Below are 64,918 nucleotides of genomic sequence, written 5' to 3'. Positions count from 1 at the left end.
CCTAACATGAGCTGCTACTTCTGGTTTTGCATAATAATTATCAGTAGTTCATTTTCTTTTCTTTAAAGGAGAAAATTGATAGGGTAAGGAAAGGAAGTGTTTACTTATTTTCAGCTGTCTTTCCTCTGAATAAAATCAGCCATGCTTTCTAGAATACCATGCCTCCTCCTCTTTCTTACTACTAAGACTGCCATCTTTTACAGACAAGGAGGGAGCATATGGCCTGTTTTGCTATGATGAAAAGCCTGCAATTACAGCAAAGAATTCCCATCATAATACTGTGAAAGCAGCACCACAAAGCTTTCATCTGAGTGCTGCTTCAGGTCACTCACCCCTCTTCCTTCAAACCCTGCAGGCCTCTGCTCACAAGGAAGAGAAGTTATTACTTCCCTATTCCAGTCAATAAAGAGCTGACTTTTCAGACTGGCTCTTACAAACTATACACTTTGTAAGGCACAAAAACAACATATGAACACACCTACTAATATGATTACACTTACCAGTTTCTGCCTGCACCTGTGCAAGGCACACACACATTAAAGCAGTTACTCAAGACAAACCATCCTTTACGGTTCTGATTATTCCTGAGCTCCAAATAGTGCACTGAGGTGAAACATAACCCTTCCTATAAAGATCCTCCAGGGGCTTGTAAAGGCTTCTGAAACCCATGCCAATCTGAATTCAATACACTGTCCCTACCTTATAGGCTTGCCAGACTCATTAGCAAGTGTTTAACTCCCCTTATTGTGGCTGTTCTGCGGGGTATAAGCAACTTCATATCGCTGGTAATGTTCCCTAAGCATTTTGATGCTAACATTGCTTTCCCTATCGATTCTGCTCACTTGGCAACATTGATTTTTTTTCTTTTCCACATTTCTATTGTGATGGGGAAGCCACACCATTTGCATAAGCTCCTTTTTTATGCCCCAAGTTCAGCTGTGGACAAGCAGGCACTGTGCTGCTAGTGGAGTTACCTGAGGCAGATTAAAAGGGTCCAGAGAGAGTAACTGGTGTAGCTGGCCTGCTTACCACACAGAAAGGGCAACTCAAATACATATAATGTAAATATATATACATGTCTATATATAAAATACGTCTCAGCAAAAGACCATTTTTCCTTTCCGTGTTAAAAATAATAATAATAATAATAATCTTGCTTTATGAAAAAGGTTGTACAGAGAGCACCTTCAGGTACGGTCACAGCATGTCACAGCTGTCCTCTGGTGGCCCATACCTAATGGATAGTGTTCAAGCTGTTCAAGTCTATGCCAAGGCCAGAGCAAAGTCAGTCTCAAATCAGGGAGCCCTAAGTCCCTCTTCAGTCTTTTACTAGTACCCAGTGAAAACTGAGGGCATCTGTGAACCATGCCTTGAAGACCTTGAAAAAGTTTCCTCTAGTTTTGAAAGTAGCCAAATAGCATTGTCATCGACAAAACAGTGAGAAAATACAGAATAGGTCAGCCTGTTTGGATGTCTCTTTTTACCATTTTCAAGCCTTTTCCAGTAGCATACACTGTCAAGGCAGAGACATGGGAGCGTGAAAGCATCATCACCTCTCTGTCTAGCTTTTAGAAAAGGGAACAAACAGTATTATCCCAGAATATTTTACAGAGACTAGGTATACACGATGAATCACAGAAATTCCCAGAAAATTCTAAATACTACAGCACAGCCTGAGCTCTAGAGAATGCAGTCACTGGGCCCTGTGCTCTCCCATAGTACAGCTTTTCTGTGAATTCATCTGCTACCTTTCAGAAACTTACAAGGCTGATACTCCAGCCATTGAACCTTTTGAACACCCTGAAGCAAATACAGAAGCTTACCAATTGTTTTAAAAGTGGCAGCAAAAATTCAATAGTCTTGATTTGTTCCAAGAAAGACCTTGCTCTAACCAACTTCCCACTGACTGCAAAGGGAACAGCAACATACAGCCCCCCCTTACCTAAAAGCACAGTCCTGGTGCATGGCCAGGGGATCTGTACCTTAAAATACTTCACAAGAAACACACAAGGCAACAATTAAACAGGTCTTTAACACGAAAAATTTCCTTCCATTTAAAATAGGTTGTTTAATTTTGTCTCTCAAATGGCTAATAAAAGGCTTGAAAAACATAGTTATTGGGGCCATAAGAAAGAAAGGAAGGATGGGAGGGAGGGAGGCCTTTGAAATTCTAAGATTTTGTTTTAAAATATACTTTTTGCCCTTATGCCTCTGGACAGTCAATTTTTTATTGCTTTTAACTATCCTAAGATGCAATTTCTGGCTGTGCTTCCAGGTTCCACCCAGCCAGTCCATGCAGTAGGTCCTGCAGGACCGGACCCACACATTCCTTTCCACACATGCCACCTTTGTTAATTCCAGTAACGCAGTCCCAGAAATGTATTACCACTTCATCACCACCAGTCATGTCTCTAGGTGCTCATAAACACTTCAGCCACTGGAGCTGCAGCTTCGTAAAAGGATGCTTACTGTAATATCAAAGAACTGCACAATTCACATCACTACTGGCAGAGGCTGTGAAGGAAACTCAATGGGGAAAAGCACGTGTGAGAGCCGTGCTGTAAGGGTCAGGCACTTACTCTGAACACTCATAATTTTTCAAAGCAACAACATACACTTAGGTTGTAGGCAGCTAGTTGGTTTTTTTCCAGCATGGATGCAAAAGGTCCCTGATAATAATATTTTTGCAAACAGAATAAAACCTCATAAGATAGTGATACAAAGTTAGTTTTCCATATTATGTAAAAATATACAGTAGACATAAAATATACAGTAGCTAATCTGAAAGCTGTTCCCATTTACTGCAGCGTATCGTCACATGCTCTGTTCCTGCAGCAATCTTACCAGCATGTAAAACACAGGGGTTACTTGAAATGAATATTGTTAATTTGAAATGACATTAATAAGCTATTAGAGCAGAAAGGTAAGTATACTGTGGCTTAAACAGATCAGTCAATGAAGGCAAGCAGCAGCCTGGAGACGTTTTCTGGAACAGGGACTCTGCTGGTGGGAGCCATTTCGTTCTGAAGTGACAAGATTTATGCAGTTATCCTTCTCTAATGTAAACTCCTTGCAGCTTAGGGGCATTCTGTACCTTTCTGAGCCTCCTGCATTGTTGCCAGCATACAGATACAGCAGCTCCTGTGTCAGATTAACCCTAAGCAGCAAAACCCCAAGGAGGGCTGTCTACACAGACGCCAATGCCGACAAAAAGGAGCTGGCAGGGAACGGCTGGATGCCAGATGGGGCCAATGCATCTCCTTTTCCATTAGGACTTTAATGCTTCTGTGTGTCGCAATCTTTCTTTCTTCTGTATCCATCCCCCTCCTGCATTTATTCTGATCAACCCACTTGGGCAAACAAGATCAGATTTTAATGGTTGTTCAAAGATAAAAGGTCAAGAACATTTCTGAACGTCTCACTTCCACCAGAATATGCTTTAGGAAAGCAAGAAGTTTTGCAGAAGAAAATTCTCTTAGCAAAAGGTTTCAGTCGCAATTATCAGAATATTTTCTTTCAGCAAGGTCAGGGGTCTGCGTCTACTACTTGCTTAACTAATGGTAAATAAAATGGGAGAAATAATCCAGCTCTCAAAGGAACTGCAGACCCAGGTACTTTGAAACACCCCCACCACCTTTCTGCATCTTTAAAACTGTACCAATTATCTCTCCGTCAATAATCTTTTACTCTCCTTCATTCTTGCTGATCCTCTGGGAGGACTGATTATTATATAAGGATAAGCGCATTCCCGGGTGTTTTTTTGTTTATATTTTTAATTTTTATATATATATTTTTTTACAGATACCTGCATATTTGAATAAGTAGCACATTTGAGTAAGTAGCACACCTTTAAATATGTGAAGGTTATCCTGTTGATTTGCTCTGCATAGTAGATAGCAAAACTCTACCTCCTGCACTAAACTTAGTTCCTATTTTAAATAATCCAACAGAATCTTTTTCTTCCACCTCCCCGTTGCTTCGTTTTAATATTTAAAGGGAGAGGAAAATCTCTCTTGGGCAATTAAATGTGAAGTACAATAAAAATAATTTTATATTGTTATATTATTGATCTAAAATGAAGGGGCATACATTAAACTATACAGTACAGCAGAAATAAAGCCAGTGTAGAGAAATTCACGTAGTAGAGGTGTCTGGAGATAACTTCTTCTAAATGTTGGGAGGCAAAATATATCATGATACTTGGACAAATTCCAACCTCCAAAGAAAATGAAGACAGAAGTAAACATGCATTTGAAAGTGGCTGCAAAAATTGTCAAATGGTGATTTGTTATGAATGTTATATAAAAACTGGGGGAAAATATATTACAGAAGATTAGCTCCTCTATGTGTGTGCCTTTTGAATAGGCAAATGAAGTCCCTTTGTTATTTACCAATTGATTTTAAATACAGATTTCATACAATGCAAGCGCTTGGGATATTTCTCATTTTTAAAAATTAATATAGGAAGCAGGACGATAGATTTAGAAGTGAACACAACACGTATTTGTAAAATAATTGCAGCTTATTGACCAAAACCATTAAAGGCACTGCAGACAGCAGCATTACTTGACAATGCTCATCGAGTTATTGATTCACTTCTCTGTCCCAAAAGCCCAGATGCTCTGGCTTTGTTCAGCACAGTGAACACCAAGGAAAAGGCACCTTTTCATTGCCAATGTTCAAGTCACTACTAGACAACACTCTCCTGTGCTACTTTTGGCAGGAAAGTATTGGTGTAAGGTGCTTGGAACAACAGAGACTAACACTTCTGACTCGGACGTGTCTTTGCAATTAGCACAAAGACTTCATCTCTGGCCTGAACAAATAGTGGGATTTCTCCAGATGCCTCTTTTGCCCTTGTACAGGCATCTTAATTGGCATGAGGGGCTTACAACAAGCTGTATATCTCATGGTGACATCTTCATACTGCTTGCAAATGGGAAAATCCTGAAATCTGAGCTTCCTGATGGAACGCAATAAACCCACAGACCTCTTCTCACCACAGAGGAATGGATCCTGATGCTGTGAAAGTTCTGAGGGGCACCTGAAGTCAGATCAGGAGCACACGCTTCAATAAACCAGTGAATGTTCACAAAGGAATTCAGCATAGCAGGAAATCCAGGCCACAGTGTGAGCAGAAATCTGTATGCAGACCCTCTTACGGGCACCCAACGCATAAACTTGTCTGATTAAATTAACGTATGAATCAAAACTGAGAGCTGTAAGGGACATTAAGAACCAAGTACCTACTGTCATGGAAGAAGACAGACCCTTTAGCACCCCACTGCCTTGCCCAGGTGAGCTACAAATACGGCTGCACAAGCTTCCAGGACACACAACGTGGCAACCACTGCAGGTCCTCTGCCACATACCCTCTCCGCCCGGGCAGCTGCTCATTGTGCTGAGTCTCTTCACAATGCAATTGTCTCAGAGCCACATCTGGGCCACCCAAGACTGAGGGAAACTTTCTGGGGAGGGGTTTTGTGGAAAGGAAGCTTCTGCAACTTACCGAAGCTGTTTCACAAACAGCCCTCCACCTTAGTACAATGATTCCTCTGCAGCTCACCGCAACTGCTGTAGCCCAGCTCTCAGAGATTAATTTGGTGTGTGACTTCGTGATCATCCTGACACTGTTTGACAGACAAATTCCCACAGAAGCACCACACTTTGTAACTCTTTCTCGTAACACAGAATGAGTTATCCACAATTAAAAGCCTGATTACAGGGTCATCTTCTTCAGATTCTTTTCAGCTGTCCAACTGCAGATCCATTAGCAAAAGCACATATGATTTTATTTCAGATTGATTGTCAGGAATATAATCAGACTTGATTTTAAGGACATTGTCCATGGCACGCCTGCGCTTCTGGAATGGCCCCAACTACTTTATCACATCTCAGTGTCTAACATAAAGTACAGTTTTAAGGATCTCTGTTTTCTCTACATGCTGTGACCAGTAATGTGCAGAATGAAAGCAGCAATATATAACCACCGCAGGTCCTACACATACTTGCAGCTGTCTTTTGACAACTTGACAGCTAGTTGAATTTCCTTCAGTTCATTCTAAACAGTCAGAACAAAACTAGTTAGTTAACAAAAACGTATTAATCACTGTACTGTATAGTAACTACAAAATGAAAAGCATTTGTTCCAAGTAGGAAAATATTCGTACACTAAACCACTTGCTGCTCCATCCCATATATTTTGTTGATTGGGCTGGCATTCATCAGTGGCAATGCATTCTCAACACAACTGGGACTTCAGTGTTATTGCCTTATCCATTCCCACCCCCACCCCAAACACTACGGGAGATGAGCAGTGTCTAGATCTTTTGTCGATAACCAACCTTTTTGTTCTGAGATAACTTCTTCTGTGGACATGACCAGATCAAAAAGAAATGCTCTCAATCTCCGTACTGATTAAAGAACTTCCACTGACCACAATGAAATCACCACTATGGAAAGACTGTATCACAGCAGAACTGAAATTCAGTACTTCAGCTGTCAAAACTGGGAGAAACAAGAGGTCAGGCGGAGGCAGAACTGTCTGTTCTTTGAATTAGAGAGAAAAGTGTCAGCCGAGAGGCAGGCTAAAAAGCAGCTAAACCAGGTGGCTTTGCTCTCTGGAAGTCTAACAATACCAAAGAGAAGCGACCTTTAGAAGCACTCAGTAATTCATTAAAGCACGAGGGAGCCTGCCAAACACAAGTCACTGTAAAATAAAAATGTAGTTATTTTACTCAGAGAGTTGGGTGGGAGGGATGAGTACAATTAGCTTCTTGTAAGGAAAACAAGAGGAGAACAGGGTGTTCAGTTCAAAATTAGCCTTATAGGAAATAGAAGTAACGAGGTAATGGTACTAATTACGTAGAAGGGGTACTTAGGTCCCACTTTACAAGCTCAGCCACTTGCTTACAACCTACCAGGTACAACTAAGAGCCAGTATCTGTCTGATGCTGGTACCAGGCAGCGGCATGCGCTCTAAGAACTTCACTCTGTGACTTCCCCCAATTGAGATAGGAAAACTGCAAATTGAAAGACAGCATTGTACTTCTCGGCAGATGACGGGTTAAAGATGTGGTGAAAGAAGTACAGACAGCATGGAGAAGGGCCAGCAGGCACTAACGGTACATATGCAGAATAAAAGAGTCTTCCCATATGAGATCTCCCTCGAATACAACTGTAACAACCCCTCTCACTTCATTCTTCAAGGCAAAGCACACAGATAAAATGCAGAGCTGGGGAAGCTGGGACTTGAACGCTTTTTCAGTCACCAAATGAGCTCTTTGTTTTTGACCTGTGATATTAGCTTATTCCTGTTCTACATTTTGCATTATTACAATGTTTTAACCCTTGGTGTATTCCCCCAAGGAACAATGGCAGAGAACTGACCACACGGCAACAAACAAGACTGACCGAGTACCACAAAACCAACAGAAACTGTCAGCTGAATATCTTAGTGAATTCACATCAGCAGTACTTGCACCCATTTCATGCCTTCTCCAAGTAAACACACTAGAGAATATGTCTGTCGGCAGGAATGAGGCAAATGAATAGCGAGTCACAAACTCAAATACAGACTATTTGCAGGACTTGAATCCCCAATTTGCATTCAGGTCAGAATTGCTGGTGACAGCAAGTACCGTTCACATCGGCAGAACAGGAACAGACTGTGGCTTCTCTGTTCACTTTTTGACATTCAGAACATTCCCTCAGATGGCTACAGACCACACCTTGCTTTATTTCACAAAATTTAGAGACACAAAACTCAGAGCTGTTTCCAGGAAACTCTGAACATAGACATCCGTCAGAAAGATCACTTGTTTTCAAATGGCCTGCCTCTGGTACAGAGCCATCTGTAATGGTATTAGTGAGCATTAGGGGTGGAAGAGAGCACTTAGAAAGGAGTTGATATGAAGCCCTACACTACAGACAAGCAAGAAGCACTTTGTATCCAGCCTCTTCAGTTTGCTGTTGTTTCTGAAGGAAGCCAGACTCTTTGTATATGGCGTGCCATTTTTTATTTTTATTTTTTAATGCTAAACTCCATCAATTGTGTCTGTTTTATGCTATTTTAAAACCCAGACAGAAATCAGGAGACTTCATAACTCTCGACCCCTCCTCAACCCCACAAAACTTGGGAAAACAAATGTGCTTTTGTCAAAGCTTTGTCAGTCTCCCTGAGGCTTCTTGAGCCTCTGCACTTTCCACCATGGTAACTGTCTCTGCTGCTATTTTCAGTGACTAAAGAGAATTCCCTCACTTAACTGCATTGTCACAAGAGATTAATGCAAATGTGGGAGCTGGAAGAGAGGGAACTTAGTTTGCTTGGCTTTGTTCAAGGTAATTCAACCAGTTCCTTTGAAACAGCCCTCTGGCACCTAAGCTTTCTCACCACAGAAATTATCTCCTCACTGTGCTAACCCAAAGGTGATACCAAGTTTTTACTAAAAGTGTCTAAAATATTAAGCTGTTTAGAAAACTCTCAGCAAGATCTGACTGCCTCTTCTCTCTTCCTTGTATTGAGCTAACATGACGACTCTTCCCCGCCTGTGCCTAGCAGACACAAAAAGCAGAGCAATGCAGGTACACCTCTCTTACAGTGCTTTGCCTGGGAGCCACGATGATTTACTTCAGCCAGGGGAAGCTTCACTTCCCTCGGAGAGGAACCCAGGGCAAGCAGCTGTGCTCTCTTCTCTCCACAAAAGCAGGTTAACCCTCAGCCTGCCAAGAAGCATATTAAATTTCACCAATGTCTCAGCCTCTTTACTACTCACCACTATCCCCCTGGGAATTTCAGGTGATCAGCATCCTTTTAGATTGTACTCTTCTTTTTCCTTTGTTCACTATACTTCCCCCCTTTCTTTTCTGGTCACATCAGCACTCTGTATAAATCATCACGACTTCACAGCATAGGGAAAAAGAATAAAGGTATTCACATAGACAGCGTGTGTGTGCTGAGAAGCTTGAGAAAATCCCCTCAGTTAAAACATGGGGTTAATTCACCATTACTCCAATAAATGCTGCAGGCATCTCAAACTCCTTTAGGATATATAAAGCAGTTAGATTGCTGTTGATGGTCGGAATTGCCAGAAACACAGACTATATCTAAGAAGCACAGAAAGGGATGGGAATGAGCCAAATGAAAGCGTGCACAGGCTCAGAAGTTAACCTAGCTACTTCCCTAGTCATCTAAGTTCTTCACACGTGTCTGTGTCTACAGCATCCTGGGAAGCAGGCTGTCCAGGTCATGCATACAGCAGAGTTCACAAACTCAGTACTTTGCAGCTTTTTTCATCCCAACGGCCCTCTTCCACTCACTGCTCTTACCTCACAGAAAAGTGACTGAAAAAAAATTACCCAAAATATGGCAGATTGAGATTCAAAATCCTTCACTTCTTGCAGGGACTATAAAACAAGTTTCTGATTAAATTCTCTAACTTTTAAACCACAAGGTGTTATCTAACCTCCCTGATAAAGTTTCAGAATACTCCCCGGATCACAGAAAATCAGAAGAAAAAAGACAGTGAACTACTACAGCATAGTGTGCTGACTGACACATCTATCTATACAGGAGAATAGAACAAGAAGTTAATTCCAAGGACACTTAATATGAGATAAATAAGCCTGAAACCCAAGCTTCCACTGTTACAACATGAGTTAGCTACCACGTTACTTCTCACTTCTCTTACTTGTTTGGCCTCAGTTAATATTTTGTTGTCCGCTGAAAATCAAAAAGCTCAGCAGTATCTGATGGCTACGACAGCCTACTAGCCCCTACTACATGCAGACTGGGGTCCTGCCAAGTTAAGCGAAGTAAAATCTTGTGTCTCGCATCCTGGATATGGGGTGTTAACATGGAAGTATTCAGTAAAATCTGAAGAGTAGGAAGAAGAAAATAGTGTTCTTCCTCCTTCAATAGTTTTATGAGGAGCAGATGTGTTATGTGCCTGTTTCTGTCCATAAATATAAATTGCAAGTTAAATTCAGAGCTAAGAACAAGATTCAGAAAAGGACTTTGTCTGCTCAAAGTAGGCACTGCAGTTACCCACAGTTTTCTGTAGGTAGCTCAAAGACAACTACGTTCCCTCTATTAGGCAGCACTTTCCCTAAGCAATGCATTCATAGCACACACTTTAACAGGCTTCCTCTCATGTCTGACTCAGCTCCCTAAGTATCTTGTGTTTTCCTCCTGTTCTCCATCTAGAATTCAGAATCCAGTTTATTTTAAGTGCAGTGATATTCAGACAATAAGCAAACTGCTGGGGATGGTGTTCCGTGCATATTTTAGCTTCTCGTGTCACTTGGATATCCTCAGAATACAACATTAACTCTCTAAAAATAGAGGGAGAGAAAGAGATAGAATGGAGGAGTTCTGTTTGTGATTGTATTAGCTATCATCTTAACTGAAGCAGATTAAACATGGTAGAACTTTAAGGAACGAGCTTCCCCCAAGCCTCGCTGCTGGAACAGAGCTCCCTTCCATGTAGACAGCATGTCACACAGGCACAGACTGGCTAATTTTTCCAGGAGCCTGAAAAAGCGACAGGAGGGGAAAAAACATTTCCTAATTTTCAGACAGAAAGCAATACATACATAGAGGAAATGCTTGGATTAGTCTATCATTATCTTGCCATGACATATCATTGCCGAATGCTTCATTTGATGGTAGTCTCCCAGCAATAGCTCTTGTTTTGAGGGACACAAACAAGTGGCTCCAGAATACATTCTGCAGCAGAGGACTGTATGTTGAGGGTTCAAATTATCTGCATATCTTTAATCTTAATCCACAGAGCAATGGAGGATCTGCTAGTTATTTATAGCCGGGCTGGGGTGAGCTGCTGTGAGCAGGGTAATTGAAACAGTATTTCAGCCTGTCTGCCACTGATTTGGGTAATAGCTGCTGTTAGCTATGGCATAATCACAACACTAAATGGAAAATAAAAAATAAAAAATGCATTAAACACATGTTTTTATGTTGTGTTTTACGATCACATTTTTTATTGTATTTCCAAATTCTGTTGTTCCTTCCTTTCTGAGATCAATTTACCTGCCTGGCAGCAGTTGTCTATATTAAAGCTCAGGAAAGCTGATCTGCTTTCTCTTATTCTCTGGATTAACAGAGCTTTCAGCTTGAGAGCTGCTAAATTCCAAAGACTGAGGGCTGTGACCTCTTTTTAAAGTTGCTGTTATGCTATAGAATCAGTTCATGCACATTTTTGCCCTTTAAATAATAATCTTTATTACTCAAAAATATGATTTTGTTCTTTCCTCAAGCTGCTAAAGTAGCATAAAGAAATCTCAGAAGAATCGGTCTATGAATTTTTCAGCAAATGTTGTTAATTCTGCTATTACTTGTCATATACTACATTTGATATTAGGCCATGATTTCAGTTAAGTGCCCTAGTGCTGTTGCAAATCAGGAGATATATGGCATGAGTTACAACCATATCTACTACTTCCTCTCCTTTTAAGGAGAAAGTACTCCCAGGCAATGTATATTACCTTTGGATGTTATGCCCAAGTGCCTTGCAATTCCTCAGCCAAGTGACAAACACTTAAGTCCCTGCTTTTCCAATCTTAGTGACTTCTGGGTGGGTCATACCCATCCTGTATTTTGGCAGGAACCTGCTGACCCATGACAGCTTTCCCATCCCCCTCTTGTGAACTGACATCATAGACCTTATATACCTTATATTCTGCTCCTAGCACCCAAATCTGTAAACTTTTAGTCACTGAATGCAAAATGACAGTCCCCTGGGAAACAGATTGCTTACCAGATTTCCCAAGTCTACCCACATTTGTGCAGACACATCTGCCTTCAACAGAGCAGACATCTGGGAACTCTTCCAGCTGGAATGCCTGGACCAGGAAACAGTCACAGTCCACCCTGTGCTGGAACAAGAACGTGGAAGTCCTGGAGCAGATTCCCTACAAAAACAACCCTAGATTCTGAATGCTCCAGAGCATAGAAGGAGCCAGTGCTCCAAGAATCATTAGCACCACTGCTCAGGACTCTCGAGAACCCCAGTCCAGGGCAATGCACCAGCTTTAGTGGCAGCAAACCAGGTTCATTTCCAGTAATTACTGCATGCTTTTTGTCAGAAGGTCCTCAAAACTGGCAAATTTCTGTGAAACATTACAAACTTTACAAATATGTATTTTCCTAAGAAAAATTGACTTCAGAGGATGTCCAGTTTGCAGAATCTGGGACCCTCCTGGGCCAGGCCAGACTGTATTTCCAGGCAGGCCTTAACTGCCAAGCATGGGAGGATACACTACTGCGCATCTCAGCCACAAACCCACCTCTGCAGCAAACTCTTAGGCTGCACATCTGTTGTCCTCAGTCTCTGAATTCTAAATGTTACATCTTCCATTACCTTGGGAGCCACTGAGACTAGAGTCTTAAAGCCATTTCTCAGGCTCAAATTAAGTCCTCAAAACTTAATCATAATCCAATTCTGCACTCTGCTCTGACTTCTAGACATATCTGGCAATATGCTTTCGGTATCTCCTACTAAAAATCACAGACATCACCATCAAGATATTAACAAGAATTTGAGAAGAAGGATTGGGGCTGAACATAAAAGTTCACTTGTAATCTAGCTGGACTCAGTCTAGTTTACTGCCTCTATAATACCACCCACTCAAAGATACTGAGGACTGGCTTTTTAAAAGCATAACTATGAGCTACCAAGTATGAAATCTAATAGTTGCACAGGGAGCAAAATTCATGAAGTGCAGCCAGGCTACCCAGCATGCAGTCACACACCAATTGTTGGCTAAAGGCAGGCATTTTATTCAGAGCTGTTTGCCACATTCCCTTCTATGTATACAAACTCTTTTTGCAAAAATGCAAAAAGAAACACTGATATTTCCAGAAGGAAACTTGGGAAGTAAAAGAAGAAATCCTGCTGGGATGAGGGGTTCAGCCAAACGAATCAAAGGGACACATGTGCCACCAGAATGCAAAGGGCAACAAAGATCTTATCATATGCTTATTAGCAGTAATTTATCACTTTTCTTTCTCAAGAGATAGCATTGGGATTTTTTTTTCCAACTCCAACAAGAACCTGTTCTGAGAACAGAACAAAAACGTTTTGTGGCTTGCTAAAGGGAAAATACCATCATCTGCAGTATCTCAGTGAGAAGAGGTCACTTGCTTCCTTGGAAAGATCACAGAACAAGGAAGAAATCATGGTAAGGGCACTCTGATTTATGAGTGCCTAGAGACCCACTGAGAAAACCTAATCCCCTATAACTGCTGTGCAGAAGCTGAAAAGCAGCCATTTAACCTTTGGGCTGCCACTGCTACACAACCTAAAAAAGCATCCATGTGAAGCCTTGAAATGATGGAAGTTAGAGTTGGGAAAGACTTGTTCTTCTAGCACGGAGTCTGCCTCCCTCACAGGGCCAGAAAGAGTCCCCAGACAGATAATTCATCAATTACAGATTTAAAAAATGGTATTTCTAGATTTGAAAATGATACTCCAAGGTAGGCAGTTCCTTATCTGAGCAGCCAGTACTAATGTACTTTTCCGTTGCACAGTCACTCACTGCTCCTGACACAGGTTCACATTACCGTGGTAACTTCTTTTTCATAGCAGGGACGTGTTCTGAGGAGTCCAGGATATAATTTTACAGACACATAGACTTGGGTGAACTCTGCCTTAAGGATGTTGTTATTTAATGGTAAATACACTGTACACAGCTGCAGGGAGGGTGAAATGTTACTTTTTCAGTCTAAAAAAAAATGTCTACAAGAGAATAGAGCTGGTAAAATTAAAATCAGGTGGATAAAGTTGTTCAGGTGTGCTAGTCACAAGGGCTCCGGCAAGGCTACCAGCACAAAGAGGAGGCACCCATAAGCACCATGCCCTCCTGATGACTGAGGCTATCGCGCTGCAAAATGAGCCTCTGGAGGAGCAAACCTCTGCAGGTCACTGTCCCAGGTGGGTCTTGCTACAGTTACTGCCCCTCTTCAGCAAGTCACTACACATTAAACCAGGCATTAGAGATGAACTTTTTCAAACATGTTCCTTTAGCGGAATGTGCATTTCCCAGACCAGGACTCAATATTTTGTCGGCCTTCCTCCACCCTGTGCTCCTTCTGTTCTCACAGTAATGCAGCTGAGCCCAGCCAGCTGCCAACCCTGCCTCCTGCCCTCTCTGCTACGGAGCCTGCGTGGGAAGCCAAACAAACCTGAGCCATTAGGTGCACGTCCTCCCTCAGAAACAAACATTTAAAAAAGGATTTTCTTCTCTCTGCCTTTACATGGCCTTCCTTCCAGAAAGGCCTCCTTCCTCTGTACCATTCGTCAGCGCCACGTCCATACGAGCTCCTCACATCACCAGGTATCTTTGAGTTCATGCTGGGCAAGGCTTAGCCTCGCTCATACCTCTGCGTATGTTCATGCACAGCAGCATGTGGAACAGCAGAGAGGAGAAAATATGACAATACGGTGACTATTTTTTGATGGATCAGAGCCTGAAGGAAGCCGATGGAAGAGCAATGTGGTTTGCACACCATACTGCTCAAGCAGTTCATGAGAGATTTGTACCTAGAGAACGATTCATTCAAGACCCAGCATACTGCAACATTTTGAGAAAAATAAAGAAGGGAAATGAGAAGAATGTCACAGTGAAATACAAGCCTTTTTTCTTCTAAAGTGAAGGCAAAAAAAAATTCAAAAATGTATTGTGAAATTGCCAACCAACTGTGGCATCTGATAAATAAGAGATGGACTCCTGGAGGTGTTCAGCACTCAGATGCCAATACATCCTCAATATCATGAGAAGTTTTGTGAGTTCTTGGGCCCTGCAAGTCCTCAACACATATAGCTCAAGAGCTCTGCTGAACACAGGTGGGCTTAAAGTATGTTTTAAATCAAATACTTGCTTACATTCCTTGCTGAATCAGAACCAAAATCCTCTGTGTTGGCACAGCCTCGGTTATACAGAGTCAAGAATTATGCCAGGGAGAATGAAGTCAGTCATTTCTAGTGAAAATAAACAAGCTTGCAAAGCTATCAAGGACCACAAACTAGAAGAAGAACAAACAAGGCCAAGATTTTTATCTGTCCTTGAATCATGGCAGAGTACAAAGGAAGAAGCAGTGAAAAATCTTTCTTTTCCTCTGCTTTTTGCTCGCTTGGCAGGATGAGTGGGTGTCTGCAGCTCCATTGAAATCGGATTATCTCACTTTCAGAAATGAATTTGCCAAGGAAACAGCTGCTTATCATGAGGCTGCAAATAGGATGCTCCCCAGCCCATCCACCCCCAAGAACCTGGGATGAGCAGTTAAAAATGTGCAGGACCAAGCAAGTGTTTGTTCTTCATTTCAGAAGATTACTATTGGTAAGTTTCACTGTCCCAATATCCTGCTACTTCCTTTTTCATGCTGCTTGCCCCAAGGTAAACCATATAATTTGAAAACGATGTCAGTCACATTCCTATTACTCTACTGAAGACGTACAATTCTCTATAAATACTTCTGGTCAAATCTCTTAAACCTTTCTCTTTAACAAAATAAGCAAATCATGACTTTAATTTGAAATATAAATTGATGATTGTCATTTTTATTTTCAATGTATAATGACTGTGATTAGGCTACAGCACTGTTCTTGCTTCCTTCGTGACCCTCAGTTGCAACACCAAACCACACCAACTCCTGAGCCTCCACACCAGCATGCAGCCAGCTTTAAGCACGGGTAAAATATGTCTGCACCTCTGCACCCTGCCACACAGACATACCTGTTATTCAGTGTTCAGTCCTGTTACACATAGCACATCCCTTGCATATGCAGCATCACGTAAAAGGCAAGTCTTACTGGCTAAGTGGCGTGGATGTAGCTTGATTGCGGTCCATTTTGGATTGGGTTTCTCAGCGCCAGACAGCGCTCTGCTGTGGCAGCACTAGCAGCTTAGTGCTAAGGCCTGTCACCCCCGTGGACAAGCCCTGGCTCTCTGGGCAGCACAGAAAGCCCCAAAGACAATCCTCGCTACAGCCACCCTTGGCTGAGTAGGCAAAACTCTAATGTGCTGCCAAGAGTTACTTACGTCCAGCCCTTGGAAATAAGCACATAGAAACTTATTTAAATATTTCAAGCCTTTTTTTTTTTTTTTCCAGAAAAACTACATAAACTACACAAAATATTTTGACATGGATACAAGCTGAAGAAACACATAATCCAAATGCAGAAGAACCAAACTACAGGGAGCACTTGTTCCTAGAAGGCACACAGAAAACGCCTGAAATTTTCTTCAGCACTTACCCGATGCAATTCTGCATCTCACAAAATCAGGTCCTTCCAGAATTGCCTGTCAGCTCTCAAGGATATTACAAACTTCTGCCTAAAACCAAATTTCAAAGGATACACTGAGGACTGATTTTGAAGTATAAAGCAATCACAGAAAACAGACTTGAACGGTAACTTCTATCAAGCATCACCGAAGGTGCTCATGAAAGTAGCCTTAAAGATTAACTTCATCCTGCCAAGAATAAGTCACAAGGACAGTGAAGAAGGTTAGTATGTTGGGAGAAATGAACCTTAGAGTTCCAGAAATGTATTGGACTGAGACCTGTAGTTCAGTGTCAGGGACTCGGTTTGTTCCTGAAAGTGCTGATACAGTGGAGACCATGACCCAGAGACTGCTGAGCTGAAGGAAACTGCCACTGAATTTAGTAGGTTCTGGACCAATAATCAGCCTTTTTCAGCAGACCAGCATCTTGGTATTCAGATGATGGATTACATGACTTCTATGTTCCTAAAAGAGCTGCATGGTCCCTTCCATCTCAGACTGACAGATTGATCAAGTCTGGAGCAAAGCTCCAGCTGGTGAAATCAAGCAGCCACCAACCTCCTTCTTACCAGAATGAGTCAGGAATTTTGTTTGTGCCTTTTGCATAGTCAGACACTGACACCACTCAGCGACACCAAGAGAGAGCAGGAAAAATAAAACACATCAAATGGCATCCTGGGTTTCCAACTTAAATACTGAAATGAAGCATAGGGAAAAAGGGGGAGAGCATCAAGTTACGCTATTTGCTCCAGCTTTTGGCTGTTGCCTAATAGGGGTCTCAAAAAACACCAAAGCTATTCAGTGTCACTGGTTTGCAACAGTCCTCATCCTTGCTGAGCACCTGATGGATGCTGTGAGGTTCTGGTCCCCCTGCCAAGCATGGAGCAGCCTGCCTCACCATGCACTGTTTCCTGGGGCTGTTACCTCTGCATTCTGGCAAGTCTGAAGGGAAGGGAAGAAAAGGCAAGACTAATTCCTATTGCTACTGCACAGCTCAGGAAGCATGAAGTATTTATCAGGCTGACTGAACCAATTACTTTGCCATTCTCAACAGCAACCTGTTAGATGAGTGCTGCTACTCCTGGCAGCGTAAGGAAGCTGCAGAGCTGGAGAGAGGTCACTTCGCTCATTGCTCACTCAGCTCCTGCTTTGTATGACTAAGATAACTATGCAAATAGATCCCAGAAAGAATTAGAGCAATAATCTATTTATGAGATGGGTGGGTGTCTCCAGACACACATGGGTGCCTTTCCCCTGAATCATAGGATTAATGAAGATATGCCTAAGAGTCTCAAGGTGAATCGCAACAGAGGCATCGATTTTGCAAACTGCTGAACTGAAATCCAAATTAAATGTGAGTCTTGGAGATAAGTAAAGTAACCCTTAAAGCTGTAACACCCTACTGCCCCTCCCAGTTTTCAACTTCTCTTTCTCTCCTCCGCTGCACCAGACTGATATGAATTACTCAAGAAGAATCACCACCTCCCTGGGGTTCAGCTTTCCACTGAGAGAGGTGTTTTTTTCCTGTCATCCAGTAAATTGTCCTGTTTTTTTCTTCCAGTTTTAAAACTTGTTGCATTAATCTTTAAGGACAAGATTCCAAATCCATCATTATGTCACAAATTCTCACATTTTATAATAATCATGAATATATAGTAATCAATAATGATATTCAAAGAGCCCTGTGCGTAAGATTCTGCACATGACTTTATCTAAGTCACTGAATATTTATGCCTATATTACCAATCTGTTCTCAGAAATGGTAGTTGTTCTTTCTGCCTTTTTTAAGCTCTTATTCAAAAAATTATAAATACATATCCTAAATGAACCAGGCTTTGTTAGCTGGACTGTACCATTCCCTTGAGGGAACTCTCCAACCAACCAACAAGAACACAGTATTTTAGGCTGTAATTCTTACTGCAGTTTAAAACTCAGCAGTAGCAAATGAAAGAAATTATTTTAGATAGATAATGAGTTTCAAGGTGAGCACCTTACCCCTGGCACTTTTCAATTAAGAGTGCAGGACTTGTGCATCCTGAGGATATCACTGACAGTGATGTTCTAATATATTTTTAGAGGATTGCCCTCAGGGCTCTAGTTTCTTCGATCCACATCCTCTTCTCTTCCTACCAGAGGTTCCTGCTGAGTTTCTGCCAACCCATAATACTTCAACCTCTCTCATGCTTTCCACTTTCTTTTCTTCCTAACTAAAAATGAACAAACATCTTTTAACCTACTTTATCATTGTAGCTCTCCTGGCTGAAGATCCCACTTGTGAATAGGCTGTTTGAACATCACCAAGAAAGTGGTGATGGTTGATGAGAACCGTATTAACGGAACAGCCCGAAGAATTTTGTCGGTGCTATGTTGTGGGACTGCATACAGATTGCCCCCACTTCAAGCCTCAAAAGCCTCGAGTATGCTCACTGCTAGAAAACCAGCAAAAACCTCTCTATGAATAAAGACACATTTTCCCCACCTCTCACACCCACACAAGTTTTACTCCAAAAAACAAAGTCTGAAATCTCTACAACGCAATTTTGGGGAGTATTTTATGTATTGCAACTGCCTATAACAACCAGCTTAAAGCCAAAACTGGACTCTGACTAATACTGGAGACATCCTTGCCTGTACCTACCTGTTTTAGAAGCCTGCTTTCCCAAGGTCAAAATAAAGCCACTGGAACATCCAGAGGGGAAGAGTTCCTGTTTGCCATTCCAGGATCACATGGATTCACGCTGCTTTTCATTCCTCTACCTCCTTTCACAATAGATAAATATAACCAAACCAGAAGTTCCTCTAATTAGATTCAACATCTTGTCACAAGGATGAAAAGTTCCCGGTTGCAGATACTGCTGTAACCACTGACAGCTGTGGGATAATGATTATTGTTAATAACGGCTACAAATATGCCTGAAATAGCACATGGTCCTTGAGGAACGAACCCAAAGAGATGATTTATTTCTTGGCTGATGTTAGATTAATTGTTCTAAGGGTTGTTTTGTAATTAATCTACAACAACTGAAAGTTCCCCATCTTTCTAATGCAGGGAGAAAGCAGATCCCATGAACAAGGCATGAAGGTTAGGAAGGATGTAATAAAGAGTCAGCATTCACAAAGGAAAGCAGCAGGTCCACTCTTCATGCCAGCCCCTGGAAAAAAAAAAAAAAAAATCCCAGTGCCTTTACAACAGGACATGGGACTCAGTTTCTATTGCATACTTCACTGCTAGGAATAGGGAGTGATGTCTCTGGACACATCATTTATATTAAATTAAGGCCGAATAGCACCTTCTCCAGTTTCCACTAGCACAGAATAGGGCTACCCTCACCAAAACCTCTGTTTTGGACTATACACAGCCATTCTCCAAATCTAGGTGAAATGGTTTGGATATTGCAGGAAGAACAACAATTTCTCAGGACATAATTAAAAAGAAAAAAAAAAGGCAAAAGCTCAAAAACTGTTAGGATTCTGCTCTGATCCCCACTATCAATATAGTTGGACTTTCGTGCACACCAAAGATTTATAACAGGGGTCACAGAATCTCAGAGTTCATCAAACAACTCAGCTTTCACTTAGGATCAGTCTAGATGGGTTGTTGCAGAGGTATGGTTTAGTTTCACACTTTTCCCTCTTCACTTTAATAATTCTGGTTTTATTGAAAGATCAGCTATGTGAATGCCGTAAGTTTCAGGTAAAGCCTTCTCTTCATCCAAACCACCCCATGGGAAGGAACCTCAGGATAAAGGCAGTGGGAGTGGAGACACCCTGCTTCTTCCCAGTGAGCAGGGAGTGTAGGGAAAGATGCAGTGGCACTAAATTTTACTAAGTGTAAGCATCGTATTCCATTATTCTAGTTCCTCCCTCTGGTATTCTAGAGACTGCCTAGTTATACACACTGAAGTCTCTGTGTACAACAGATGCAGAAATGCCTTTTAGGACGACCAAAGTTCACAAATACCCTCTCTTCCTCATCTAGTTTCTAGCGAGGCAGTATGTATTTACAGCATTAAAGCCCAAAGACATGACAATACTCTGCAGTAATTACATGAGAAACATTTCATCTGCTGAATGTCTAGCTTATCTAGAAAAAGAAAATTGAAAATGATTCCTGCTTTTTCAGTAGAAGCTTCTCCTTTTTTAAATTATTATAATGGCAAAAATAATTACTTTGTACATTTAAAAATACCACTAAGAATACTTCTATTTCCTTGCAAAGTCAACACAGCAATGAAATGAGTTTGTGTCATGCTGTAGGAGCTAGCAGCGTTGTTAAGTAACTCTTTACTGCAAGGCCAAGCTCTGATCTCAATTACAACCCTGGCAAACAGATCTTCTGCAAGCATGTTGCTCACAAAAATTGATGAAGGCAGCATTTGGCCTGCACAACCTTTACAACCCCTGACAGGTCCAAATTAATACATCTTGCTTCTCAGATACTGTAAGTTCACAGGCCAACAGCTAGGAAGCTCATTATTGCATTTATGAGTTGCTTGTTATTAATATTCAAGTCACTAGAATGCCACAATATAAAAATATGTTTAAGTTGATGATTTCTTCTGCAAATACTAGTCTTTTACATACACTGTGCAAACTCAAGCAAAGTATACTTCAGCATCTTCATTTTAGGAAACATAAACCATAAATACGGACCTTTACCTTGAGTGATTGTACAGAGGTATAACTATGCCTCTAGTAACAACATCAGGATGGCATAACATGTAGAAAGCAGCCCGTCTACTTCAAAACAGATGCCAAACAGCTTGAACAAGCCCCCTGGCGATACTGAGAGGGACTGGTGGAAGAAGGCTAAAATTGGAGGCCTCTGATAGCTAACCTAACTCACATGAGCTGTGCATCACTGAATTGTGTACTAGCTGCCTTGGAATTTCACAGTTAGGAAGTGCTTTTCCACTGAAAAACAATCTTTAGAAGAAGAAGGAAAGCATGCTGTACTGACCCAAATGAATTGCCAGTAAGACTTTGTAATCATGTTGCACAATTTTTGCAGCTGAGAAGAAAACCATTCAGAAAAGCTTCCAGACAGATTTTAAAACCTCTGCAGGCTCACTCAACCCAGAAATTCAAAATAAAGTTCAGGAAAAGGCAACCCATGCAACTCAAAAATCAAACCTACCTATTATCAAAATGCATATGTAATAGCACCATCAGCTTCCATAAGCTAACTAATACACAGCAGGCTTCTTTTTCTTACCCTCAAATTCATCCAAATCCAGATTTTTTTCACAGAATAGTACAAAAATTATTTCAGTTCTTATTTCTGATAAGAATAAATGGAAGAAACCTTACTTTTTCCTCTTTGCTCAGCAAAAACAAGCTCTGCCCAAACAAGTCAACTTTGTTTACTTCATGTGGAGACAAACTTTGATTTGATTTTAAGCAAACTTACACAGCTAAGAGTGACAGAAGTGGAAAAACATTTGTTGTATTTATTACAAGCTGACCGACAGACTTGCATAACATATAATAAATATAATATCTAGAATAAAGCACAGGTATAACAGATACTTTCCATGAGTAACTTTTTTTTTTTTTTTTTTAATGTCAAATATCCGTTACATCCTGGCTCCTATAATCTGTTGGGAAATTACTCCTGAACTAATCAATAAGAAAGCTTACAGTGATAACATAATTGGATCAGTGCATATGAAATAAATGGTCTGAGCAACAGCAACCCCTGTTCAATAACCTATTAATCTGTCATCTGTATTAGCCACTTACCCTACCCTGTCATTCTGCAGGAAGCAGAAGAAAAACACTGGGGAAATCTTCTCAATTAGTTTAACCACATGAACACCAGAGACTGCTTTGGTGACAGCCTAGATGACATTATGAATCAAAGGCCAGCTGTTTGTCTAAGCATACACTTCCCCCACCCTAGTTGCATTACGAAGAGGTTTTTGGAAATTTAATTCAGGGTTGGGGAATCAAAGAGGTCAAAGAGAGAAAAACTGCTCCTACCACAGTTCTCACTCCTGATGCAGAAGGATCAAGAGGTTCTAGTTTTAGCTGAGAAGCTCAACTCCATGTCTGAACTAGGAGATGCCTTGCTGCAACGGAAAGTGAGCAAAAAGACTGAAAATGAAATACCTCATTACATGTGCCATTCCTTAACTTTTAATTTTGGTCAGAAATACACAAGCAAGAGGTGTTAACACTTCTTATTCCAGGCAAAAGCAGGAAATGCAAAGGCACACAGGACACACAGAGATACCCATAAATAAAGTTAAGGGCAGGACTAACTCTGGCAATCATTTAATGGGGTCTGCATAAGAGTGCATGGAGTGTTGTCCCAGCAATTTCTATACTGTAAGCAATAAAATGCAGCTAAATTAAAAGAACCTCTCTTAGAAAACAAATTCTTATTTAAAGACTGGAAGTAGTGATCAACAAATCACTTTACTCCATAAATTACTGTAGAAGTTAATTAAAATGTATCCTTTATGTTCAGTTTCTTTGGCATCCAACTTCCAGATAGCAGATTGTTTTATCTTATGATACATCCAGGCAGCGGTCCAGCTGTATTTTTTTTCTAGATAAATTGATAGAAACTGGAGGCAACCTTTTTGGTACACTGCCTCATACATCTATGCCATAAAGAAAAAGGCACTGGCATTACTTGGATTCAGATTTATGCTGGGGGCAGGTATCTAGAAGGCTCGTGTTCCAGTTGCTAGCATGCATCACAACTCATGCCGATGTGTCTTTCATCATAACCACTGCCTACCCTGGCTAGACTGACTCTAGCCCAGGAGTCCCGCATGTGTTGCCTTCGTATCTTCATTCTGTGGTCTAGACAGATCTATTCTCTAAGTATAAAAGCTCTTTAGTTTCCCCAAGTTTTCTCTCTGGATTGTGTACATGATGAAAGACACCTTGCTACTCTCTGATAGGCTAAACCAGACTGCAACTGTGTAAACTCTCTCAGAGGGATACTCCAAAAGGTCTATAGGTGCAAGCAGAACAAAGGAAATCTTTTTGGTTTCCCACAGCCCAGCTTCTCCTCCAGACCCCTCTAACCTCTCCTGGTCAACTCCAGATACCACATTCCCTCTCCCTACCCCAACACTCACACAGGCTCCCTCTCCCCCTGCATGACAGGGTAGAAGCTGACTCTGCCTTTGCCAGGTGTGTTCAAGGGAGGAGGAACTGGTTCTGCGGGAGAGAGCCACTCACCCCTGCACACTGCTCGCACACCTATCCTCTGTGCTCCAGCTTGGACAGAGAAGGCAGCCCCCAGCCCTGGGCAAACCCACACTTTGCCTCCATCTGTAGCCTGCCCTACAGCTACACTCACGCAGATCTCCTGATGTCAATGAGCTGGAGTTGTGTGTGTTAGGGTGAACTTGTTTCTGCTGCATGTCACATTAGAGCTATTTAGTACTGGCAATTGCTATATTTATAACACACCAGCAGAAAGTTAAGTGCTCCAAGGTCCCTGGAATCACACACCTGTCTTCCAGGATTACTTGTTATCAAGGTGCCAGACCCAGGAGCACCAAGTATGACAGGTCGTTAAAGCCTACAAGTTAAAAGATTCTGCTAAGTCAACACTCAAATGACTTATTAACTACTCATTTTAATATTTTATTTGAGTAGGTTGATTGCACATCGAAGTGCAGGCCTAACAAAGCAGCCACCTGCAGTGCAAAAGCATAAATACCTTTTTGCAAAATCACAGCAAAGCATCTGTGGTTCTGACCCTCAGTTCCACCTACAACTGACTCACATTTGCACTAGCCCTGGTCATCTTCTACACAGAAGTAGTCAAAATGTGTGAAAACTCTGATCCAGGCATGCTTTTGTTTCATACCATTATTTTATTTGCAGATGTTTTTTAAATACTCAGGTGGCTCCTACCCTGATGTACACACGTTATGGTGCAGCAGGTTTACCAGCAACTAGCCTCCTCCAGCCTCAGCTACCATGAGAGGGTATTTATTTCATCTAGTGCTCTCATCACTCAGCCGCTTGCCTGCTGACAGCTGTTACCAAACTGGAAAGACCCCAATTTTCTGGCAGAACTGCTTGGGAAAGCACCTCTTGTTTCAGGGAAAAAAAAAAAAAAAAAAAAAAAAAAAAAAAAAAAAAAAGAGAGAGAGAGAGAGAGAGAGAAAGAAACCATGGGTTGGCCAAAGGGAACAGCCTTGGTAAGTATGGGGTATTTGGTGAGGGTGCTGGATGGGATGCCCTCTGAGCGGTGACACTGTCTCATACACGCCAGTCCCTCAGCACACACTAGTGGGTCGATGTTTTTAATGGTGCTTGGGCCCTTTCACATCAGACACTACTGCAATCCAGCCACCAAAGCACAACACAGCAGAAGCCGGTAAGGGTTTCTAGGTGGATCTGCCCACACGTTTCTCCTTAACTAAAAGCACTCCCTGAGACTTCAAAAGGGCTCACACCCAAGTCCTTAATACTATCAGTGAACAGTTCTAGATGCTTAAGCACGGTTCTATGGCAGCATGGGTAACAACCAAATTTATAAATAAGATGAACTTTGTTTAGGGAGATATGGAAGGAAATAGGGACTAGAACACAAAAGTGGAGTGACTGACGCCATGATACAGAAAAGCAATACATAAGCAATGAGACTAGAAGGACACAGGAATTTCTCATTTTGTATGCAAAGAGTGTAATGTGTATAACCTCATCTTGATTAAAGACAGAATATGCTACTGCTACAGAAAATATTTTTATATACATAAATATATATATATATAAGTCCCAAGACAGTTCTCAGAAAGTCTAGTGGAACAGAGAGGAAATGTTTGCAATTTTTGCTTCACTGAATCACAATTGGATTTGCCATTCATATTCCCACTTTTCTTTATATTGGCTCAGGGGATCTCAAAGTCCTAGAAAAAAGGAGCAACCACTAAAAAGTGCTTCATCCACGTGGGGTTATTCTATTCAGACCTGATGAAGCTGCCATGGTGATAAGGGAAGATGGGCTGGACTTTGTTATCATTTCCTCCATTGCATCCCATGCAGCCTGCTAGAAAATATAAACAGATGAGGCTACAACCCCCAACAGTCTTGGCTGATTTGAGTAAATCTGCCCTCTGCTACTGCATGCCAAGCTGAACACAGTGTGGACAGGAAAGGATTCAACTAAAACAAATACTCTCTATACTACTAAACCAGGAAGTCTTTCCAATCTTTTCATGCTGTACCAGGTGTCTGTGATAAAAACTTTTTATTTCATACTGGTTGAATTGGGAAGAAATTCTGGGATTTTAAAATTTGTCTTCAACGTCTCAAAAACGTCTGAGGATAGGAATTCCTTTAGCCAGAAGTATCAACATAAACTTCTGTAAGTGCTTAACTCATCTTATTCCTCCCCTTCATAATTAAAAACCTACTGCATATGAACGTCTACCATCCAAATGTTCATTCTGGGGTACAATATGATAAATCAAACTCAAATATTTCAGAACAAAAAAAAGGAAATCACAGAAACGAGAATGTCATAGCATAGTTATCATCAAAAAAAGTGTTTGAAAAAATAAATTTCTTTGAAAATACCAGCTCCACAGGTCTTTTCAACTATACAGCATTTTCCTAATGTAAACTACTCTGATTATTATTTTTGACTGCTTGTCTTAAAACAAAGCTCATTACAAGTAGATTATATTGCAATTTAAAAAGAAAGGAAAACAACTTTTGCCAAGCACAGATTAAAAACTGCATCGCTGAACTCTGAGGGAGAGAGGTCTGCCCTACCTCACTGTATTTATAAGCTTTAAGAGGTCTACTCTAGTTTGTGAGTAAGTGGCTGAAATTTCCTGCAGTCAGACACTGAAATGACCTTTGGTAAATTGCTTACAGTTAAATGATTTGCCTTTGCCTTGTAGATTTCTAAGTAACATTTTTCACCGTGATAATGCAAATTCAGTGTCAAGTGGAACATTTCAGTATAAACTCAGTTATAGGACTTGTATCACTTTGCTATGGCTAAAAGCCCTCCATATTTAACAGCACATTTGTACATCTGAGATCAGAGTGATTCTAAGTACAATCAAAACTTTGTAGGCATACTGGCAAATATCATAAACCTATTTTGGTTGCATGTTTCTGGATAGGATTTTCTTCTTCCTCAGGGTGATAAAGCATGGAATAACCACTAATTATTATTATTATTATTTTATAATTCTAAAACGCATTTCATTCAAATCATGCCAGTTATGGCATAAAATGACAGCATCCATGAAAAGACTGTTTTGTACAGAAGAATTTGTGAATCGTCCAGAAGAAAGGAGACTTGTGTTGAATATATAATACTGACTTTGACAGGAAATCTATCTCTTCTAAGAAACAGAATATCAAATTAGCAAAGACAGTGCAGCTTGGCAATTAAGTTATGCAAGCAATGAACCTGGCATAAGTGGACTGAAGATTTCACCTCCTAAGAAACCTCCATGTCTGCCATAAGACAAGTGATAGCATGCATGACTTTTTCTGACTGCTACATGACTGACTTGGTGCAATGATAGGGCAGAAACATAGGCCTGTTCTTGATGTTAAGTCAAACTGGGCAGTATTTCAAGGGAAGATGCTGGAAACACCTGTGCACATCTTGACTTTTATTTTCCAACATCAACAATCAGCAAGGATGGCAGTGTTGTGGCTCTGCATCCATATTCATGATATAGCATCAAAAAATACAGACAGGTGAATTTTAACTGATCCTTCTGTTAAAGTAACTATTGCAAAGAAAGGGCATTGGCATCTTAGACAACACTGGTTTCCAGACAGATTGCACATAACCTTATTACACACAGATGGTTTCATGGTTTCTGACGTTATATAATTAACAACCTTTTGGTTTCAACCTACAGTTTATGAAGAGACACACCTTCCTTTTAAGTATTAATGAAGTGTTGTGCCCACCTAATGACGTATGGTGTCCTTTAAGTGCTCTGTGGACTTAGCTGGGACTTTGGCAAGGCAGTTAGTACAGGACTTTGCAATTCCTACCAACTCCGGTTAGCTGTGTTCTGGGAAGTTTTCACTGATGCCCCTGATTTTTGTGTCTCAGGCTTTCTTGCTTTAAATTGGATTGTATCTGCTTGAGAGATTTCTGGTGAGCTGGCAAAAAACAAATTGTCAAAAACAATTTTTCCTCAAGGGCATAATCCACTTTGATATATTTCAAAAAATATATTAAGTATTTCAGAACTGCCACTGACTGCTAATGCTTGTTTTTTTAAACCACCAGTGTCAGAGTTCAGCTTGACATTCCTTGCTTTGAAATTACTTGCCTTGAAATATAGATGAATGTACTATTTAAGTATGTTAAAAGAAGAAAAATCTGCAGTCTTTTAGCTGTCTGAACAAAATATTTAAAATGACCCAGTCCACAATAGGAATTAGTAAAAGAAGAGTTTTCATTTCAGAGATTCAGAACAAGTTTTCTTCCCATTTTGTAACCAGAAATCGCTTTTGTTTATAAAATCCAGCAAAACTTTTTCTTCCCAGTCCTATTGCTCTTCTCCTACCCCTTTGTTAATCTTCTTTCATACAACCTGCAAAATGTTGAGAACAGAGCCCATCTTTTATCACATATATAGATAGTGCTTATTACAAGCAAACAGGCTGACTTTAAGCCTGAACAAAGGAGAGATCTTCAAGAGGACCGTGTTATCCTTCGGGTGCAATGTTGCCTGCTACAATGATTCCCAAATTGTAATTTTCCTCATGTTACAGGAGCTCCAGAGCAGCAAGTTATGACAAGTCTAGATGTTAAAGAAGGAAGCCATCAGTTAGTACTAAAGGCTCCAGTCTTCCACCTAGGATGCGGTAGCACTTCAGTGCACTTGGGAGGCTGGAATAGCTGTCTGGTTAGAGTACAAACAAACCAGAAAGTGGTGTTGATTACTAATTTCCAGTCACTCAGGCCCAGCACTCTATAGGTACTGTAAAGCTCAAGTGCCTTTGCTGCAGTCAAGGTACTTCTGTACTTGAAGTAATTCTCTAGCTGGTAGAGTGACCCACTGTATGATGTAACTGCAACTAGCAGGCAATTAAGGTACCAGTGAGCCCAGCACCCCAGAAAATTCAATGATTTGATTGCTAGTATGCTCTTTCTTCTATGTACTTCATGTATATTATGCACCTCAATTGCAGCTGAGGACGAAACTCAGATAGTCTTTTCCTTATGTTTTCCAGCTAACCAATGCCTGCCTGAACTTTAAGTTCACAGCCTAGAAAAAATGGTCATTAAATTGTATTTGTCTATAGAAGATTTTCCTAAATGCTGAATGCTGCTAAATGCTCCTTCCTCTGAGTTTTGTTTTTCCACTGTTTTTTTTTCTTTTTGTTGTTGTTGTTTTTTTTTTTTTAATAATCTTTCCTGCTCTGGCATATAGAGCTCTGACAAAACAAAAACTTCATGGAAAAATATCAAATGAGAATCATCTCCTTGTAATGAGCCAAGCGTATGGCTGTTTTTCTTAACTTTCCATAGAGATTGAACTGAGCTCTTGGGTAAGAGGAAAAGCAATCACAAGTGTCAGAAAAAAAAAAAAAAAAAAAAAAAAAAAAAAAAAAAAAAAAACACCTTTCTCCTAACTGCTGCGTCAGTCTAATTCTGTGCTAGAAAAGCATAAGTTTCTCAGTGCCAATAGTTAGCAAAAGAAGCCACGTGAATTATTACTTAATGTCACTGGATTGCTGACATTACCTTTCTACAATATGTACAAGGTTTACATGGCAAGGATTTGATAGCAGGGGGGCTGCAGGGGTGGCCTCTGTGAGCAGAGCCCAGCAGCTGCCCCATGTCAGATCAGAGCCAGCTCCAGCTGGCTCCAAAGGGACCTGCTGCTGGCCAGAGCTGAGCCTTGAGCGATGCTGGTTGGGCCTCTGGGAGAGCACACTGAAGAAAGGGGAAATCTGCTGTGCTACAGAAGCTGGGAGAGAGGGGTGAGACATGTGAGAGAAGCAACCCCACAAACACCAAGGTTAGTGCAGAAGGCTTTTTTTCCATCATATTTTCTTCCTCTGTCTTTCTGAAGAGGGGAAGCGAGAGAGTGGTACAGCTGCCTACTGGTGTTGAACTACCACACAAAAATATAGAAGAGATCCCAATTCCAAAATGCTTATGCAGCCAAGCACACGGATAGACACATCTGGAAGACTAAGTCTGTAAAGCTCTGCAAAGTCAGTGCCTGTCCATAACCTGGGAGTATGTAGCTAGATCTCCCTGCCAAGATCACCCTGCCCTGCATGGAAGCCTACATGGTAAAATGGACTTGCTGTAGATCTCCACATCAGAAAGTGCACAGCTGAGTGAAGGCTGCACTAAGATGCACTGAGAAGAGTTTTTCTAAAGACCAGAACACAGTTGTGATCGAGGCACTGTGCAGGAGACTGCAGGCTACACAGACTGCCTCCAAGGCAATCAGAGCCTGTCAATAAATCCAATAGCCTGTGTGACTTCCCTATTCCTCCATCCCTACAGTCTGGTTTGGAGACACTTTGTATTCCCTGAATTGCCTCACTGCTTGAGGTACTCAGAGGCACAGAGTTAACAAAACTCAAATATGAGATCATGCAGCTCTGTATCTTTATGAAGAGAGGAAAGGGGGAAGGGAGAAGCAGAATGAAGAAAGGGCAGATAATGTTATTGCTTTACTGTGGGGCCTTCTGAAAGTTATTGATTTCCTCTCATAGCTTTCTACTGAAATCACAGCATGGCTTTCTGCCTGACTGAGATGCATTTTTGTGTACACACACTCCCTGGTGTCTCTATATTATCACATTATCCTCACATGCCAATTCTCAGCATCTCTGTCACTACTAGAAGCTGACACATAGGTTTCCTTTATTAAAAAAAATAATAATAATAAAAAGCTGCAACAATTTCCAGTCCAGCTTAAACTAAATCCATTGTTGCTGATTGTTATTCATAGTACCTTATTTCCAGCATCAAAATTCTCCTTCTCCTTGTTTCTCTCTCTTTGAGGGAAAATTATGTTTGCTGAGAAGCTGTGCTAAAGCTCTAATTAACATGTACTGCACTGTGCAAAAAGCACACCAGCAAACAGGCCTACTTTAAGCCTATTTTTTTAACCATATTACATTCAAGACATGCTCCCTCTGTTGCATAGGCACACAGTCAGTTTGGGCTTACTGCCTGCTTCAATTGCTGGCTGTTTCCCAGGTTTTCACTCCCTTCTGTCTTATTCTATAGCCATGGAGACAACAAATGAGCTATTTCCACCATCAAAAGAAGCTCCTTGCTGAGTCAAAAGAATGAGTCCTAGTTAGAGAGGAAAATGCTCTCGACACAGGTGTGCAAGTGACATCATAATTACAGTCAGAATAGATGGCCTGCAAATTGCACAGCATTTGTAATTAATAGTGCTCTATAACGAAGACTGCTCTGTGTGATTACAACCTAATAATGCTTCATAGCTGCATGAACAAAGCTTTATTTCACTGAGAAATGTAGATCAAATATTCACAGAAGTAATCCATCCTACAGTCTAAGATCCCTGAGTCATAGATTAAATTGTGGTTATTTAAATACCAGTCAAATTAAATATGTTCTTAAGCACTTGTTTTCCACAGAAATTTTAGCCAGGCTAATGGTAGCTGCAACGCAGAAACCTTTCTGCTGATCTAAAATCAGTACAGGGAGTGTTTGGTTTATATAATAACACAACAGCAATAATAAAAGAACATCTACTCACTGAAGGTGAATTTCAAATCCTATCAATGTTTTCACCACGCAGTTGGTTCATTCTTATCCTCCAGTGACCCCCTTGGGCTTCTGTTTTTTCTGCACATTGGTCCATTTGAGGGTTCCTGGGAAGCCATGTCTCTAATCACTTCATAGTCTGCCGCCCTCATTCTGTCCCTGAAACAGAACAAAAAACAGCTAAAGTCAGAAATATAAATTTGTTATTTTTACCTAGAAGCATACGTAAATACACCAGCCACTTTTCAGAAGTTTCTACATCCCAACAAGCATAGCTTATCTTCTCGTTCATGTACCCACTTTCTCCCACTCAGCTGACCAGGACTGACCTGTTTGGCTCTGAGTTTCATCCAGCAGGGTCCTGCCAGCACATGCTGGATGAGCAGCTGGGCCATGGTGACACCAGGTATGGTTGCTGCATATGACAGCAGCCTTCTGTAATTACTTTACAGCAGATCAATGGTTGAATTCTGCTCCACGCTCAGCTCCAGACCTTTGGTTTGTCCCTGGTTTCTGTTCTCACGTGTAGATTTTGAGACCACGCCCTGATTCCATCCCCAGCCCTAACCATCCTGGCCTGGATCTCTCCTTGCAAACTCAGTTTATCCTATCCATTTATTCCCATTTCCCATCTCAGGCAAGGTTAGTCTTGTCTTTTTTCTGCTAATATTGCAGGTTGTTTTGTCACCTTAGTTACTCTTTTTGCACTGTCATTAATAGGAATAAAGAAAAGACTTCCCATTTGTGTAAGAACACTTTCCAGGTGTTCAAGGCCAGGCCGGATGGGGCTTTGGGCAACCTGGTCTAGTGGTAGGTGTCCCTGCCCATGGCAGGGGGGTTAGAATTGGATGACCTTTAAGGGCCCTTTCAACCCAAACCATTCTGTGATTCCGTGATTTACCATTCAAAATAGTTCCTATTTTCCAACAGAAAATCTAAATGTCAGGAAATGGATCCCTGATGATACTGGTAACATACTCTTGCAATTCATGACAGTAACTTATACAAATCTTGCAGAAGCAATGGCATGTGTGTGCAAAAGAAATTGCAGGTAAGTTTCTCATTGCCCCTAAATAAGATCAAATAAGATCATTGTTTTTTTTTTCCTTTGCTTCAAACAAACATTATCTTATTCAGTTAAATAATTTATGGAAATAAGAGCAGCAAATCTTGCAAGTGAGAAATTGGAGCAGTTTATCCAGAATTAAAAAATATCTCCAAAGTTAAAAAAAAAAAAAAAAAAGAAACAAACACAAACTCTGACCTTTTAACATTCTAATTACCATTGTTTTCCTGCCGTCTGTTAGGAAACAGCTTGCATCCCATTTCACATAATAATGACAAAAATATTTCTCAAAACACCACACTATTCTTGCATGAAGAAAGTCAGTTTTAGATTTTAAAGATTCTTTCAAGTCTTGAAGGCTTTAATTAATCTATAACTTAGAAATCACCAAATTTACTGAATATTTTCTATCAGGAATCTTCATCTATCTCCAGTGCTTTATGGGCTGTTACCTGTTAAACCTAATTCTAAAAAAACTCTGTATGAGCAAAAATAAGATTGGAGCAGATTACATTTTGTATCACATCTTAGATATCAAATGAATTTGTTTCTTTAGTAAAAACCAGCTTACAAATCAGTTAATGCTGTGATCATTTATCCTTGTCCTCTCTTTTTAAACAGGGAAATCAGCTTCCCTGCCACCTGATGAAAGCATGCTGTTAGAGTTTCACCCCTTCTCTCACAGCATTTAGCCTTCCCTGTGTGCCAGCTCTGGATTAAAGCTGACCCTTACTTCTGGACTGAACAAATGACTGAAGATTAACAACAGTCATGACAATCTAAGTCAAACATATTCCACACAGAATTCCACTCGCTCTGGAAGAGTTAAATGTGAAATTACTTTTTTCAGTTGTTAACTTTCACTGTGAAATAGTCAAGTCATAAGAATTTGTATGCCATGGTAATTTATAAATTGCCTGATCTTATAACGTTAAGTTTAACAGAACAACTCCACACCTGTCCCCTTCCTCCCCAGAAACCACTTTAAGACTGCTGGTGCCAGAGTCCCTGCTAATGTCAGTTTTCAATACATCCATGGTTAATAAAACTGGGAAAATTTCAGTGTAAAGATGTTAGATATTTGCTCATTTCCTATTCAAATATTATTCTGATGAGGTCAGGGCCAAGTTGTACAAGGACAGTGAAACCTGCAGAATGATAACAGAAACATGCCCTGATATTTTAAGAAAGAATAATAACAATTAGTATTTGAACCACACAAAGTCACAGTGCCCCTGAGCTCTCCACACAGCACATCTCTGGACTATTCCCCACGATGGTTATTCAACAATCCTTGACGTTGGTAGCACAACTGCATCATGCACTAGCCCTTCATCCTCGTTTAAAGGCAGCTACTGGGAGAGCTAGACAGTACTGGCGAACCCAAGCAAAGACAACTCAATGTGCACCAGGCAATATAGCTCTGATTATGAATCAAGCAAATCCAACAACCTCTGAAAGCTCTTGGGGCTACCTGGCACCTTCCACGTTCCCACAGGAGTGTCTGTCTTTCCTCTGTCCCTTTGGCAGTATAAGAATACCCTCACTGAAGCAACAGAAGTCATCTAGGTCTACAGAAAGCCCCAGTAGAAATCTTCTTTGCACAGCTCATTGCAAGGAAAAAAAAAATATGACAGGGACTGAAGAAAAAAAAAAGGCTTATCTATACTAATTTTGGTGGTGTTATGACAACTCCTGCCAGCCTAAATTTTGGCTAAAACAGTTTTATATAGTGGCACAAAGTTAAATGGGATATGTGTGTCTGGCCACACTGAGGGATTAGTTTTGTCAGAATAAAGCCTTCTATTGCTGACTTAATGACTTGGCAAAAGCACTGTAAATAAAGGTAACACTGAATCTGCCAACTCCCAGCTTGTAAAGCTCCTCAACAACCAACAAACCACAAAAGTAATTATAGATAGTTAAAATGCAAAGAGCAGGAGACCATTTTCTAAAAGGCACAATTACTGTGTCCCTAGAGGCTGGGTTTAAGTCTACACCCTGAATTAATTTCCATTCATTTCCATCCGAAATTTGTTTGGCTTTCCCAAGATGCATGTTTGAGGTATTTCCTATTTATCTGAGACTTTATCATGAAAGAACTTGCAATACATATTTCAGTGACATGTTTAAGTCCCTCATTCCCATAAGGATTGGCAATAGTCAGCCTTCCGCGAGGCAGATTTCTAATCAGCCCCAAAGAGAGACCTTGTTTTAAGTACCTTAATTTATGTTTTTCAGAATCAATGGCTTTGCATTGTCTCCAAAAATTACTGCTCATTTGTAGGGGTATGTCAAGAATCCATGAATCTGTGGGCTGCAGTGCCTAAAGATGCTTCTGTGAACACCTAAACTTGTTTTCTGTACAAAAACATCAGGAATTACACCAAGTGTCTACAAGTACTACTATTCCTTAAAACATTTATTGGGTTCTGAAAAGAAAAAGGTAATAAAAAAATCAACATAGAAATGAGTTTGAACCCAGCTACATGTATGTTGTAGCAAAAGAAAAGGAAACGTGCGAGCCCTTTTATGTTGCCTATGCAGCGGAAACTGTAGAGTTTATGTGAGATCTGGAGAGTGCCCTTGCTCTCAGGAAAGATACACCAAAGGACAGGGAATGAGAAGAGACTATAATAATCCAAAAGTGACTAAAATTAAAGAATGTAAATAGCTATCAATTTAACTGCTGGTCAGAAAGCCTACAATGGGAAACTCTAGTTTCCTCTCTGGATTTGCATGCATCTGTGCATCTATTCTGCCCCAGTGCAGCTCGTGACTGCTGTGTCCATGCAGTCCCCAAGCCACAGCTGCCACACTGCACCTGCACTGCTCAACCTCCTGAAAGCTGCTGACCAAGGGCATTCACACCATTTAACTTTACTTAATGGGGCAGTTAAATCCCACTCTGATACCTGACTTCTATATACAGTCACTAAAAGAAAGGCAGGTTCCTGAAATGGGTTGTCTGAATCACCCTCCAGAAGCTTCATTTTCCTCCAGGGAGCCAGATTCTCAGGAACAATTCTAAGAACATCTTTTACTGTTTCACATTTTTGGCTCTTAGGTAGCAAATGTATCATTCTTTCACAATGGATAATTTATTCAGAGGCATTTTCCAAGTCAGAGGATCTTCTCTCAGCCTCAGCTGAGCTTCTTGGTAAATTTGGCCTACGCAAAACAGCAAATACAAGGAGGACAAAGCTGAGAAGTGTTCAGCTGCAACAGTAAAGAACCCTCTGGGGCTATCCAAACTCCTCCACCTCACTTGAACAAAAGAGAGTTTAAATTTATGGAGAGGAGGGAAGGGGTGTCTTTTTAAAACCTGGGAACGGATGGCTCCTATCTGCTCTGTAGTTTCATCTATAACTTTCCCAGGCCACAACAGGAGCCCAGACAGATGCTGATTTCGATAGTGGTTTGCACAGGTCCAGAGCATTTCTGCCATTCACAAACATGAATGTTGTGAGGTAGCTGAACAGGTTAGCAACCACAGCCATGCTGTTTTCACCTCCACACCCAGGGAACGCACACATGCATTCAGAGTGCCTCTAAACTATGATGGGATTACAGAATGTGAAATCTGCTGAGGCAGATTAAACATCTCCTACTAGAAAGACCTGAAAAAATACAGGGTATGCCTATGTATTGGCTAGAAGCTCTAAATTCAGTGGGCTTCAGCTTTTTTTTTTCTTCTTTTTATTAAAAAAAAAAAAAAAAAAAAAAAAACATAATTATTTTCCTTCAGACCTCCCAGTGTTAACATACTAATAATATCCATGCCTTTCTTAATTACCTTTCTCAGATCTCAGCAAATGATAGACCTCCAGGGATCCATAGACCATAATCAGAAAATGATCCGTTAATGACTTTGTAAAGCCAGACCTTTAAAGCAGTGGCCCTCCAAAGGAGGACATACTTTAATAACACTGAGCGTATTATATAATGGTTGCCTATTCTTCTATCTTACATAATAGAAATAACAACTAATGTCTGTAATCCTTTGCAACTCCATTTGTTTAAACTGCCAGAAAACCTGCACAAAGCACACCGGGGAATTCTGGGTCAGCAGAATGGTGAATCCCAGGCTCAGTAATTACACAACGCTACAGTATGCAAAATATACCTGAAGGTAACATTTATTTTCATACGGCTTCCTCCACCGGGAGGGTTACAAAGTGCCTCATGCAGAGCTAATCATTCATAGTTCAAGCAACCAGGGAAGGCACGGAATGAACCCTCATTTCAAAAGGAAAGTAATGTAGATTTTAGTACTGGAAGTTTTAATGGTAATGCACGCTAGAGAGAAATAGCACTTAGAAAAAATGTACTAATGATACTGTCTGTTCAACAGAGACATCAGAGCAACCATTTCTATTGCGCTTTTGATCCTGTACTCTGAAGGTGAAATTTTCAGCTCAGGGGCTGATGCACAAATTTTTATGTGGCTCTCATTAGCTATAGTTTGAAATTTTCAATGGTGGTGCACATGCTTTTGCTATACTCTATATGGAAGTAAATTTGAGGCAGATGAATCCTATTAAAAACAACAGCAGTCTAGAAAAAACAACTCATGCACCACTCAGGAGTTTATTTGAACTTCCCTCTGAAGACTTACAAGTGTTTTCAACCCAAAAGTGCACTTACCTAGAAAGTCACATAAAGTATGTTGCAGACATGCAAATCTGGTTTGTAAAATCAGGTCAAGGCAGTTATTTTGGCCAAAATTTGAAGGTAGCCTTCCAATGTTAGGACACTGACCTGTGAGAAAAACAAAGCCATGAGAATTCAAGACCACTTCTTAAGAGTATGTACAGAAACAGATTTTCAGGTGATAATCCTCAACACCAGGTGCCCAACTCACAAGGCAATGGCCAGCTCCTTTAAACCAGCACAGTGGTTTCGCTCTACATCTAGAGTTACACAGTTGTTCTAGTGCCAGTTGCATTTGCACAGATGGTAAGAGGGAGAGCAAGCGAGTGGTATAACATGGAAGCTCTTTTGTAGCAGCTTTCAGCATTCACACCTATGCTGTTGCACCAGGAGTACTAGAACAGGGGAGTAACTTCACAAAGGTGCCACAGTCTAGGCACAGGCATAATGAAGGGATTCTCACCATAGCTATTTCATTATGCAAGAGGCACTTCATTATGGGTTAGTTGCCATCACTCTCTCTGATAGACAGGAATGCAGAGGACCTCTGCTCTAATTGGTTTTCCTTTGCACTGATGAGTACCAGTCAGAGAAAATAAATACGAACTGTCCTCTGCCAATGGGGTATCTGCCACCTACCATGAGTTCATAGCAATAACATTTTTAGAGAGATTCACAATTGTTGCAGTTGCCTTTTCTTCATGTCCATCAACCTGACTCTCTATTAAGCTTAAACAAATATGGAAGGGAAAGAGGATAACAAAAGAAGGGTAGTGGAGATTTTGAGTCGAAGGCTGAACCTTTTTCCCCCAGTCTTTTGAAAACTCTGTCTCCACTCAGAATACCAAATATCTCTGCAAACATGACACACAAGGAGCACACGTATGCCATTTTGTGGGAGGCTCACATGGATACGTGAAAAGTTTCAGCTCCATAAACAGGGATTGATATTAACACACACATACAAACCAAGAAAAAAGAAGGGTCGTCTAAGGAGTACTTCCGAAAATTCACAGCAGCTCGAGGAAGCTCCAGTGGCTTCCCCGGCTATTCAGACACCTGCAAAAGGTTTGTTTTCACAGACCTCCTGTGAAAACCTGAACACCTTTTGCTCTGTGTTGCATATCATATTACAGAGCTTCTACTACTAAAAATAACACTTTTGCCTTTCCAAATTTTCAATTGGCTGAATTCTGACTTCCTAAAGGTCACTTCTCTTTGCAATTTTAACTCCACATAATACAGACAGAAATAGTACAGAACGCTTCAAGCCACCTGGCTCTAAAGTAAGAGAAAACTTAATCGTGGAGGTGGGAAAGGAAAATATTTTCTTGTAACACACTCCTTACTTCTTGTTCAGAATAGTGTGGGATAACCCGAAGTTTTGACAATGTATCTGCATTTGTATCTACTTGCGATGAGAGTTCCCATCAGCTCAAACTCTGCGTTATGCCTGGAAGTTCATTAATGATAATGTAGAAGCACTTTTTATATAATAGCAGTTCCTCTATAGAGAAACTTCATCCTTCCTCCGACCCTAAACAAGCCAACCAGCTTCTGTGCCTAAGTGGAGATAGGCATCTACAGAGCTCCAAGCTATGTCCCCTAGCTGGTGAAAAGCAAAGAGTTTGCTCCAAACAGAGACCTGGGATAGGTGCCCTAATTGTGCTCTGAAGGAGCCTCTCTCTCCCCATTCACTGCAGAGATAGCCAAAGTGAGTAAAATGAATAATGACGGAACAAAAGCATAAAGCAGGTCTCCATTCAAGAATGAATGTACTTATTTTACCTGAACTAGCTCAATCTCCCCTATGTACAGCCTGAATTATCTCCTTTAACACTGAAACAAACAGAGGCAGAACAGAGTTATTGCTTTCTTCCTGCTAAACAGTTAGGTGCATGCTGCTTGTTGGAGGAAAAGAGTCTCCTAATAGGATAATACAGTCTGGATTATATTAGTTTTGGAAAAATTGAGACGAGAAAGCCACAAAGACATAATTTTATCAGGAGACACAGGGCTGATTACTACAAAGTGCTGAGCATTTGCAGTTCTAGATGAAGTCACTGTGAGTTACATGTGCTTTTCAAAATGACCCCTACTGTCCTTCTGAAAAAGGTAGATTTTCCTACAACTACACATCATCAACTACACTGTTTCCTTCAATGAGTATTTTTAAACAAAGGTCTTTAAGATATGCACTCAATAATTCTAGCCATTCAGGCCTCTATGATGGCACAGAACAACAGTACAATTCTTCATAATCTATATACAGAATGCAGAAATTGTACAGCACTCCACGAACATGCACTGCTGCATATTCGTACAAAGCAACAGCACTGTGGAGACATTTCTCCAGTGAAGATAGATTCTCTGACCAATGTAATGAAAAGAAAATTAGGAATAATGAAAAGATCAATCATACAAAATTCAAAGACTTTCAGGTATTTCTCAAATTAGAGATCAGAGGAAAAGTGTTTTAATGTTGCTGGAATTTTCCAGTGTGCCTAAGGGGCCAGCACACTGCTCCATAAAATTTAACAGGACCAGCTCTATATGCTTGGTTCTGACAATGGCACATGCTCACGCCTAGGAGGCCTTCATGTCACGGTAAACAAAGGAACACACTATGCTAGCTGCACCAAACAGTGTGCTTGGAAACCTGTCCTATTACCATATAGTGAAAATAAAAGTACTGCAGTATAAAGGAACAAGATAAAAACTTGGAGATTGAGAGCACTCTTGAAAAAACTTTGCATCTGTGCCAAAGGAACATCTCTGCTGGTATCATCCCAGACGGGAATGCAGAGCAAATAGGATGAAGAGCAAAACGCACAAATTCTAGAAGAAAGTCCATCAGTGATACTTACAGTGACTCAGACTGTGAGCCAAGAAGTAAATAGAAAAATAGACTCATTCAGCTTGGGAAGGGCCTCTAAGGTCATCTAGCCCAACCTTTAACCTAGTACTGAAGTCCACCACTAAACCATCCTAAGTTCTAAACCTACACGTTTCTGGAAGACCTCCAGGGATGGTGATTCAATCAATTCCCTGGGCAGCCTGTTCCAATGCCACACAACCCTTTCAGTGAAGAAATTTCTCCTAATATCCAAAATAAACCTCCCCTGACACAACTTGAGGCCATTTCCCCTCATTTTATCACTTGGTGTTTGGGAGAAGAACCCGGTCCCCACCTCGCTACAGCTTTCTTTAAGGTAATTGTAAAGTACAGTAAGGTCCCTTAGCCTTCTCTTCTCCAAGAGAAGATCACACAAATGATGTTCATTGTTCTAAATGCAGATTCAACTTTGGGTCACAGGGAATATGACATAAGTATGAAAAGGAAAACAACATAAGGGCATGACGGTGACCTTTTGCCAGTGTACAACTCTCATAAGTAGCATATCTGCAAGTAATACGCCATGGCCAGTGGTGTACAACTCTCACAACGAGTCTACTGTCATTGAAAAAGAAACACAGCACTTGAACTACTGTGGCTTCTCTTGGCCAAAGCATTCAAGGAAGCTTCAAGAAAAGAGTTTTCCTGAGCAGATAAAAAGAAAATACAAAATCACTACCTATCTCACAGATCTGCTGAGAATCTGGGGACAAGGACTGAAGCGCAGGCAGGACTGAGTTTCCTTATTATCAGAAACAGGAAACGTGGCCAGTTGGAAAGGGCATGTGCCTTAAAAGGGGCCCATGTTTATATTGCATTGAGTAGAGGTTCCATGAGAGCATCACAACTGGTACTCTTAGACAGAGGAAACTCAAATTGTGCTCCCTCTGAAAAGTAAAACTAATGTGCTTAAGCATAAAAAATTAAAATAGCACAGTCTGCAGGACAAAACTGAAGTATATCAAGGAAACTCTGAAAGGAAATTTACCTCTTTACAACTCTGAACAACACTAAATGGTAAGATTTTAAAAATTAACGGTCAATCCCATGCTTTCTCTGAAAGAGACATATGCCATTTCATGACACCTATGTAAACTCCTGAGTATGTCTAACTAGCACATTTCCAGCAATTGCAACGTGCAATAGTTTGCAGTTCTGGTGTGCATCTGTTCTGTTCAATGTTTTCAATAGCTGACTATATCTGAATTTTATTTCCTATATGCACTTGTGTCCTTGGTACCCTTAATGCCAAAGTCACCACTGAAATCTTGGCAGAGGCTAAGTTTTAAGGTGGAGTAATTCATCAGTAATGCAACCTGTTAGAATTGCAGATAAACTGCTTAAATGCTCGGCGCATTTATGCAAGTTGAATATAACAACTTCTTGTCATTGACTTATCCTTTGCCAACCAGTTAAGCCCTCTGGAAAAAAACACAGGATTTCATCAAAAAACTACTGTGATTCCATTCGGCAATACAACACTCGTGTGTGAGAGTAAACGGTACTTTCACGGGCATTCTTCCTTACCCTGAAAGGGGAAGGAATACAGATCATTGGCATGGGGAATTTTTATTAATTACTTTATTTCTTGGCTTCACAAAAACATTAATTCATTGAATTCTTAGAGTCAGACTTACTGATGAAAGGGTATCACCCTTTACTGTACCATAAAGCGCTTCCTGCTGCCCTCCAAAGGCACTGCTCTAAATTAAAAGATGATTAGACCCTCTAAGGTGACTTTGTGAAACAGCAGTATGTGTTTACTTTCTCTGCCTTCTAAATCAACCTTGCTCAATTTAGAAGAAAAGATGGTCTTCCTAATTACTAGCCCTGAAAAATTCAAACAGTTTTCTGAGTCTCCAACTGAGTATTTAAGGCTTGTGTATCAGTAACAACAATAAAGATGGGGAAATAGTTAATGATTCTCAATGACGACAGCAAATAGTTAATGATTCTGTGAGCTACCTGCAAGCAGAATAGACTCCAGCTCACTCATCCACAGCTGTGCTGAATCTGCAAGGCTGACTAATAAAAAGCAGTAAAAGTTTATTTTTGTCACCAAAACGATCAGGCATAATTCAGAACACACAGATTCTTCAGAGCTGCTCTGCCAGAAAGTGACTTATCTGCAGCTTAATTTCATACAGCAATAAGCCAAAGTTTTTCCTCAAACAGCACCCGTTATAGGGGAAAAATGTCAGCATGGGCAACACCTCTCCCCAGGATGAGAGGCTGACTGGTTTTATTCTAATGGAGTTCAGCATAATCCCTAGTGGTTGGCTTCAGCCATGGCCAATGCAAATGGCTCCCTGTCCTTTGGCAAGTCTTAAATTCCACTCCAGAGCTAAAGACTGACCTGCAACTCCAGCAGGCCCAAGAGGGAACCTGCATTCTTCCACATGAAAGAAACAGAGTTAAAAGCAGACAGCACTGAGTCACCAGTTACTCCCCAACTGAGGGGCGCAAGTTTTCAAACCTGCTTTTCTACCACCAAGGCTCAACACGTTGGCTGTCACAAAACTGGTCTTAAGAAAAAAGTGAAACTGCGAAGCTGAAAGTGCAGCATTGATTGGATTGCACTTCCAGACACTGCTAGCAATTGCTGGGAACTCAGCACTCACAGGAATCTTGGTAGCTGCCACTGCCCAGAACAAAACACATTACAACCGTTTTACAATTACAACCATTTTCTATCTGCCCATCAGAAGTCACAGGATTATTTTCCCATGACACTCCTGATCTAACTTTGTCTCATGCTGCTTCTAGAAGCAGGAGACAAGCTTCTCTTCACAGTTTAGACATAGCTGCTGGGCAAGCATGCTGCTGAGTGGAAATTAAAACTCCACTAAATAGCCATTAAGTTGGGAACAATACAATTTTAACAAATAAATACAACACTTATTCTACCTTTTTCTACAGCTCACTTGTGTACCCCAACAAAAGGCACATGTTTCTTGCTCATACAAACTCTTCCACATTCAAATATACCCCAACCTGATTCCACATTGGTGCTTGCGTCAGCTGGCTGACATACTTTGAGAATGCTTTTCTTTAACCCAGCCTACAGGAAATACAATCCACATTTCCATGTGTCATGTAAATGGAAAAGTATTTCCAAAAAAATCTGCTCTTTTGTTTTTGTTGCTGATGTCTGAAACAAAGGGACATGTGGAATGGAACACATGGAACAAAATGAGGTAATTCAAGATTTTTCTTTGTTTTGACAATTGTAACAAAATTCACACATATGCCATTATTATATATTTTTTTTAATTTACCTGACATTCTACCCAATTTTAGAGAAGACAACCAAAATGAACTACTAACTATTATAACACCATTAATGAATTTCACATTGACTTCAGCCCAGACCTGCATATTCACTGCTCTGTCTTCAGACAAGGAGATCTGTTTAACTTTATTCATCACCTTGGAAGGTATTCCTGCTGCCTCAGTTTTAGGATGCCAAAAGATGTCCTGTGTAAAGAGATTACTTCCCACATGATCAAGGAAAGAAAAAAGTTCTCCTGAAGGGTATTTCAGAGCATTCAGAGCAGGAGCTCTAAGTAGGCCCTCAGAGTACCCCCTCTGATAACACTCTTTTCCCCCACTGAGTAATCAGAGAGAGTAAAAAGACTAATTTCTGTTGAACACGAGCCAGCAGTGTGTTTTGGCAGCCAGGAGGGCCAACCTTACCCTGGGGTGCCTCAGGCACGGCTCTGCCAGCCAGTCGGGGGAAAGGATTGTCTCACTCTTCTCTGTGCTGGTGCGGCCTCACCTCGAGCACAGTGTGCAGTTTTGGGCACCACAGTGTAAGATATAAAACTGTTAGAGAATGTCCAAAATGAGGGCAACAACGATGGTAAATGGTCTTAGAGAGCAAGATGTATGAGGAGCGGCTGAAGTCCCTTGGTTCGTTAAGCCCAGAGCAGAGCAGGCTGAGGGGAGGCCTCATGGCAGCCTGCAGCTCCCTCACGAGGGGAGCGGAGGGGCAGGCGCTGAGCTCTGCTCTGGGGACAGCGACAGGACCGGAGGGAATGGCATGGAGCTGGCAAAACAGAACATTTTGTTTGTTGAAGCTTTTCCTGATATTTCAGCCTTGAATTCAATCAAAATCAATCTATTTGCATAAAAAGCCCACTTGAAAATAACTTTTAAGAAGTGTCAATTTGTCAATCCTGGAGGTGAAGCATTTTTTATGAGCAGAGCAGATCTCTCATGAGCAGAGGCAGTAGAAAACTGTCAGCACAGTCACACTTTCAGTGTACTTCATAAATAACTGGCACGGAATGACCACCAAGTGATGGAAGACCACCTAAAGAGATATTGAATTCATTTCAATATCCTCTGAAACCCTGCTGTCTCCACTTAAAATCGTAAGGCAGGTGTAAATATGTATTAGCATAGACTGCCCTTTACTAATAACTGGAATAAAACCAGTGATATTTGCCGTAGCATTTAACTGGCAATTAGCTTTGCAGCGATTACAAGCTACAGAACTCCTATTGCCACCCTGCAATGTATGGGACAAACATTATGGGACCTTACAATGGAAACTTTTTGTAACTCGTGTTAACTTCCTGGATTGCTATAGTGAAGAATTAACGCAGTAACTTCATGGGAAAATGTACCAGCCATTATGCACTGAACAATAGCTCATGCAGTTTCAGACTTGCGAATATGCTCATCCAGCAAAAGCAATTAAACACACGCTTAACTTTAAGTAGTCCCAGTGGAACCTATTACATTTAAGAAGTAAGCAGCAATCATGAAGGAAAATGTTATTCATCCTTCTGAAACAATATTTCTATAACTAAATGTATTTTGCAAGGCCATTTTTGAAAACCAAGGCACAAAGCACAGGACCTTTCACACTTAAAACTTTCTCTCATGATGCACTATTGCAGTTCATGAACATTTTACCTAATGGCATAATCCAGCTAGAACCTTACATCTCAGACGCTACATTTCAATCAAATGGAAAGCTGAAAACTTGAAGTCTGCCTTATTTATTTCTTCATGGCACCAGAATGACCTGTAGGCCAATGACCTGAACAACAAACGGTTTTACTCTAGCCGATGTTTTTATAGACCTCTTGCAGCCACCAACTTTCAGAGCCAAAATATATGGAAGGAGTGTTATGATGAATGCTATATTCTTCTTCCTACAGAGGCAAGGGTTGTGACAATTAAGCTCTAGATGATTTGCAAGGCTTCATGTTAGTTATGGAAAAAAATGCTATTATTAAAGCATCCAGGGCAAATATACTTTACCTGAAGAGTAAACACTTTATAATATTTATTATTTTTCATTCTCACAGTGAATATGACCTATTATTTGAAAGTCTCTGAATGCCAATACTAATTGCAGACTTTAGACTGGATTTGTTTGATCCATTTCTTTTTTCTTCCTCTAGTGGTTGAAAACCTCCTCTGGGTGAGTTTATCCAGAACAAATACACTTTTTTTTTTTCCTTCCTAACAGAAGAAGTAGGACAAAAGTCGTATCAGGGGAGTGGGTAGTCCAGAGGTTAAGCACCAAGAATCTGTTGGTTACAGATGTCTTGGACCAGTGCTGAAAAGACTGGGTCCTATAACTGAGGCAGCATGTATACCTCTGAAGCTTGATCAAAAAAGTTGACAGATAGCCTTCCTTGCCTGGATATTCCTCCACATCCCCTCTTCCAAAAGCTGGTGCAGTCTTTCCACTGCTCATTCATGCCCTTAGTGCAGGGCTCCAGGCTTCTCCAGCCAGGACTGTATGTGTGCTCTCAGCATTTTCCAGGATCTCTTTCACTTTTCTGTGGCAAGAACTACTGTGCTGAAGAACTGGGGACACGGTGTGAAGACACCTCATTTAATAATGAATGAGAGACGAGCACCATGATAGATGAGGCACTAAGTGGATCAGCTTCCCTAATAATACACCAACCCAAACCACATGATTTTTCCCCCCCACATAGCTCAGCTCATCATGCATAATTCTATTTTTTGATTCCTTTGAGAATGAACCACTGGGGGATATATAGAGGGTGGTAAGTTGACATTTCTCTCATAGGAATTTTCTGGTAATAGCAATTGGAGAGAATACTCAGGACTGTATAAAGTTTTTAGTCTGGGTTATATGAGGTGATAAAGTCAGCAAATTTTATGCACTGGATAGATCACACACCCAGCAGTAACGTTTGGTGAGAACTGAGATATTCAAAGATCATTCTTTTGGCTGTCAGATGAGTCAGGCCTACAGCAAGATGTCCACTTTGATGGTGTGACAACACGTCCTCACAAAACATCCCTTCTACTCTGCACTGCCGAGACTCCTCCCTGGTGCCCCCTCTGCATCCCAGTGCCAGTCCTGGGCAGCGTCAGCACGAACAGCAGTATGGAACAAAGGACAACTTCCTTGGTTTTCTATTATAATTTCTAACGCATCAAACTTGCATAGGTTCTACTGAGTTACAAATCAAGTCCGGAGCATTAACAGTCAGATGCTACTACAGTGGCTTGATCTTGCAGGTGAGCGTAGCCAGTTAGTGACCCTTGTGGCCCTCCCCATCTGGGCAGGCAACAGAAAAAAAAACAGAAAGAAAAACAGACAACTGCCTGATAACCAGCTCAGGATTTTGACTTACTAGGAATCACATGTACTACTAACCCAGAGGACACAGGGCGACAACCTTAAAGGCAAGGGTGCTTAGAGCTACTGCTCCTCACATGTGACAGACCTGATTTTCCACTCCTGGTACAGCACATCTCCAGGCTTTTTCCCACTCTCTCCTGCCTTTTATCACATTTTAAAAGGTACTGAGTCTCTTAATTAGTGTCGAAGAAACCATACAAACTAGCTGAAAGCAGCTTTTCTGCCACTGATCACTGACAAGCTATTAGGCCTGACATTTCCTTCAGCACAGTATTTCTTTGATTAATGCAGCTGCACAATTATTATTTTTTTTTTCAAAATTTGTATAATACTCTCCCATGATAGAAATTGATTTAGAAATACAAGGCAAAGACTAAGAAGAGGTGGACTTTCAGTACAGTAAAAAAAGGTATAATGAGGTTCACAGTCACAGCCAGGGAGGCTGTTATACTGGTTGTGAATCTTGGACAGTTTATTACTGACTAAGGTAATAGGATGGATCTCTTAAAAGGCAGAGAGGGCTTAGCAGCACTTTCCTGTGATGGGAGCCTGCTGCTTAAATGGTTTAGAGGACAGAAGCAGCTTTCACTTGTGTGCAGCCATGACTGTGTACAGCAATTCTTCTCATCAACTGGACTATGAGAAGGTGGTAACTGGTACGACAGATCCCTTGTGGGAACGGCGACACTCAGAAATCACCAGGCATTACTACAAGAACACAGCATGCATCAGGCTCCTAGCCTGACATTTATCTAATGCATCCTCTAATTCCTCTCCCTTCCTGTCTACTGCCAAGCTTCTTTTCTCCTGTCTTCCACCTCACTACCCCCCATCCCACTCCAGTGGCAAATAAAACACTGATCAAGTGCTAGGACACCGTAAGAGCAGATCTCCCTCCTTTTCTGCGAGCTGAACCAGGACTTCAAAAATAACTGCAGCACTCTCTAAACCAAACTTCACACCAATCCCTAGGACACTGCCTACATACAAACCATGTCTTTATGGGCCATATGTTCACAACCCTTTTTGTCCTACTACTGCCCTTCCAATGGCAAGGCTGGAGGCAAACATCTGCCCTACCTGCTGCAGTCACACAGCTCACAAGGCGTTCAGGATTCTGGCTCCTTTCTCTTCACAGCCAAGTTAGCTCCTTTCCTTTTCTTTTGCATGTCTGACTCCAGCTCAGCATAAAATGGTATACAAAGGCTGCCTTCTTGACTGATCTGTTCAACAAGCTGTCCCAGCTCTCTCTTACGTGAAACTGCCAACACTTCTTCAAAGGACTTGCACAGAAATAAAGCCCTTCATCACAGTTTCAATCTGAATTATTAAAAATGTTGCCTTTTGTTTTATTTATCTTGTTGTTCTCTGCTGAGTCAAGCGGCCTCAAGCTATCTACTCCAAAGCTTGACATACACTCAAGCCTCCTTTGAGCAAAACAGATTTTCTTGTCTTGATGCTTATATACATGAAATATAACAGAAACTTCACAGAAATTCTGCACTTTGTGTTTTCAAGTCTGAATGAATTTGCAATATGAAAAATTCCACCAGAGGGTTTTAGTCTGGATTTTTATTTACAGCTTTTCTTTGGCAAGAAGCCACCACCCTCTTTCCATGTAATCATGACCCCATCTCCAAAATCATCAGCTGGAGGATATGTTGGACTGAAAAAAGGGACACCTGGTTGTTTGTTGTATCTGAAGTTTCCTATATGGATCACAGTAAAACCCAAACTGTTTGATGACTTCATCTAAGGTACTTGAGGAAATAATCACACATGACCTTACAGTATGTGTCCATCTATCCTTGGGCTCTCCATTCCTTCCTTTCCTCAAAGGGAATTTTTAATCCATTAATAAATTTGAAATTTATGCACTTCTAAGAAGTTGTATGAAAAAGGCAGCTACAGAGGGAAGAGTCTTCTTAATTGTAAAATCTTAGACAAGGAGGAAGTTTTTGTTCCCTACATACTACAGATATGCAAGCTATAAAATCAGCTCACTCCTCAGTAAATGCCAGAAAATCTAGTCCACACGAGTGATTGAATGGGAAACCAATTTTAGAAGAACCAGGTTTCACTAGTCCCACTGGTCATCAAGCTGTGTGTCTGAGAAAAGTGACGCAATGTCTGATGGGCGGGTATGCCTGGCACAATGCCTAGGAACGGGGATATTACCTAGAGACAGACTGGTTCAAATTCCTTTTTATGTCAGCACTGAAAGTGAAACCTGTGTCTTTCTCGTCCACACTGGGCCCTTGCCACCAGGCTTCTACCTGCTCTTGTGCTACAGTGTCTGTTATTTTCATGCACTTCTGAAGCTGTGTAATTTCCTGGGCACTAATGAATTTCCATGAAAGGTTTCAGACTCAGTGAATCAGATTTTTCTGAGGAAAAACGACATTGACAGAAATTTCTCTGCCAGTTGTTACACTGGATAACCCTCAGCAACTCAATTCACCTGTTTCCCCCTTTTGAAACAGGGTAATAACACTGACCTCTTTCTCATAACATTCTCTAAGATCGATAGGCAAAAGCATTGCTTAAGGAGAAGTATCATTATTACTATGATTCCAAGCATCACAGAGATGATAAAGGCAAAGCAAAACACTATGATATCCACTGAGGTAACAAAATAAAGCTATGCTTCTAGAAGCCATTCCTCTGGCAACAGCTTTTAACTGTTAGAACTCACACTTTTTTTCTTCCCTTGTGTGGCAACATAAAGGGTTGGTATAATTCCCCAAAATAAAAAGATTTCATCCTTAAAGTTAAGTTGGCAAAACAAACAGGAAAAAAAAAATTTGCTTTTTATAGGCATAAAAACAGCCACAGATACTTTTGTCTCTCGACAAGATTTTTTTTTCCAGCATCTTCTTAAGCATAAAAAGAATCAATCATTAAAAATCTCTCCATATTGCAAACACTATTGAGCAGTATACACTTCACAGGTAGAATTCCTTGGTATCACCTAATAAAACTTAAATTCTAGTAACGCAAGTAAAATTCTCATAACACGCTAAGCAACTCACTACCCTGCTGCTCATATAATTCAGCAAAATAACCCACATAGAACAATGTTGTACAGAAAGAAAAAAAAAATACTTTCAATAAAGTATCTAGTATCTATGTGTTTCAATATTATTCAGCAGAGATGACCGCCCAAAATTATTTTTCACCACATGTAACTGAGGTTGTAAAATTTTGCAATGCACAGAAACGTTTGACATACAAAAATGCTCTTCCCTGTTGCAGATAGTTCTAGAGGTACAAAAATGCTACATAGGCTAGGAGCAATGACACTTTTTAAGCACCAGCCCCATCATGAATGAACAGTTTGTCATCACAGAGAGGTTCAGAGCTTCTCTGCAGCACCACTCTATTAGAAAGGGTTAGATTTGTCTGTTATTCTAACGGAACTGTTTTTGCAGTAATGGCTCATCTGCTGTGTGTTAAAGCCTCTAGAAGATGAGCTCTGGGGAAATGTTGTTGCAGTGGTTTAGGCCAGTACCTCTTACTGCTATCGGTACCTGCACTGGGATGTAGTCTGACTCCCAGAGGTATTGCTGTGTGGGAAACATCAGGACCAGCCCTGGCTGCTCCACTTACAATCCAAATTGTTGCCTGAAACCCCCAACAAGGGGTGCTTTTCATTCAATGCCCAGACCATAAAGTGGCAAAAAAAGTACAAGGGCGAGTCCCATTCTGTCAGCCCAGCTATGAAAGGCAGGACCTCTGGAAGAAAGGCAATAGGAAAGTCCTGAGAGGGAAACTTCTGAATCCCCTACTGTCTGGTGAATGTAAGCTGGGCTCCTGACTCCAAGACATCATTAACTAGGAATGCCGCTCAGTCACATGGAATGGGAAGGATAGACAGCAAACTGCTTGGAAAGATGCTATGGAGAAGAAAAGCTGAAAGACTATCTTTTCACTGGCTTGCCACCAATATAAATCAACACATTTCAAATGACATCAAGAGACAGCAACTAGCTAAGAATGGTGCTGACTCCAAACAAGCCCATTACAATTTCATATACCAAAGAAAACACACCGCCAAATCTCAAGGGAAAAAGCCTACTTTACTTCACACAACCCTGGCTTTGTCTGGATCAGGACAGAAACTCCACCTATTACATTAGTACTTTATGCCATATCCCCTTGGAGCTTCATAATGATCAGGACTAAAACTTACAAGTTCTTTCCAGTTATAAAACTTCTGCACGCAGGTGAAACAAGAAATACACACACACATACAAGTACCTGCAAAAAGAATAAGAAGCTGTATGCATTAGAATACATTTGTAAGCACAAAACTCCATGTTACAGGGCAGTATAAATACAGAAAGCCAGAATACCTAGCAAATAAGGAAAGAACAGTGTTACATTCTCTGGCTTTCGGGCTGCTGCAGTAGGTTTTGTCCTTATCTTCTTATTCCTCACAGTTCCAGAGTGTTTCAATTAGCCAAGAACCAAAGAATGAAAATCCTTCTGGAATCAAGGGAAATAGCACAAATGATGCCTCCTTTGCTACCTACAACTTCCTTTGCTACATCTTCCATTTCCAGAGTTGTTTTCAAATAAGAGGCAATACAGCATGACGAGAAAAAACACCACACTCCTGAAAGATCCACATAGTTTTGGAAAAAGCCTTTAAAACGTTCAGTAGTTTCCATCAGTGTACTAAAGTAATTTAAAGGCCTTTGGAAAAGATTCAAACTCTGTGTCTAAAGTAGAGAACTGTTTCTGTAATTGAAAGAACAGCAATACACAAGTACTGTAACATCACATGGATTCTTGGAGATTAAGCAATCAGCTACACTGTCAGCTCCAAAAATAAATGTGGGTTGCTTTTTTCTGCAATTGTTGGTTTCAAGGTGGTATCTTATTATTGAACAAAATACAATTAGAGCATTTTGCACAGAAAGTTCCGTATCTCTAAAAAGCTCTGTGTAGGAACTGGTGAAAAACTTCCCAAGACTAATTCAAGAAGAGGGGAAATAAAACGTTAGCCTTTCTGCTGGCCTGTAAGTAGAGTTTCATACTATCTGCAAAGTGAACTCATCTATTCATCCTACACAGTGAGTTACTTTCATACCTCAGACATAGAGTAGCTCACTTAAAGAAACTTATTTCTAGCTACCTGTATTTTCTCCCTAAGATGGCTGGGTGGTTGCTTCATGGAGAAGAAAGCCACCCATGAAAACACAAGTATTTAAATTTGGTGGCCTACCTAACAAGAGATGTGGATCACAATAACAAAATAGGTCTCTGATAATGAGAAGCATTAAGATGACATTATTGGGGCATCCATCTAGTCCTTCAATACTTTCAGATACTTTATTGAATATCATTTGTCAGAAAAGCCCTTTGATTTCCAGCTCTCAAACAAGAATACAACCATTTCCTTTTCTCAAGTGGATTAGTCTGTTTCATCACTTCCATTCCACCACAGGCAGGCAGCTAACTATATGATGAAGAAGAAACTGAACTTCTGCAAAGTTCAGAAGTTTTTTAGGGTCAATTCCTATCCAATTTAGGCACAGACATTATTATTATTATTATTATTGTGCTGTTTGTTTTAATCTGGGTTAAATTTGTTTATCTTGCCCTGAACAAACCACAAAGTTTAGACTGCCTTTTCTAGTGAACATTCTCACTTTGGTAGCTTATTACAGCCTTCAGTCTCTAATTAGGCATGCAAGCTGTTTTTGCATATAAAAAGTGTTCTCATTGACATTAACTGGTGCCTTATTTGCCAAATTAAAGATGAAATCCAGCCATTAGTGGCTTGCCTGTTTTTGTTGGTTATGCTTATTCACCACTCATTGTCTGGAAGGCTGTTCTACATGGTAGTGCTAATTCGGGGGATCAAAGCACTGCATCTTTATGATGTAAGCTCATTTCATGCTGCTCTTTATAAGAAACTGATGAATTGCTTTCATGCCCAAAAATACGGTCCAAATATGGGACTCAAAGCTCTTTTTTCTTCTTTTCAAGTCAAAGTTTGTCTAGTGTTGTTGCTCTATACAGCTTTTTTATCCTACAATATAACTCTGCAAGACAAAGGCAAATATTAGAAAGGTTTACAGGGCTGCATATGATTGTTCTTCCATAACCAAATTGGTTGGGCTGTGAAGTTTGGTGACTTTTCTTCATTAACCATCAGAAATGGGAAGAGATTAGTTAGTACAAAAAGACAAGCACAACATAAATAACCAAAACAAAGTGTCCCGTGCTGAATCAAAGCTTATAGAAAGAAAGAGGGCAAAATAACAGCATAAATTATGTCAAAGCTGTGAAAAACAGATATAGGAATAAAAATGTGATACAGAAGACTTACTTCCACCACAGGGATATATATTTGAGCTAGATCCTTAAAGAATGCTGCTGTCAACAGTCACTCTGACTTGGCTATGTGTCTTTTATCATTACTTTTACACAGTGTTCTGACTTTACCTCCTTCAAATTGGCAAGGGAAACTATTCAAAGGCAACCACTATGGGATTTGGGGGTGGCTGGGGGAGCTTCTTCATGGTTATGCTTTTGAGAATGTACAAACAGCATTCTCTCAATGATTCTGAAGAGTGACTGGATATTCTCAACCCTCAGTCACCCCACTTTAAATCAGAGTTGAACAGTGAACAGGACTACTCTGCAGCCACAGGGCCACAATGAAAATGTAATTGTTTCTGTCATAACCAGAAGACCCTAAAGGTCATCTGTCTTTTCAACTCTGAACTAATTTACCAGCATTAAAATTCAAATGCAGAGAATTTCAAATGCGACAGGAATTTTGCTTTGTCACCGAAGCACTCACTGGCTGTGTCCTCCCACAGGCTTGCCAACATGACTTGCATAAAGCTCTTTCTCATCACTATCCACTATTGCTCTACAATAACAAGACCTATCACCTCTTTCTGTACTGTGGAAACAAACTGTACTTGTCAGGCTATCCGTGTAAATAGGTTTCATATACCCAAATGCCTTGGAAGGGTGGAGAGGGGGCAAGGCTGTTAGAAGACAACTCACCCTACCTCCTTCAGCTCTACAGGGAAATGAACAACACAAAAGATGATGAGTAAGAAGGAGAGAGAAAAACATACCAGTAGTATAAAGTCTTGAAGAGTGATCATAGAGATAAGTACAGATTTCAAACTACTACTATGTCAGCATTTCTGCAAGTCAGATAATTTTTCCAAATATTGGAAGATATTGCAGGAGGGATTAATACACCCATAACCAGACAGTCTTAAAAGTATGTACATACAGATACATATACACATACCTTTCCCTACAAATTTGCTGTAGTTTTACCCTTTGCCCACCATAGATTTTACAGGAACTTTTACAGAAAATCCCATCTAAATTTGGTTTGAAGATTGCACACCAAGAAAATAAGAAAAAAGGCCAAACTGAAAAGCAGCATTTATTCCTCATCATGGAACACCATAATTCCCATGGCACTCAGCATCTGTAACCCTTTCACCATCATGCAGAACTTCAAGGACACTACGCAGTATCGTAGGAGAACTTCAGAAAAGCAGAGAATCCCTGTCCGTTACTTAACCTACTGGCAGAACTCAAATGAAATACCACCATAAGGCCCCAAAACATACCCAAACACTGTACAACATACTCTAAAATCCTATGAAAATAATCAAACAACAGGCTGAGATACAGCTAACACAGCCACTACCACTCTGCCAATTTGGTTAATAAAAGACACTGTCTCTCTATGCTGCTCCTTTTTTTTTTTTTCTTTTAATCTTTAGATTATCATGGCTACAACAAAGATCAGCTCAACTCTTTAAAGCTTAATGACAGATTATTCTTGTTCTGCCACCGGCAAGTATCAGTCCCAGACAGAATGAAAGAGCTGCTTAATCCCTCCTTTGTCCTAGGACTTCACAACACACACGACACCCACAGCATAGCCCTTGCAGATCTGGGCCATAATACTGAAGTATAGCAAGCTTGTTTAGTTGTTACTATTGTACAGCAATAATTCTCAGAATGTTATTTTTGTAGAAACAGCAATGTTTAGCTGCGCTACTTGAGGTGTCTTTCTCCTAACACTGATGTCCAGTAAGATCCAAGCCTCTGACAAGAGTTGTTTAAACAGAAAGAAAAGGGAGGGATGAAAACAACCCACCAATATTTCCAAGTATTGTGTGGTTGCTCCTCTCAAAGGCAAAAAGCTACACCACACGTTTGAGAGCACTCAGTGAATACCACTGTGTAGTGAAATGCTCCTTATTACACAGAATTGGCTTTAAGTCTGTTTTGAAAAGAACGTGAGGGGTCTAAATGGAAAGACAATTTTAGAAGTGTAAAGTCATAACAGAGGAAAACCCCCAAAAAATCTAATAGGAGAACTAGAAATACAAATTAGACAATAAATTAGAAATCTAACAGATAAACTAGAAAAATCTAAAAAAGATGAATACACCAAAGGAAAGGAGGTAAAGAGGAATGAAGATAGAAATGTGCAATTTAGAGTTCGTAAAATATTCAGAAGGGTTTTATTTCTTTATCACCACTAAACTATGAGAAAATGCAAATGAGCCAGAATGTATAAATAAAGGTAAATACCTATGCAAAGTACTGTCTGTCAGGTAAAACATACACAGTGTTACAGAGCAAAAGCTGAGAGGGATATAGCTCTTGCTCAGCTTGTACACAAACAACACTACCTGTATGGTACACTGAGACATTGCTTTTGATCTGCTGTCCCCCAGAAAGAAGCCTGCTACAGAGAAATGACCCCATTTGAATATGTTACCACTGAAATATGAGCCTTTGGGGGGCCTTCCATAACGTACACATTCAAATCTTAATTTCAAATTTATTCTGGCTTTAATTCAAGCTTACTGCCAGACCACTTGCAAAGCTACCACACATCAGCAATGACAAGGCTTCAGCCTACAAAATCTCTAAGGGGTGAAGAATATTTATGTCATGTAGTAAACCACAGTCTCCCCACACCCATCTCTCATACTTGTTTGTTTATGTAGAAGTAGAAAATGGTGAGAAAGAAGATATCAGGCCTGCTTTATCAAGATGATTTCTTTTGATCCCCCTTTTCAAAATTCTTACTGCCATAAATTTTTATCTCAGTAAGATTTTTTTCTCCCCTTCTTTGCATAGATGTGATTCACAGTACAGGACCTGCATACGTACCTCAGCATGTGACTACCCTTTCTGCCTCCATGATGGATGTGCCTCCAATGCGGAGGATACAGAGGATCCCGGGGATTGCTAAGCACTAATCTCCCGTGTAGCACAGTTACAGAAATAAGCAGGACCTGGAGCTTGTGGAGTGCTCCTCTCTTTTACATGGCTCTGGTCTTCATCTTTCTGGGCACAAACTCCAAACTGCAACCAATGCCCTGTATAGGACCATTCCTCCTGAGGAACACATAGTAACAAATTACTTCCCCCATATCCACCACCAAATACCTTTAGCTGAATTAACTTCTGTCCCTTGTGATGGTTCTAATCACAGGGGCTCAGGGCCAAACAACTGGGAACGTCACCTAAGGGTTTGTTCATTGTGGGCTTCATAGTATCAATGCCTGAAAAAGTAGAAGCCCCACACTTTGTTGCATTAATGTAGCAGACAAGTTTAGGATTAATTGGTGGGTTTGAAGTATCTTGAACAGCCATATGAAGATGAAATTAATTTCCCAACTCCAGTTTTTTACAGGTTGTTTACATAAAGACAAACTTGTCTTCTATTCTCTAAGAGATCCGTTGCTCTGCTCCTTCTGCATTTTAAAATCCCTCTGTGGAAATTCCAAAATGGCACTGAATACAGCAGCAGGAAAAAAGGTTATATTGCACAGAGCCAGGGAATAAAAACAACCATTTGGTAAGATCATTCATTCAGTAAAGGAAAAAAAAAAAAAAAAAAAAGGAAGGGAAAACAAGAAATCTCTCTTTAGGAGATACAGATCACAGAATGGTTGAGGCTGGAAGGGACCTCTGGAGGCCATCTGAGCCACCTAGAGCAGGGTGCTCAGCTCCAAATCCAGGTGGCTTTTGAAGATCTTCAAAGAGGGAGACTACACAGCTTCTCTGGGCAGCTGTGCCAATGTGCAGTTCCTCTCTATTTATTAAGCGTATTGCTCTAATTTTATCATAAGAGAAATTGTGTCTCTGCAAACAGTCCTAAACTCTAATACTGACAGTGTTTTGTCAATTCACTAGACAAGAGTGCACACAACACATTAAGAAACTTCAACCAAGCCACTGAGCTTTACTCATTTACTCAGCCCTTTCTTTACTCATTCTTTCTCTAGAAAATTTGAGTATAAATAAGGATGACTAATTGTCAACACAAGCAGCAATTTAGGATAAAGAGCAGACATGAGAGGTTCTCTCTATATTTGCATCCAACAGAAGAAATCTGTTGTGTTTCTAATAGATTAGATGCAATCACAGGATGTCTGCTTACAGGTTCTTGCATTATATAATTAAAAAATAGTTAAATCAAAGCAAAAAAAAAACATACAAAAATACCTTTAATAATACTGGGTTTGAAAGTTTGATTAAAATGTAATGCAAAATAGCTCCTTAAATACCTTTTTTTTTTTTTTTTAAATTAGGATCCTAGACTTGTGCACTACTGATGGGCAAGTTTTCCAAAAGTCTGTGTTGCTTTTCAGGTAATCGCGTATTTACCAGTACTGGAGAAAACATATACATCTCCATGAAACCAAACGTGGAAATTTTTCCATCATCTTCAGTTCACTTTGGCTTAAAACCTTAAATAATGGATGCATTTCTGTGTAGAGCACAGGATTCTCTGCCTGTCCAGATGCCCTGAAGATGAGCATTTCAACATTCACTTGGAAATTTTCAATAGCATTTTCAGCTTCAGATTGAAATATCTTGGTCTCAATTTTTTCAGCTAAACAAAAAAAAATTAATAAATTGAAAGATATTTTAACAAGAGGCTACCTTCACTCAGGGGATAAGAAATGGGAAATGACCTGCGTGCCAAATAAAGAAGAGGGGATGTTAGCACATCACGTGTAGGCCTGTGATTTGGCCAGGTTTCAGGCAAGGCGGCAAGGTAGGACGCCTACACAGCACCTGCCCCTTATGAGAGTTGTCTCCAACAGCAGACATGGTTTGCACTTTTCTAAGTTCTAACTTCATCCACACATTTTTCAAAGCAAGTAAAACCAAGTGTTTTATTGACTTAATACATGAGATAATGGTCTGAGAAATCCAATATGCTATTGAAAGATGGCTATTGTTGAAGATCCTGGCAGTTCAACTAGACACTTTTCAAAAATGAATCTTGAAACCGCTCATCACCCTGCCCCTTTATTCTTTAAGCACCCGTCGATTGAGACTATTATGTGCATCTTCAAGCACAAAGGGTTAATTACTGTGTACTACTACTACTTAAAATAATCCCAGTAGAAAAGGCAGCTATGATAGCCTATTGTGCACTTACTTTCAAGAAGCCTAAGCACATTTTCTTTAGTAACCACAGCAATTTTAATGTTCCTGGCAAACAAAGAAATAATTGCCCTTGCAGTCATTGGAATCAATGATGTGCACACAATTTAAAAAACAACCAGAAAAGTATCCATTTCAGCCTACTTAGACTGCAACAAACTCCCTAAATTTAACGTACAGTAAACTTTAGCAATGAAACTTGTCAATCCTCTCTCTCTCTCCCTCTCTTTCATTGTATTAATTCTTTGGTAAAATATAGCTAGAATTTCTGTAAGAAAGCAGGGCCTTATAAGTAAATGCAGGTATTTGAAATCACATTTCTCAGTATATTCTACAAGTCAAAAAATGCAAAAGATGACACACAGAAAGCCAGAAAAACAGAGAAAATAGAGGATACGTTAAAGAGTATTTTTCTGAGATAAGCCTTTCCACATCACTTTCTATAAAACCATTCATTGCTGGGTAGCATGATAAGCATTCCTGTGTGTTCACATAAACAAGGAAACCCCTTAAACATGGGATTAATTCTAAGGAAAATCAAGTCCCACTGAGCAGTTCAGAGAAGACAGACAGGTCGTGGCAGGATAAATGATTGCACAGTCTGGAAAGCAATGGTAATAATAGTAATACAGAATTATTCCCAGCTTTTTTGGGGTTTATTCTCTTGCTCCCCAAACATGGAAATGCTGGAGAAAACAGCTGTTTAGCTCATTTGCAGTGTTTCCTCCAGCCAAATCATGAAATGCACACTGAGGAGATACAGAATACACTTGTGTCCCCTTGAAATGCAAATAGTACAGAGCTATGAGCCTAGGGGAGAGAACCTTCAGCAATATAACTGAAACTAACAGGAAATCAGGCCTCTTTCACCACTGCCTCTCTGGGTATTTCCCCCAGCTTTACCTCAGATGACCTGCTTGGCTGAGGATGGAGAACAACCATTCTGCCGGGTTGGCAAAAGTGCCCTGCCGGATGATTGTATGCAATAAGAAAATGCTCCTTGGTCCAAAGAGGATCAGATGGCAGTGATGGTCAGATATGCTCTGCTCATACACAAGGACAATCATCAAGCTGATTGTTATAGCTGAAGTCACTGGTAAATTCAAATCCAACACACACAGACACACACACGCGGCTTTCTGTACAAGAGAAAAACAGGCTTGAAGAAATGAACATCAGTAAGAACAGATCGCATTTCATCTCTTGAGAGGAGCAATTGCATGAAAATTATCTTCCTTGTACAATTAAACTTTAATTTTTTTTCCTTGCATGCCAAAGGATGAACAATCTAACAAAACCGCTAGCAGACTGAATAGGAAATACTACAGTTTGTTGTATTTCAGATTAGCTATGCTTTCAGAAAAAGACTGCGCCAGCATGCTGAACAAAACAACATTCCCCTGTGGGTTAGACAGGAGAAATTACCTTCTCAGTTTTTAATTTTAAACTTGGATTTATGAAACACTAACCTATGCTCCATTAAAGATAGCATTTGCCTGCATAGCCAGCAAAGCAGGAATGGTTACGAGCTTTCAGAAGTGTATTTTTTTTAAAGCAGAAAAATCATTGGAGTCAGCTTTTTCCATTGTTCACATAGTTATCCATTTGGCAACACTCCAAAAAGGAAATGGTGTAAGAAATTGCATAATCTGTTCTCCTTAAATCAGTCAGAGATTTTGCCTCTTTAGTGTTCTAAGGTAAATTAGGATTTTTTGCAAGGAGGAGGGACTAAATAGGAATCGAGGCACTTTGCTGGTTTTGCTTATGCATCTAGATATAAGTTGGCATGAGCTCAGAAAAGCATTCAGAACATTTTGTGTGTCATTTGATCAACTAACATCAGCTAATTTATCAGTGCTGAACTGACCACCTCCTGATCCTGTGATATCCCCTAAGTCTTGTATTGGAGGAGAAATTCAGTGTACAAACTGTTCCTTATTTCTACCTCTCCAGTATGTTCTCTCTGAGCTATCTCTTTTCCAAACTGAATAATGTTTGTCTGTATCATTGACTGTGCAGAAGTTAAGGAGATCCTCTGTAACTCTCCCAGCTATACCCAGAAGCCTTGTTCTGTGTGGAAAGGGAACCAGGAACAGGCATGGTTTCAGTTTGCTATTTCTTCCCTAATATTCCTAGCATATTATTTGATTTTTGGCTAACACTGAGAAGTGATCTAGTATTTTCTTCATGCCACCCATCAAGATGCTAAGATTTCATTCCTAACTGGAAACAGACAGCTGAGAAGCCATAATTTTATATGGACAGGCAGGGTCTTACGTGCATGGCTTTACATTCACCTTCATGGTTTCATCTGCCATTTCTTTCACCCAGTGACTTCAGCACAAAATTTCTCTGCAATTCTGTGCAGTTGGCCTTTATCATTAATATCTTAAGATTCTCAGTACTGTTGGTAAACTGTCACCTGTCTATTCATTCCACTTTCAAGATTGTGTGTTGAGCAGTGGTGACTCAAATGCAGACTCCTCTAACAACACCAATACTTCTCTACACTTTGAAAACTGATCATTCATTTCTAAGTTCTTTCTACCATTTAACTAATTATTTATCCATGCAAAAGCAAGGAAATGCAACTTATGGTAATTCCTTCGGCACCTTCATCTGTTGAAGCCTAAGTGCCAAGTGCTACCAATAATAAGGTAATCTGCATCACTGGGATTGCCTTTATCCATTTGCTTTTTGGATACTGCAAAAAAAATGACAAATTTGTGAGGCGTAACTTCCCTTCTGAAAAAAAATGATGCAAATGCTTTGCCAACATGTCCATTTTACCCATGTGCTCACTAACTCCATCCTTCCACTTGATTCTGTTTTATTAGTCCACTGCAGAACTGAGGCTACTAATTTATACTTTCCCTTATATGCCTGTAAACAAACATTTTAAAACAATGTCCCACTAGCAGCATTCCACTTCGATTGCCAGAAAGTTAGGTGAGAGGTTACATACCACAATTAGTAGTTCACTTATTTCTTAGTATCAGCTGATCCTGACTTGTCAGTGTTCATTCTGTTTCACAGATTTATTATTAACTTTCTCTAAGTTGGTCCTCAGAAACAAATATTAACAAACATACAGCCCGCTGAAAGTCTAGTGCAGAAGTATATCTAATTCAATTAACTAATTACCTTTTCTACTTTTGAACTCATTTCTCCAGAGGGAATTCCTTTGGAGCCTTGTCAATGCTTCTCTTGGTCACAGGGTCAACAGCTGATGAGTAACGGTTTGCTCAGGAGACTGTAACTAACGAGTAGGAAAGAGGAAATACTGTGAGCACCTAAGGGGAAAGAACATATAGTTTTTAGAGTCTTCCAAATGAGATGCGAGAAAAATAATAATAATAATAATAATATTTTATTTCTAGAATAGCTAAAATTAAACTCCACTTGTGTATTATGCATTCAGTAGTCATGACAAGCCTTTGATCTTAACCAGTAGATACAGACATGGAATATCATAATATTTAAAGGATCCAGTTAGCTTCCTTGTAGCAGTGGTATTGGTCCCTCTATTGCCATAGAAACAAACCAACAATAACAGTACTTGTAAGTATCTCACATAAATACAGTGTACTCTATCAGCTAGCAATATTTGCAAAATATCTGCCAACAATCGTCACAATAGACTGAGGTTAGATAAATTCCAAGGTTTATATTTTAATGAGCACAGCCAAAATTACCTATTTATCTGCAAATGCATTTCTCATAAACATATCTAGAAATCACCTCTATATGTGTATGAAATGACTAAGGATCTTCACTTTGCTAGTACTTGCTCACAAATCTTCGATGAACAGCTGTTCAAAGAATTGTTAGAGAGGTTATTCTTCTCTTACCCAGTTCTGCTCCCATGCCACAATTGTTTAATTTTTATTTGCTTTGCCATTTGTATTAAATTATTGAACAGCTTAAGGATGATGCAATACAACCCCCAACAATTCAACTTCAGTTAAAGATTGCACAAAAAGTGAAGTACCTACTTCAAGATGCAGTAGACAAAGCACAGAACAGATTCTTTGAGCCTCCATTGCTTTATGGCTTGTTTTTAACTCAGACACGTATAACTCAAAAAAGTCATGCCTGCACATCAAAATTCAGAAAATTACAGTCCCAGACAAGATAAACATTGTTTTTTGTTTTCCAGAGGACAATAACAGCCAGATAAGGAACTCTTTAAAAAAATGAACGTTCTTCTTTCCCCAAAATAGCAGAAAGCACCTGAAATGCCAATATCCTTTATATCTTGCCTTTCTCATTTTTTTCCCCAACTCTGAAAGATTCCTCAGTGTTTCAAGTGCATTACTCATCTTTTTAACTGCACAAACTGAAAGATTTGTATAAGCTGTCACAAGAGCCTTTGCAAAACAGGCACTGCAGAGCAAGTGAGCCATTGATAACGGTCTTATCTGAATTGTTTGGAGCTTAGGCTGAGGTTTCAGCATACCCTAGCAGGTTAGTCGGATCACCTCAGGTTACAGTTTGGGCTGCTGGACTGATACGGCTGCAAGGCACTTATCTTCTCTGTACCAGGGTAGAAGTGGTAGCCTTTGGCAGCAGCACAACCCAACCATTTGCTAAACAAACATGTCTGAGCTTCAGTCATTAATAAAAATGTCTGTCTCTAGCATGGATTTACAAGTTAATCAAGACAAACTGAATTAAAGACCAGTTAATTATGTGTGCAAGACTTCACAAAACATTTAATGTGAACTAGCTACTCCACTTCAGATGGTAGTTCAGATTATTCCCTTTTTCTTGTGTCCTCCCCACATGAAGAAGCTGTTTACAAGTCAACCACCCTATCCCCCTCTCAGCTGGACTTTATAGAATGTGGTATAGAAATACAAATAAATCTATCAACTTCATTAAACCTACGTATGTGCTTAAAGCAGTTCACCTCTAACATGACTAAATTAAGTCTTATGCTTATTTTGTATACCTTTCTCCTCCCTTTCCAACGGTCATTTCTAAATAAGTATTCAGAGAAACTAGAGTAAGATACTGATGCTGTGTATTTAAGTGTTCTTCTCTAGGGAACACTATTCATAAATTATATTAATACCAGAATACTCCAAAAACTGTCCTTTTCAAAGAAGTGGTCTAGTCAAAACAAAAATTATGGTTTCAAGCAGAGATTACTAGGAGAACACCTTTGGTGTATGAGTGTGAGGTAGTCTGGTCAGATCCTTGCAGCCTTCCCTTCCAGCAATCTCTAGGAAATTGCTGGAAAACAGATACTAATTTAATCTCAATTTTTAATTTAAAAAGAATAGCCAGCCTTATGGAGGCTGTTGTGTAGTAATTTCTAGATATACCTTCCTCAAACTGTTATATTAGCAAAATCTGTTAGAAACCAGAGGAAGCAAGCATATGCACTTCATGCAACATTACATCAGAAGTACCAATATGTCTTCAGGTCCTTCTGGTTTTGATTTTGCAGTGTAAGAAAGCAGAGGTTGTCACATATTTAAGCATTTAAAATGCATCCATACAACAAGGAATGTGAACCAAAAATAAATAAATAAATAAAATTAAGCATCAGATGATCAGGATTTTAACGAAAGCCAAAACAATCTGTCCAAACCCTACTGTTTTTAACAGTCCTGTGGTACACAGTAGTACTCTAATGTATCTTCCGGCTGACCATGTGTCGGATCAGCTGGACCTCCTAAGCTTTTAACCATCATTCCCTCTGACGGGATTGGTGCTCCTCCAACACCGACAGCCTTGTCAATGTATGTCTGAAAGCACCGGCTGAACTTGCAGCTGTAACACCAGTATACTGTGAAACCATCTGTGCAGTCTCGCAGCAAGCGTTTGGCTAAATGTCTTCAGAACAGAATACCAATAGATCTTTTCACTTCTGCTCCACAGGTGATAAGAGAGCCTCTTACCCCAAGCTGTGGCTCAGATGTATACACATTAAATGCATTGCTTTCATTTTGACTTCATTTTACAGTGAGAATTAATAAAAACTATGTTTTGCAATGGATCGGCTCACTCATCTGCTAACTGCCATTGCATTTGCTGTGGGGCTCCTTCTAGTCACTCCCTTACAGCTAGGCTACTAGAGGGTCATATATTTCCGAGGAATCGTCAGGCCAGAGGCTGCTTTGCTTATTTTAAGGGGGAATCTTCTGTTTATGAAAAATGTTTATTTTTTATAAATAAATGTTTATTTTAATGTTTATTAAAAATGCCTTCACTGTTCCCTGCCACATCCTCTGTCCCTCTTTTTCTCTGTCCCCCAAAGCTGGCCTTGTTAATGTGCTACCTGGAAAACATGAAGCTTTTTAAGTGAGTCTGTTTCAGTAAGTGACACTTCTGTTCTATGCTGATATTCCTTGAACAATTTTATTCTTGTGTACATACTTGTTTTCCTATTGCATGTAATTCTGTGTCTATCTAAGCAGTTAATGCAAGTGTAATGATGTCAATTTCCAGGCCATTGAAGTTCTTCCAGTGACACAGCTCAGCAGCTCTCCTATTCCTCCCGTTCACTGAGCAGAGACTGTTAAGCTGGAAGAGGGCAAAGGTAAACCAGGCAGCAACTAAAACAAACCATGGAGAGAGAGGGAAAACAAAACAAAACAAAACAAAACAAAACAAAAAGAGATGCTAAGGCTGGCAAAGCAGTCTACATCATTACAAGCAGGTGATTGGTTGCACCGTGACACTGAATTTTATGAAATATTTTATTCATTAACTTTCACTCCCCTTATTGTAGCTTCTATTCAGATGCCCTATTTAGTTAATTCTTTGAGCTTGTTTCTCATCAGGTCTAAAGGCCCCAGCTAAAAGCAGAGCCTATTTAGTGTTGAACAATGTGAAAATACCTAGAAGGATGTGCCAGTTAAGCACAACACCCCTAAGCAGGAATGGTTCACTTGATCAGGGAGGGTAACACACATGGCAGCTACTCAAGGCAGACAATATACAAGGGAGCAAAGTGGCTGTCATTTGCACCTGGTCAGCTTTAACTGCTTCAGGCCATAGGACTAGCAGCCATTCACAGGTGTGAAATTGCTGCTGTTGGGGCTCTACCCTTGCCAACTTACTCCAGTGCTTCTCTTCATGCTTCAAACTTTACAATATTCTAAGCAGACAAGATAAAAAAAAAAAAAAAAAAAAAAAAAAAAAAAAAAAAAA

At 40.3% G+C, this 64,918-nt stretch overlaps 1 long non-coding RNA gene across 1 annotated transcript; it reads right to left on the bottom strand.

The window, feature by feature from the left end:
* Positions 1-27,221: 27,221 nt before the first annotated feature.
* Positions 27,222-61,013, bottom strand: LOC118168745. The gene is made up of 4 exons (XR_004751769.1): positions 60,899-61,013; positions 36,741-36,854; positions 31,020-31,207; positions 27,222-27,414 (listed from the first exon to the last, which is right to left on the bottom strand). It is a non-coding gene; the product is annotated as an uncharacterized LOC118168745 (long non-coding RNA).
* Between the last annotated feature and the right edge of the window lie 3,905 nt (positions 61,014-64,918).

Source organism: Oxyura jamaicensis, chromosome 6, assembly GCF_011077185.1.
Source record: "Oxyura jamaicensis isolate SHBP4307 breed ruddy duck chromosome 6, BPBGC_Ojam_1.0, whole genome shotgun sequence".
NCBI lineage: Eukaryota > Metazoa > Chordata > Aves > Anseriformes > Anatidae > Oxyura > Oxyura jamaicensis.
Note: the sequence above shows the minus strand (reverse complement) of the source record. Positions and strands in the feature narration are given on the sequence as shown.